Source organism: Pongo abelii, chromosome 18 (assembly GCF_028885655.2).
Source record: "Pongo abelii isolate AG06213 chromosome 18, NHGRI_mPonAbe1-v2.0_pri, whole genome shotgun sequence".
NCBI classification, from domain to species: domain Eukaryota; kingdom Metazoa; phylum Chordata; class Mammalia; order Primates; family Hominidae; genus Pongo; species Pongo abelii.
The window spans coordinates 10,756,754-10,828,842 of NC_072003.2; the positions used below are offsets into that span (position 1 = coordinate 10,756,754).

General features: G+C 41.4%; 1 long non-coding RNA gene and 1 other non-coding gene across 2 annotated transcripts; both read right to left on the reverse strand.

The window, feature by feature from the left end:
* Positions 1–12,947: 12,947 nt before the first annotated feature.
* Positions 12,948–22,448, reverse strand: LOC112129357 (uncharacterized). Its single transcript, XR_002911751.2, has 5 exons — positions 22,355–22,448; positions 16,672–16,774; positions 14,847–14,980; positions 13,106–13,164; positions 12,948–13,003 (listed from the first exon to the last, which is right to left on the reverse strand). It is a non-coding gene; the product is annotated as an uncharacterized LOC112129357 (long non-coding RNA).
* A 3,788-nt stretch (positions 22,449–26,236) lies between these two features.
* On the reverse strand, positions 26,237–26,343 carry LOC129050982 (U6 spliceosomal RNA). Its single transcript, XR_008514910.1, has one exon. It is a non-coding gene; the product is annotated as a U6 spliceosomal RNA (small nuclear RNA).
* Positions 26,344–72,089: the final 45,746 nt, after the last annotated feature.

Consider the following 72,089-nt stretch of genomic DNA (forward strand, 5'->3'; position numbering starts at 1 on the left):
TAATTTCCATGTATTTGTACAGTTTCCAAAGTTCCTCTTGTTGTTGATATCTAGTTTTATTTCATTGTGGATAGAAAATATACTTGATATGATTTTGATTTTTAAAAACTTGTTGAGACTTGTATTGTGGCCTAACATATGGTCTATCCTGAAGAATGTTTCATGGGAAAATATGTCCTACTGTTATTAGGTTGTACTCTATCTCCCCCTTTAGATCTATTTATATTTGCTTTATATGTCTGGGTACTCTGGCGTTATGTGCATATATATTTATAATTGTTTTATCTTCTTACTGAATTGATTGATCCCTTCCTTTATCATTATATAATGAGATTGTCTTTTTTCACAGTTTTTGGCTTAAAGTCTGTTTTATCAAAGTCTAGCTACCCCTGCTTGATTTTAATGTTCATTTGCATAGAATATCGTTCTGTATCCCTTTATTTTCAGTCTATGTGTGTCATTACAGGTGAAGTGAGTTTCTTGTAGGCAGCATATTGTTGGGTCTTTAAAAAAATCCGTTCAGCCAATCCATATCTTTTAATTGGGGAATTTACTTTATTTACATTTAAGGTTGTTATTGATGGGTGAAGATGTACTCCTGTCATTTTGTTGATTGTTTTCTGGTTGTTTTCCATATCCTTTGTTCCTTTCTTCCTGTTTTTGTTTGTGGTTTGGTGATTTTTTTTTTTTTTATAGGGATAAGGTTTTATTCCTTTCCCTTTTGCATTTGTGTATCTGATACTTTCATCTGTCTTCATTATGGTAGCTATGACTGGCCTTTTGCTTCCAAAGGTAGTACTCCTTTAAGCACTTCTTGTAAGGCTGGTCTACTGGTGATGAATTCTTCATTTAATTTAACCAAGGAAGTAAAAGATCTCTGAAATGAAAATTATAAAATTCTGATAAAAGAAACTGAAAAGGACACAAAAAATTAGAAAGACATCAAAAGTTCATGAATTGGAGGAATAAATATTGTTAAAATAAATACACTACGTAAGGCAATCTACAGATTCAATGCAATTCCTATTAAAATACCAATAACATTTTTCATAGAAATAGAAAAAAATCCTAAGATTTATATGGGATCACAAAAGACCCTGAATAGCCAAGCAATCTTGAGCAAAAATAACAAAGCTGGAAGCATTACACTACGTGACCTCAAAATACAAAGTACAAACGTATAACCAAAACAGCATGGTAATGGCATTAAAAACAGATACATAGACTAATGGAACAGAATATAGTATCTAGAAATAAACCATATATTTATAGCCAACTGATTTTCAACAAGGCACCAAGAATGTACATTGGAGAAAGGACAGTCTCCTTAGTAAATGATTCTGGGAAAATTAGATATCAATCTGCAGAAGAATGAAACTAAACCCCTATCTCTCACCATACACAAAAATCAACCCAAATGGATTAAAGACTTAAATATAAGACATGAAACTGTGAAACCACAAGAGGAAAATGCAGGGGCAATGTTTCTGAACATTGGACTGGCAAAGATTTCATGGTCAAAACCTCAAAAGCATGTAAAACAAAATAAAAAATAAACAAATGGATTTATATCAAACTAAAAAGCTTCTGCACAGCAAAGGAAACAACAGAGTAAAGGGACAATCTACACATGGAGAGAAAATATTTGCTAACTGTTCATTTGACAAGCGAGTAATATCCATAATATACCAAAAAACTCAATCAGTTGTATCCAGAATATACAAAAAACTCAGTCCAATGGTAAAAAAAAAAAATCTGATTAAAAATGAGCAAATAATCTGAATAAACACTTCTCAAAAGAAGACATAAAAATGGCCAAGAAGCATATGAAGATGCTCAAGATCACTAATCATCAGGGAAATGCAAATCAAAACCACACAGAGATATCATCTCACTCCAGTTAGAATGATGATTATAAAAAAGACAAAAACAAATAAGCAAACAAATGCTGGTAAGAATGTAGAGTAAAGGGAACTCTTATGCACTCTGGTGGGAATGTAAATTAGTACAGCCATTATGGTAAATAGCACAGTGGTTTTTCAAAGAACTGAAAACAGAATTGTCATATGATTCAGCAATGCCTTTACTGGGTATTTATCTAAAGGAAAGGAAATCACAATGTCAAAGAAATATCTGTACTCCCGTGTTTATAGCAGCAGTATTCACAATAGCCAAGATAAGAAATCAACCTAAGTGTCGATCAACAGATGAATGGATAAAGAAACTGTGCTATATATACACAATGGAATACTATTCAGCTATAAAAAGAATGAAATCCTGCATTTGTGGCAACATGGATGAGCCTAGAGGACGTTATAAGTGAAATAAGCCAGGCACAGGAAGATAAATATTGTATGCTCTGTCATTCATGCAGTGGAAGCTAAATAAGTTGATCACGTAGATGTTGAGAGTAGAATAGTAGTAACTAGAAGAGTGGGGGAAAGGAGGAATAGAGAAAGTTGGGTTAATAAATACAAAATTACAGCTAGATATGAGGGAATAAGTTGTAGTGTTCCATAGAACTGTAGGGTAACTATAGTTAACAATTAACTCTATATTTTCAAAGAGCTAGAAGAGAGGATTTTAAATGTCCGCAGCACAAAAAAATGATAATTATTTGAGGTGGTGGATATGCTCATTACTGGAATTTGATCATCATATATTGTATACAGGTATTGAAATATCACATTGTAACCCATAAATATGTACAATTACTACATGTTAATTAAAAATTTAAAAAGCATATGGAGAGTGTTTCTTATGTAAGATCTATGGAGAGTGTTTCTTATGTAAGATCAAACAGACCATCATCCCAAATGGATTACATGTGGTACTAGATAGCTTGATACAGAAGGTAATTCCTTTACAAGGGAGTTGAGGGAGTCAGTCACTGAGGGTGAAAGTGGAGGAGGGAGAGATTAGGGCAAAAAAAAAAAAAAAAAAAAAAAGAGAGGAGGAAGTGGGCAGTTAATAAAGGAAGAGAAGAAGGGAAGTGGAGAAAGAAAAGCTCAGTGAATTCCATAGGAGGGAGTAGTTTCTCCCAGACCTGGAGCGAGGTGGCATTTACTGTGTTAGTGCATCACTGAATAACATAAGTGCTGTACTCAGAGGGCACAGGTGCAGACACACCTACAACACTTGGATGCATCTTGATCTGTTACTGCTCCCTGTTTCTGTCATTTGCACTGGAGTCCGAGGGGCAGAAGTTTCTGGAATACTCATATTAAGAATAACGCAGCATTTCTTCAGTCCGGCTTACAATGACCTCATAAGAAATCAGTGAGGTCATCATATTGTCCCTTCTCCCACTGAAAGGAGTTAGCCGGCTTGCTTTAGGCAGACAGTAAGGAAAGGGTCCCCAGAGAACCTCTGACCCACCCAGAAGTGCTTACACCGGATTTTGTGCGGATAGGGAACTTGCAAAGGGAGTTTGCATAAACATACCTGCAGTGGAAAATTCCATTCCTTAACACATGTGCAGTAAGGAAAATAAATCAACATGGAGTGGCTCAGTTTGAGGGCCCACATATCCACTGGGAGGATGGGATGGAGCTGCCAGGAATTTGCACCTTAAGCCTTGGTATTCAACTGTGAAGAGGGCGACTGGCAACTGCTTTCAGGACCCCTCTCTTTGCTGAGAGCTTTCCTTTTGCTTAATAAATTCTACTCCACTCACTCTCTGGGGTTCATGTGCCTGATTCTTCCTGGTCATGAGACAAGAACTTGGACCTAGCTGAGCTAAAGAGCAAAAGTCCTGTATCACCACTAGTGTCTGTCACTCAAAGAGAGAAAAATTAACTTTGTTCAAGGGTGCATTAGAGGGTGTGGAGACTGGGGAGATGTTGGTCAAAGGACACAAAATTTCAGTTAGACAGGAAATAATTTCAAGAGATCTAGTGTACATCACAGTGACTGCAGTTAACAATATATCGTATACTTAAAAATTGCTGAGAGTCGATTTTAAGTGTTCTCATCACAAAAATAATGTGCATTATGTGAGGTAATGCATATGTTAAGTAGCTTAATTTAGTCATTTCACAATATATACACATATCAAAACATCATGTTGTATACCATAAATATATACACTTTTTACTTGTCAATTAAAAAAGAGAGAGAACACACAGCCACTCAGTTCTGGCTCAACTCCTGTGACAGACATCACTAATCAATCATGGCACTACCTGATCCAACCCTTGATTCAGGCAGTCATTACTAATCAGATACAGATGAAAGCTATTTGCTACTGGGCAAAGAATAAGACCATGTTGCCCCAGGTGGTATTTCAAGCCGTACTCAGCATTATGTAACTCTCTCTCCATCATGGCCATTAATTGCTGTTGTATTACTGGAAAGGGCTCCAGATCCAGACCCCAAAAGACTGTTCTTGGATCTCACGCAAGAAAGAATTTGAGGCTGTTCCATACAGTAAAGTGAAAGCAAGTTTATTACAAAAGTAAACAAATAAAAGAATGGCTACTCCATAGGCAGAGCAGCCCAGAGGGGTGCTGGTTGCCCATTTTTATGGTTATTTCTTGATGATATGCTAAGCAAGGTGTGGATTATTCATGCCTCCCCTTTTTAGACCACATAGGGTAACTTCCTGACGTTGCCATGGCATCTGTAAACTGTCATGGCAGTAGTAGGAGTGTAGCAGTGAGGATGACCAGATGTAACTCTCATCACCATCTTGGTTTTGGTGGGCTTTGGCTGGCTTCTTTACTGCAACCTGTTTTATCAGCAAGATCTTTATGACCTGTGTCTTGTCCGACCTCATGTCTCATCCTGTGACTTAGAATGCCTTAACCTCCTGGGAATGCAGCCCAGTAGGTCTCAGCCTTATTTTACCTAGCCCCTATTTAAGATGGAGTTGCTCTGGTCAAACACCTCTGACAGTTGGATCAATGACTTTATGACCCCTGATCATTTCCACCTCCCGTTCATCTCCTTCTTCTCTTATGGAACCTTGCATAACACCTGCTCTCTCAACTCTGCTGAACCCTCCTTGACCAGGAAGCCTTATTTCACATAGATCCCTTGCTGCTATAGAATTCCTTAGAGCAGGATTTCTCACCCTTGGCACTATTGATATTTTGGGCATATAGTTCTTTTTTGTGGGAGGCCGACCTGTGCATTGTAGGCTGTTTAGCAGCATCCCTGGTCTCTACTCACTCGAGGTACCATTATTCCCTCTCACAATTGTAACATCCAGAAATACCTCCAGGCACTGTCACATGTCCCTGGGGGATTAGGCAAATTTGTGTCTGCTTGAGAACAACTTTTTTAGAAGTTCTTCTTTGACCATGATACCCCAAGCTGTTTGTGTTGTAAACATGCTTCAAGGCCATTGCATTTCATAAGGCAGTAGCCAGGGCAATTGCTTGGAAGTGCTAATTAGATCAGGTCCATTCCCTGTTTAAAATCCATCAGGGGTTTCTCATGGCCCTCAGGATAAAGTCCCAAAGCTCTGCCATGTCCTACCAGGTCTTGTTTTCTCCTCAGTATTATCTTGGGCCACCTTCTCCCTGGATCATAAGAGACAGTGCCTGGGTCAGGAAATACTGGGAATTGTACTCAGGTCACAAGTACCTCCTGGGGAGTTACAACAGCTAGTACTACAGATGCCCTTGACCTGTGGTAGCAGATGCTGGTGGTATCTCAGTTCTCAGATGCTGATGGTTTTCTCTGACACTCTGGGGTGCTCTCTGGCCACCGGGATATCTTTGGCTTGTGCCTTGGGTAGATGAACATTCCAGAGAACTAATGCCCCAGGAGTAATGCTCAATGGATGAGGGATGGGGGTTGGTGGATGAGTAGTCCAGCTTCCCCACCCTTGGGTGGGACAGTTCTGGGTGTGTTCCAGATGAAGCCCTACTTGCCCAATGGCAACCCATGTGTGAATGCACCGTCTGTTGGCTTTCCCATTTCCCCATCTCATGTCTCACTTTCCCACTGGTGCTAACTGAGATCATCCTCCAACTAAAGGACTTGCACCCAGGTTCTGTCTCAGGCTTAAATTATGTTCTCATAGTTGAAGGGCAACCAATGGCTGGGATGAACATAATGTAAACAAGACAGACAAGACAGCCCATCCATGTGGCTTGTGAGTCATGGACCTTTGGGATTTCCAGGACGTCTGAGAATGGACCTGGATGGCATTCAGGCTCACAGTTGACTGACCTGCACTGCATAGGGCTCTGTGGGAGTCTCCATTACCAAGAACCCCAGGAGATAATTTCAGAATCTGAGGCAAGCAAGTGTAGTGGTTAGTGGAAAGAATGGACTTGAATGTCTGGGTGTAAGTCCTAACTCTCTTGTGTGATTCTGAGCAAGTTACTTCTCTCACCTCGATTTTCTCCTCTGGAGAATAACTATATGATTGATTTATGGTCCAGACAGAAAACTGGGAGCATGAAGGGTGTGCTGATAATAATCTATGCCGAACCATGGGCACGAACCAGGATGTGAGAATCCCTTACTCATCCGCTAAGTGGGGATAATAATAGTGCTTTTGGAGAACCCAAATGAAGACATGTTACTTTTTCAATCTTTGCGATAATCCTATGAGACAAGTACTATTATTATCCCCATTACAGGGATAAGGAAACTGACACCAAGGGAGGTGCAATGACCAGCTCAGGCTCTAGAGCGTGCTCACATCTAGACACAGTGCTCTTGACCACAATGCTACAATGTGGGGGCGGGAAGGGGGCTGCACTGGTGGCACTGCCAGGTAGACGCCAGCTTTCTGAGCTCTCTGCAACACTTGAGTGTCTGCTGTGTGCCAGCCCCTCACCTATGTCATCTCATTTATCCCCAGCACTACTCTCTGTGGTCCAGGCACTGTTATGATCCCCGCCTAGCAGACCTAACTATTCAGCGCTACCCTTGCCTGCTTCAGATTCTGAAAGCATCTCCCAGTGTTCTTGCTAAAGAGGCTCTGGAAGGGCTCCATATAATGCCAATCATTCACCTGCAAGCCCAGGAGCTGTCCTAGTTCCTTCTCAGAACTCCTGGGAATCCCCCAGATCCATTCCTCACAAGCCACATGGGTGGACTGAGTCGTGTCTACATGAAGCTCAGCCATCAGTGGCCCTTTAATTATAAATGTATAAATTGAGCCTCTTTTATTTTTCAAGGCCATAAGACTATTCATTTAAAGTAGCTCCTGCTCAGCCCATCTTCACAAATAAACATAAATAAATCACACCACTTTTCCTTGAATTATGCATTAAACACACATCTGTAAAACTTCCCCGTCAATGGTAGGACTTTGAACATATGGGGTTTTAATTGGACACTAAATCAATTTTCAAATCTCTGTTGATGGAATTAAAAAAATATTCCTAGCTTTATTTAAACTGTCTGTCTTTGTTACATAAGAAAAATAGGGCTGGGCATGGTGGCTCAAGCCTGTAATCCCAGCACTTTGGGAGGCTGAGGCAGGCGGATCACCTGAGGTCAGGGGTTCAAGACCAGCCTGACCAAAATGGCAAAACTCTGTTTCTACTAAAAATACAAAAATTAGATGGGCGTGGTGGTGGGCACCTGTAGTCCCAGCTACTCAGGAGGCTGAGGCAGGAGAATTGCTTGAGCCCAACCCGGGAGGTGGAGGTTGCAGTGAGCTGAGATCATGCCATTGCACTCCAGCCTGGGCAACAGAGGGAAACTATCTCAAAAATAATAATAATAATAATAATAATAATAATATAAAAATAAAAATAAACCCTTCCCCAGACCCCTGCAATTTTGATACCTGCTGCTTTTGCTCACTTTCCGTAATTCAAATCCCAGCCCAAGTACTTATGGAGAGATTAAAACAGTTCTCGAGCTGAGCAGCAGAATGTCCACATAGCATCAGAAAGTAAAAGGTGAAAAATGATCGGGTTACTGAGGAAATATGCACGTGTGGGCATTCACCACAGGCACCCTCTGTGTTAAGGCTCCTTGTATGTTTTAGCACCATAACCCTTTCCTGGGGATGCCCGAGAGGCAGGGAGCATTACAGGAAATCACGTAGCTGGTGAGAGGCTGAGCTATGTCTTGCAGCACCGTCAAACCAGGGGCCTTTTTGCTGCCTCCCCATGTGTTATCTTATCACTCCATTTCCTCTTCTGACTTCACAGCTGCTCGCAGGTGGCCTTGAGGACTTCTCTGCACTGATAGGTGGAGTCTTCCAGGTGAGTGATTGACACGCATTCACAGGAGAACCAGCCCTGGAACAGCCTCGATGTTTATTTCCTCATTATTTTGATTCTGAGCTTTTGCAAATTGAGGACTCAGCAGCATGAGGATTAGGCAATTTTCTTTCCTCCTGTAATGTACTTTCTCCAAATTGCTTCTTTTGAGACAATTATTTGAGGCCTTTGAATTGCTCCTGTAGGCAGGCTGAGGGAGTCAGACAGCACATCTTCATTTTCACAGGTCTTAGGGCTTTCTCCATACAAACACAGAAAGGGAAGGCAAGGAGAAAAGGAACACCACTCCTTGGACCACAGCAAAGTTCCCCCCATGCAAATCTTCTAAGAAACATGCATCAAGCCCCTCTGTACTCATTCATATGACACCCTCATCCTCTGAAATGAGCACTATCATTTCCTTTTCTCATTTAAGGAAACTGAGGCTCACAGAGGTGAAATAAAATTTCATGTAACAGAGTAGGGGCTCATACCTCTCCATCCTTCACTGATGTCTCCTTCCTTTAAACTCTCAGAGTATAAATTGCCTGTCTTTTCATTTGGCACTTGCTAAAAAATGTTACCTTCTCTTTTATTTAACTGCATAGGAGAGGCAGCAGAACATAGAGAAGAAAACAATAAGCTCTAGAATTGGGGAGATGTAGGTTTGAATTCTGGTTCCACCTCCTGTCAGCTGGGAGAATATATTAGTTATTTGGCCTCTGAGCTTGGTTTTTTTTGTTGGGACTCAGAAACCAATACCCCCAAGTACTGCGGTTTGATGTGCTGAACTAAAGAAGTAGCCTCAAGGTCTCTCTGACTTTCCCTCGTCCCAACTCTCCATCCTCTGTCTCTCCCAAAGCACAGGATAAAGTTGTTCTCTGAAGTTCTCTTATCTACCTAGAAACCAGACCTGCCAAAAACACAACTGTCTTCCCCAAGTTTTCACAGCCTTAACTCATATTGCAGAAGGAAAGATGGAAGTCTGTTAATACACCTGCACAGACTTTTCGTCACCAGCCATTGGCTGCACTGTGGGCCCAACAGACTTTGTCTGAGGCCATTGTGTGTTCTCCAACTTCATTCATTTCCCTCTAAACATCATTTACTGTCCCTCAAATTGCCACATTTCCCCCATCTCCTCTTCCCCTGTGAAGAAGAGTATATAAACATCTGTGCCCCACTGGGTTATTCGATAATCATCCTCCTGCAATTTCCCCATACTATGCATGTTAAAATACAATTCTGTGTGTCTTTTCTTCTCTTAATCTGCCTTTGGTCTGTTGATTTTCAGTGAGCCATCAGAGAGTAAAGGGGAAGTTTTCCTCTGCCCCCTACACTTTTCTGTAAAATGGGGAAAAAAAGAGTACTTATTTCAAGGAGTTCTTTTGGGGAGAATATATTTAAAGTAGTTAGAGCAGTTCCTGCACATTGTCAGTGCCTAATAGAGCTTAGCCTGCCTTGTTTGCGTTGGCTTGAATTCCTACTTTGATATTTTTCAACAGGACCCCGAGATGCACTACAGAATCTTTCTGAGACTCGATTTCCCCAACTCTAAAAAGTGCGCTTATATTACCTACATCATAGGGCTGTGGTGAGGATTAGCAAGACAATAACTGGGAAGTGTTTAGCGCAGAGCCTAGTGCTTAGTGATTATTTAATACTGCTGTTATTGCTGTTATTGCGAATACTCAGCACTGTGCTAGGGAGGTGTACTTAGGAAACCAGCACGTATTAAGGACCGACTTTTTATTCATATTTTATCTGATCCTCACAGCAACCCAAGAGGGAAATGCTATGATTATGCCCTGTGTGTTTACAGATGATGATCTGAGGCTCAAAGAAATGAGGTAACTAATGGAAATGCAACACTAGGAAATGATGGAGCCCAGTTTGTCCCCAGGTCTATCTGAATCTAAAGACCTTGGTCCCTGCACCTCAACACAAGGACAGGGGCTTTCACAACTAGGTGAGGAAGGAGAGGAGGGAAGCAGGGAGCCCAGAAGAGCTGCAGACGAGTCAAGCAGAGGCAGCTCCTGTAGCTACACCCTCGTGTCAGCAAGGAGGACCTCAACTGCTCTGGGACACTGCCTGATCTATGATATTTAAAATGCTTTCTTCATTTTGGGAGGCTGAGGCCAGAGGATCACCTGAGTCCAGGAGTTCAAGACCAGCTTGGGCAACATAGGGAGACCCCCCCCCATCTCTACAAAAGAAATTAAAAAATTAGCCAGGTATGGTGGCACATGCCTGTAGGCCCAGCTATTCAGGAGGCTGAAGAGGGAGGATTGCTTGAGGTAGGTAGGTTGATGCTGCAGTGAGCTATGATTTTGCCACTTCACTCCAGTCTGGGCAACAGAGTGAGACCCTGTCTCTAAAAAAATAATAAAATGGCCTGTAATCCCAGCAATTTGGGAGGCCAAGGTGGGCGGATCACAAGGTCAGGAGTTCAAGACCAACCTGGCCAATATGGGGAACTCTGTCTCTACTAAAAATACCAAAAAATTAGCTGGGCATGGTGGCACATACCTGTAATCCCAGCTACTCGGGAGGCTGAGGCAGGAGAATTGCTTGAACCTGGGAGGTGGAGGTTGCAGTGAGTGGAGATCGCACCATGGCACTCCAGAAAAAAAAAAAAAAGCTTTCTTTCTTTTAGAGTCTTATCAAGATTTTTTGCAATTTCTTGATCTTTGGTGGGGTCTACAGACTCTTAGGAGCATAGCATGTAGAGGAAGTACCTGGCTTCCAAGGCTCAGCTGGAATCAGGAAGAAGGTGGTCGTTGGTGGGCTGGCCCCTGTGGAGATGTCTTTCTTCAGTGAGCACCTGCCCAATCCCCTTCCTCATTCCCTTCACACACCTGGCTTTGTGGTCACCTTTCCCTGCATGTTGGTCCAGCTTGTCCTGTGTTTCCAACATTCGAATATGAAGAGCAGGGATAAGTGAAGGGTTGAGTTCATGGCTTTGTGGGCTTTCTTTACAGTCTCTCCATAAATGAATTCATTCAGAGAGTTCTGGCAACACCGTGAGCTGCCTTTGAAGTTCCCTTGCTCAAAAGGTCTAATCACTGTCTCACTACGTCTATGCACTTATGCACTTGGTTATGTAGGGGAAAAGGGCTTAATGACACACATGGGACCTCTTCTTCATACCAGGTCTTTGGTTAGCATATTTAATCCTCACAGCAACACTATGAAAGGAGGGCTTTATAATCCGCAGTTAACAGTAAGGCAATTGGATTTTGGAGAAGTAAAGTGACATGTCCTAGGTCACACAGCTGGTAAAGGAAAGATGCATGACTAGAACCTAGGTATATATGATTCCTGACCCTGTGCCCTAGCTACCGTGCCAGCCTGGGAAATTGTGGGGCTTTGAGATGAAAATAATTGACCAGACAGTCAGCCAAAAGAACATGCGGGTAGATGTCACAGCTGTCATGACCAGTGGCCTTTGGTGAATAGCATTATACAAATGTAGAAATGGTTTGCTCTGAGGCTGAGAAGAGTCAAGGTCTGGAGAAACAGTCTTGATCTACAGTGGTCAGTTGCCTGTGCTGGGTACTACTGAGGACAGCTGCCCAGGAATGGATGCACTGAGTGGTGCAAAATCCGAGGATACGGGACACTAGGGGAATCTACCTTTCAGAGCTTGCCCTTTCACAAAGGAGTGGCCACGTGCTCCCAGCCCGCTTACCAGGCTGTGTCATGTTGAAGCATAAGCAGCTCCGGGAATGCCCCATTGTGTCTGTCCCCACTGGGCCTTGGCACAAGCTGGTCTTCCTTGCTGGAGGACGCCTCTCTGCCTGGCTGATTCTCATTCACCCAAGATGAAGGCTGGAGATATTTAGTATCTCCTTTTGATTGGTAACTGGTTCTAGAACCTGTGATTGAGGGACAGGTAGGGGAAGGGGTAGAGATTCATTGCTTTCCTGAGAGTTCTATAAATCCTGAGTAACTTGGGATCTGATGTAAGAGGCAAACATTGTTGAGACTCAGAGTTGGGAGACGAAAGTATGGAAGTAGCTGGGGCAGCTGGGGGCTTAGGTGGCTCCACCTGAGGGAGTATATTATCATGTGTTTTAAGAATAAGACGAAGTTTTGAATTGTACCTTAAAGATACAAATCTCAATCTCTACTTCTCTTGCTATTGATTTGAATTTTAAAAAATAGGATGTTGGGTTTTGGTCAGAGGATTGAGGCTGCATAGGGAAAGATTTTGAGATAATACTTCTCTGTGGGCCAGAGGTCCTCCATGAAACTTTTGTAGAGGTTCCCATAGTGCTGTGGGTAAGTAGACTCCGAGGTCAGAAGACCTGGGCTGGAATCCCTGCTTCTCTACTCATCAGCCATAAGTCCTTGGACCAGATAGTTAGCTGTTCTGGACCTCAGTGACCTCTTCTCTAAAATGGGCATATTGATGCCTACCTTGTGGGATCATTACAGGAAAGAAGAGAAGGCATGTTAAATGCTTAGCTTAGCGCCTGGCATTCGGTAATGAGATCATTAAATGTCAGCTTTTGTTATTTTTTATACTTTTAAAAGCTCAGGTTTTGGAATCAACACAGATACGTGTTTCAAAAAGCATTGTCATTTGCCTGATAATGGAAGGGCAAATTAATTAAGCACTCTGAGCCTCAGTCTTTCTCCTTGCAAAATAATAACAGCAACAATGAGGAGGACAACAACCACATAATGCGTCAGGCTCTTGTAAATTTCAATGAAAGGTAAGGCCTGTGAAGTGATTAGAAAACTGGTAAACATTCAATACACAACTTGTGTTATTTTTTCTTATTCTCTTGGTCTTACTGGTGAAGGGCCATTGTCTGCTTCTGTGAAAGTACAGAGAGTCCAGTAAATCTTTAGAAAATATGCAAGCTTGACTGGTCTGTGTTCTCAATACTGTCTGAAGAACCTGGCTGAGTCCTACTCACCCAAGACAAAGGCTGGAGATATTTGGTATCTTCCTTTGATTGGTAACTGGTTCTAGAACCTGTGATTGAGTAATAGGTAGAGAAAGGGGGAGAGATTCACTGCTTTCCTGAGAGTCCTATAAATCCTGAGTAACTTGGGGTCGGATGTGGGATGCTGAGAGGAGGAGGCAAGCATCGTTGAGACTCAAAGTTGGGAGGTGGAATTATGGAAACAGCTGGGGCTTTTGGGGGTTTAGATAGCTCTGTCGGAGGGTACTGTGAGACCTGGGCCCTGAGGCGTTATGATGGCAGCAACCAAGACAACGTCTGTAAAATACAGAGCATGATCCATTTGCAGCAGGCACCTCAGCAGGGGTCCAGGGGAGCTGGGAGCAGGATCATGGTTCTGAGTGCACAAAAGGGAAGGCTGGTTAGAGGAAGTTCTGCCCATCTTCCTGCTATTTCCCAGACATTCCAGGACCAAGAGTCACTTTTATTTTCATTTATTTATTTATTTATTTATTTATTTACTTATTTATTTATTTATTTTGAAGCAGAATCTTGCTCTGTTGCACAGGCTGGAGTGCAGTGGCGCAATGTCGGCTCACTAAAACTCTGCCTCCCGAGTTCAAGCGATTCTGCTGCCTCAGCTACCAGAGTATAGTAGCTGGGATTACAGGTGTGCACCTCCACACCCAGCTAATTTTTGTATTTTTAGTAGAGAAGGGGTTTCATCATGTTGGCCAGGCTGGTCTCGAACTCCTGACCTCTGGTGATTTGCCCCCTTTGGCCTCCCAAAGTAGTGTGAGATTACAGGCATGAGTCACCATGCTCAGCCAAGAGTCACTTTTAAAGGAAAGAAAAATCCTATTGGAGTGATGGAGAGTCTCATTAGGAAGAACAGAGCTTCAGTATAAATATAGACTGAGTTCCTATTGAGTTCCCTGTCATCTGTTTATGGGTGAGGGCACATGATGGGGTGAGGTTTATTTTATCTTTGAGGGGCATGGACCCAACAGGCTTGCTCCAATGCAATTATTTTTGAAATACGTTTGAGAATTTGATATTTACAGCTCAACGTCTGAATTAAGCCAAGGGTATTGATAAGACTGTGTGTGTAAGTGTGTTGTGTAAACTCAGTTATTTTCAATTCCTGCTCCCTCGAGCCTCTCTTTTCTGGGCAGGAGCCCTTGGAGGCCACTTGGCAGATGGCAGCTGGCCCATAGCTGCAAAGATCTGTCAGTTATGAGGCACCTCAGGGCTGGCACGTTTCACCAGGGCCCTTCTACCATCTTTGGGTGATTGGGTCCAGGAAGCTCCAGAGAAAAATTTAAAAATAAAAAACAGACTCAGGCACACTCTAGGTTCTTTATCTGAAATGTTTTCAGAAGCTGCTTAGGTAGCTTCTAGCTCAAATGGCAATAACAGTGATAATAATTGTTAGAGGACAGTGATTTTTCCCCCTTTCATAACAGTGCCACCCCAAAATAGCAGGAAGTTCAATTACCTTGGAACTGAGTTTATTAGAGCCAAATGCATGCGTTAAGGTCTGTCCCACGTGAGTCTGGGAAGAATGGAAGGAAAGCCAAATTGAAACTTGCTAGGTTCAAGGGAGTAGAGCAGAACATTTCATAAACGAAACAAAATCTCACAGAATGGGATGCTCATAAGAGGAAACTGAAATCTCCAGAGGGCAGTGACTTTATAACAACAATGGTGATGATTTACTTGTTTGTTCACTCAATACACATTCATTGAATACCTGCTTTGTGCCAGGCTCCGTTCTTGGCACTGGGATTACAAGCATGTCCCGACCTTCAAGTTCTATCAGGAGAGACAGTCTTTGAACATGATTTCACTCATACAGGTAATTACAAGGCAAAATCCATCGGTGCTCTGAGATTGACTAAGGGAAGCGAGTCTAGGCAGGAGGTTGAAGGAAATGACAGTGAAGATGAAGTTTGAAAGACGAGTATGAGCCCTGTGGGTGGGTTGGGGAGATGGGGCTAAAGGAACATTCCAGGCAGAGGAAAGAGCATGTGGAAAGACCTTGCGATGGAAAGAATCTGGCTCACAGAGGAGACAGATATGCGTGGCTGAAGCAAGAGGGAAGACAAAGATCCTAGGGTGAAGCTGGAGGGGGAGAAGGAGACAATCAGCCTGCCCCTGAGGGGCATGTTTTAGATTTTGAAGTTGATTTTACAAGCAAAGAAAAGGTATGAAATGGGTAGGTGCGGTGGTTCATGCCTGTAATCCCAACACTTTGGAGTGCTGAAGTGGGAGGACTGCTTGAAGCCAGGAGTTGAATACCAAGCCTGGGCAACATAGTGAGACTCCCATCTCTACAAAAATATTAAAAAAAAAAAAAAAGCTTGGCATGGTGGTGCACACCTCTTTCCAGCTACTTGGGAGGCTGACTTGGAAGGATCACTTGAGCCCAGGAGGCCGAGGCTGCAGTGAGCCATGATTACCCCACTGCACTCCAGCCTGGGTGACAGAATAATACCCTGTCTCAAAAAAAAAAAAAAAAACCAGAAAAAAAGCATGAAAGATCTTTTAAAAATGGAGAATTAACTAAAGGGGGCAATAGTGGAAGTTAGGAAACAACAATAATGGTCCTGGTGACATGGGAGACAATCTCATGAGCTGAGGGGGTGATGCACAGAAGTAGACATGCTCAAGAAATATATTTCAAAATTTGTATAAATTTATGGGGTACCAGTATAGTTTTGTTATATGCCTAGATTATGTAGTGGTGAAGTCAGGGCTTTGAGAGTATCAAGAAACATTTATAAGGTAAAATCCATAGGAATTTGTGAGTGAGAGAGTGTTCAGGAACAAGAGAAAGGGAGTGTCGGACATAATTGCCAGGTTTATTGTGAGATGATGATGGAAGTCATGGTGTCATTTCCTAAGACAGAAGATACATGAAGGGAGGGGGCAGATTTGGAAGGGGAGGGCAAGAGTCCAGCTTTTGTCAGATTGAGTTTGAGGCTTCTGAGAGACACCCAAATGTAGATTCCAGGAGAGGAGTTTTTTCTAAAACATGGAGAAGTCATGTTCAAAATATCTTGACTGAAAATGCCAATGAGAACTGATCAAAATATAGCATTTTAGAGAGAATTGTTGACATCATCTGAAGGAAAGCACAGAGTGCTAGGGAAGGATACCAGGGTTAGGGGTGGAGGAAAGATGGACTGAGGGACACTGAGAGGGAGCACCCAGAGAAGTAAGAGAAAACCAAAAAATGAGTGTCATGGAAGCCAAGAGTAAAGTGTGCTAAAAATAGCAATAGCAGTGATTGTCATAGTAATAGTAGAAATAATACTAATAATGGCATTAGTAGTGGTATTAGAATAGCAGTAGTAGTAGAAGAGGAGCAAGAAGAAACAGTTGTAGTAGGAGTTACAGCAGCAATAGTAGTTGTAGACATAGCGGTAGTCGTAACAGCAACAGCAGTAGTGGTAGCAGTAACAGCATCAGCAGCAGCAGAAGTAACAGTGGAAGTAGCAGTAGCAATGGCAGTAATAATGTCAGTAGCTGCAGCAGCAGCAGGGGTAGGAGTAGTAAATGCTCGGAATTATTACCTGTTTGGTGTTCTTTGGAATATAGCAGTCTGTGTGTTTTTTTGAGCAGATTGAGTCACATGACCACTCCATGCAACAGGAAGTGTAAGTTGCATTGTTCCCACTTTACAGATGAGGAAATGAAGAAATAGAAATGTTAGGTAGTCTTACTGAGAGAGAAGCTAGTTAACAGGACTGGAGAAAGAATTCTGGTCTCTTGAGTCCTCCTTAAAAATCATGTACACCATTTATATTTACGGCATAGCATTTCAGAAGTTCCATGGTGTTTCCTACTGGAATGTGACTTCTGCAGGGCAGGGCTTTTGTCTATTCTGTCCACTGAGGGATCCTTAGTGCTTTGAGTGGTGCCTGGTGCATAGGAGGCCTCACAAATTATAGGGACTCACAATGAACTAACGTTGGAGAATGAATGAATGAATGAATGAATGAATGAAAGAACAAATCTTCCTCCCTAACTTGGGTATAACTTCAGGAATGTTTTATGGTTTTAATGGGTCTCACACCCCTGCCCAACCTTTCTCTTCCTATGCCTGCAAACTGTATGTTGCAAATCTGTTTGGAAATATTAAAAAAATTAATCTAATAAAATAAAAAGATCTTGGCATTCTTCATATGTTCATATCATTAAAAGTCCACATCACAAGCTCCTGCTTTCAGAATCAATATTCAAGAAGTAATTTAAATCTAGCTTCCTCCCCTTCCCCGATCATTCACATTCATTTGTATTAAAGGTCAATGTGGAAGTAACTTTTTTTCCTAGACCAGCCTGCCTGGAGAGAAAAGCTTTGAAATCATGCTGTGCCAAGGAGGGGCCAGCTATGGCTCCATGAATGATTCACTGTGCTCTTTAGGAATATAATATTCTGCCTCCCCTCCTGTATTTAAGAATGTTTAGGTATAGCAAAAAGGTAGGATCATGTAATAAAAAGAACAGACTTGAGAGTCAGATAGACGTGAGTTGAAATCTCCATGTTCAGACCTTGGACAAGTCATCTTCTCTGGGTCTCAATTTCCCTAATCTTTTTTTTTTTTTTTGAGATGGAGTCTTGCTCTGTCGCCCAGGCTGGAGTGCAGTGGTGCAATCTCGGCTCACTGCGAGCTCTGCCTCCCGGGTTCACGCCATTCTCCTGCCTCAGTCTCCCGAGTAGCTGGGATTACAGGTGCCCACCACCATGCCCGACTAATTTTTTGTATTTTTAGTAGAGACGGGGTTTCATCATGTTAGCCAGGATGGTCTCGATCTTCTGACCTCATGATCCACCCACCTTGGCCTCCCAAAGTGCTGGGATTACAGGAGTGAGCCACCGAGCCCGGCCAATTTCCCTAATCTTTAAGCAGAGATGGTAACTAGTACACACATCTCAGGCATGTGACTGGATTTACATAGGATAACTTAAAACCTCAAAGCTCAAATGCCAGGAGTATATTAGGTAATTCAGTCTATGTAACTTTCCTTTCTCCGTACCTTGCAGAACCATTTACATAATGGAGGTGAAGCACCTTAGCAAGCTGTGCAGTGTTGTATCCTGTGGGGAGGTGCCTCTCTGTTTTTCTTCTCCTGCTGCTTCTTTACAAAATTCTGGGTTCCAACCATGTGGAACTACTGAGACTCCCAAATGCATTATGTTCCCCACATTCCATCTGAGTGTCACATTCTCTCCATTGTTTAAGAGCCAGCTTAAGTGCATTCCTTGAATAATCTTCCTCTATATAGCGTTCCCCCCTCCATCATGTTGGTTTCACTTTCTTCCTTGAGCTCTCCACTAAAACCACACACCACCTTCATTATTCCTTATCACTTAATAACACATATATTTGCTTATATTCCTTCCTCTCCAACAAGAGTGAGTTCACCCAGGACAGGATCTTTGATTTATCTGGGATCTCCAGTGCTTAGCATATAATTGGAATACTAGAATTATGTCTTGAGTCAATAAATGTGATTATTACTATTATCATAATAAGAATTTTCTCTAAACTCAAGAAAAAAGACAGCAATATCTCAGTCAAATCAATACAAAAGAAGCCTGAGTGTTATCATAAAATCCTTTGGAGAGTGGACCAGTCCTTGACCATATCCTAAGAACAATGGCATTAAATGTAGCTATTACTTTGCCTTCTTCTGTTAAAATTACTTATTCTCTCCTAAACTATTTTGCCTATCCATGTTCTCTCTGTAGACACCCAGCATTCTTAAGTGAACCAATAGGGTTTATATGGACCCCTATGGTCAACAAAATAGTCACACAGAGATAATTTTTTTTTTTAAAGTTGTAGGTTGACTGTAAAACCTAGTAAGGTGGATAATTCCACATCATAACTTTATGCCCAATGCACTCAGAGAAATTAATCATTCCATCTTGGTCCAGCACAGTCTGGCTTTCATGTCCATCATTTCAGTAGAAGCACTCCCACCAAGCCACTAATGCCTTCCTTGTTGAAAAGAGCATGGGTACTGTCATTCTCCTTCTTTTTAAAAAAAAAAATTATTTCAGTAGTTTTTGGGGAACAGGTGGTTTTTGATTATATGGAAAAGTTCTTTAGTGGTGATTTCTGAGATTTTGGTTCACCTCTCAGCCAAGCACTGTACACGATATCCAGTGTGTAGTCTTTTATTCTCCACCTGACTCCCTGCCTTCCCCGAGTCCCCAAAGTCCATCGTATCATTCTTATGCCTTTGCATCCTCATAGTTTAGCTCTCACTTATGAGAACATATGATACTTGATTTTCCATTCCTGAATTGCTTCACTTAGAATAACAATCTCCAACTTCATCCAAGTTACTGCAAGTGCCATTATTTTGTTTATTTTTATGGTTGAGTAGTATTCCATAGTGTATATATACCACATTTTTTTTTAATCCATTCATTGGTTGATGTGCATTTAGGTTGGTTCCATATTTTTGCAATTGCAAATTGTGCTGCTATAAACATGCGTGTGCAAGGGTCTTTTTTCATATGACTTATTTTCTTTTGGGTAGATACCCAGTAGTGGGATTGCTGGATTAAATGGTAGTCCTTCCTCTTTGCAGAATTTTCCAGATTTGACCATTCTTTCCTTCCTGAAAAACTCCCCATCATCTTGACTTCTCTATAGCAGTAAATCAGAGTGGTTGAGGCCATTTGATATGGAGTCAGAAAGTGAGAGCAACACCTTGCACCCCTCCTACTGAGTGTACAATCCTGAGCAAATTACTCGAGCAGTGTAAGCCTCAGTTTCTCCAACTGTAAGGAGAAGACAGGAGTTATACCCACTTCAAAGAATATAAAAATAATCTTTGCAAGTCTCATTGCATAGTGACCAGCACAAAGAGCATTCCGTGAAAGTTAGCGCCATTATCAGCACATTCTGCTGGTGTTTGACTGACAGGCTTGTGTTTCTCAGCCTGTTTTCCTGGCTTCCACTCTTCTGCTCTTTACTTAAAAACTGTTTCTTGGCCAGGTGTGGTGACTCTTGCCTGTAATCTTAGCACTTTGAGAGGCGGAGGTGGGAGGATTGCTTGAGAACAGGAGTTCGAGACCAGCCTAGGCAACATAGAGAGGCCTCATCTCTACTAAAAATCACAAAAATTAGCCAGGTGTGGTGGCACGCACCTGTGGTGCCAGCTACTCAGGAGGCTAAGGTGGGAGGATTGCTTGAGCCTGGGAGGTCAAGGCTGCAGTAAGCCATAATTGTACCACTGTACTCCAGCCTGGGTGACATAGCAAGACCTTGTCTCAAAAAACACAAAAGACTGTGTTTCTCCAGGGCTCTTTCATAGGCCCTCTTTCGTTTTCGAGCTATGCATTCTGACTAGGAAGACTCCATAGCCTCAGGTATTATTTTTGAGCTGGAGATTTTCCTCCTTTTGTACCTCCAGCGTCAATTTTTCTTCTGAGTGCCACACTCAAATGATGCCATATCTCCTCTGGGATATCTCCCAGGGAACTCAGACTCACTCTGCCTCAGGTTGAGTGCGCAGCCTTCTCCTGAAACCCAAACTTCATTTGGCGTCTGCTATCTCATGATCCATTAGGTGCTCAAGCCAGAGTCTTCCTCACCCTCCCAGCCAGTTATTCATCGTGTCCTGCTGTTTTATACTATCCACTTCGTCTGTTTCCACTGCATCCCCATCCTTCTGGTTGAGATGTCTCCAGTAGCCTCCTAATTGGTCTCCCTGCTGCCATGTTTGCTTACCCCCACTTCATCACCCAGCGGGAGTGATGCTTTCACAGTGATGGTCAGACCATGCAACTCCCCTACCTAAACCACTGCAGTAACTTCCCCTTATTCTGAGAATAAAATCTCAATTCCTTCCTTTGGCACAGTGGATGTTGTGGTGTGCTGCCCTGACCTTCCTACAAGACTAAGGCATTTATTTCCCTAGTGGCTGGAAGTGTAGATGAAGCCGTCCCTGTGAACTTTATAAAATTAATCAGGGAAGAAAGGAAAGGGAGAAACATAGTAGATGAAGTTTGCAGCACACTCAGCTTTAATCATGAGGTCAGTTTGCCCTCTGACCTGCTTCCTCATAGTTTGGTGCTTATTGTCCTGGAATCATGTAGACCCTGTTAGAAGATTATAGTTCTCCTTAACTACTCTACAGGTAATAACTTGAACATTATAAAATGTTATGTTTTCCCTTTGAGATATTCTTTCAGGTCCTACATACCAGTGAAAGTACTGTTGTCAGCTGGTCTGGAGGACCCCATGAGAAGCTGATTCACCAAGAAATGCAGTTGCCATGTCCTGATGATTTCCTTCTATTTGCCCCAACCAATCAATGACCCCAAATTTCCAGCCCCTCAGCCTCCACAATCCCCTTAAAACCTCCAGCCCAGAATTCCTTGGGGAGATGGATTTGAGAGTCTCCTCCCATCTCCTTGCTTGGCATCCTGTGATCATTAAACTCTTCCTCTGCTGCAAACCCTGCTGTCTCAGTGCATTGGTCTGTTACTATGCAGCAGGCATATATACCTGTTGGTCCATTGACTGCTGATAACTCATAGCTGAGTGCCTCCCTAGAAAGAGTGTTGCCCCATCCAAGGTCATGTCTCTTCATTCTATGCAACAATGGGTCAGGGTTGAGGCACACAAGCCTGCCTCCCTTGCTTCAATTTGGAACATCTTTGAGGGGCCACCCCAGCTCCATTGCCCCCACATAAGATCACCTGCAGCTTCTATTTTCACTGCAGTTTTTCCTACTTCCTCCCTTTGTCCAGCTTGCTTCCTTCCCATCCTTATATCTGTTGTTCTCAAAACCACTCCCCAACAAAATCCCTGCATGTGAATCTCTGCTCAGAATCTTTTCCCCTGGGAGTCTGACCCACAACATGAGTCTTACAAGGTTCTCCATGACCTGGCTCCAGCTCAATGCCCAGCACAAAGTGGATGCTCAGTGAGTACCTTGGATTGATTGGCTGGTTGGCTGGTTGCTTGGTTGGTTGGGGTAAAATGCATAGAACATGAGAAGTCAGGTGAAGAGTATCTCTTCCACATGGTCAGCACTGGGCATTTGTTCAGGGGGTTTTAGGGGCATGATCAGAGGACATCCAGGGTAGCAAATGGGCAATGCAGACCCCAGGCAGCTGCTGGTATCAGTAATGAAGGATATCTGTAATCCAGGTAGCACAGGGGAGAGTAGAAAGGCCCTGCCAGTGACCTACTTTTATCGTTAATGCTTTTCTATTAGCAGAGCATTTACCTCTGAATCGATTTTCGTGTATTCTCTCTCTGCCAAACCAAGAACAAAAAGAAAAGGCAAAATTTCTGAATGTCTTTCCTCTTGCAACTGATGTAGCTGTGGCTGAATTTCACCTTTTTAAATGATTTCCTGTGGAAACAGCAAGGGAAGATTTCTGGCAGGATTTATTATGCAATTTGGTTCTAACCTGATCCTGTCTAGCAAAGAGAAATGGTAAAAACCAAACAGAACCCCAAGCTTTGCTCACAAGCTTGGGGCCTGCTATGCTCTACCTTGTCTCTAGGCCTTTGAGTGTGCTATAAAGTTCACCTATATTACCCACCCCTGCCTTATTGATGTGCATAGCTCCTGCTTGTACTTTGAAATTCATCTCAGACATGACCTTGTATAGGATGTCTTCCCCGACTCTCCTCTTCCTTCCCTACTGACCACACCAAGTTGTCCTGTAACTTCTTTCTCTTTTCACATTGGCAACTAGGAAGCTCAGTGCTCAATTTACAGGCAACAAGTAAGCTGTTAAACGTGTATGTTGTGAACACTAATTTTTTGACTTCCTCTTATTTTGCTTACATTTATTTTTCTTTTCCTTAATTTCCTTATTAGCATAAATTTGCAATCCTGTACTGACTTCACTGTTTTTCAAACAAGAAACAAAAAACATTAGAAAGTGAAGCTTTAAAAAATGACCACGATATATTACAATTGACCACCTACTTATCTATTTTCCCCATTGCTTTCTGAGTTTATAAGGAGAAAACAGTAATATCTTTTCATCCATCTAACTCAAATGCCTGGCACTTAGTAGGTTCTCAGAAATATTTACTGAGTGAGTGGAGCAGACCTAAGGGGAGATGAGGTGAGAATGGTGATTTTGGAACTTTTTACTTTGAACCTATTACAGTGTATAAGACAAAGAAGATAGAAGGACTCAAATATTTTGTGCATTTCTGTGCTTAAAAGATCATGGATGATTTCTTAACCAGAGACATTGAGAAAGAAGGAAGGAGCAAGACAACTAGAGGGAAATTGTCTCATTTGGGCATCGGCCCCTCAGAATTAACAGTGAATAGGCCATTTATTGAATTGGTGGGACCTTGTCTAAATTTCTTTTTTTTTTTTTATTTTTATTTTATTATTATTATTATTATACTTTAGGTTTTATGGTACATGTGCGCAATGTGCAGGTTAGTTACATATGTATACATGTGCCATGCTGGTGCGCTGCACCCACCAACTCGTCATCTAGCATTAGGTATATCTCCCAGTGCTATCCCTCCCCCCTCCCCCCACCCCACAACAGTGCCCAGAGTGTTATGTTCCCCTTCCTGTGTCCATGTGTTCTCATTGTTTAATTCCCACCTATGAGTGAGAATATGCGGTGTTTGGTTTTTTGTTCTTGCGATAGTTTACTGAGAATGATGATTTCCAATTTCATCCATGTCCCTACAGAGGACGTGAACTCATCATTTTTTATGGCTGCATAGTATTCCATGGTGTATATGTGCCACATTTTCTTAATCCAGTCTATCATTGTTGGACATTTGGGTTGGTTCCAAGTCTTTGCTATTGTGAATAATGCCGCAATAAACATACGTGTGCATGTGTCTTTATAGCAGCATGATTTATAGTCCTTTGGGTATATACCCAGTAATGGGATGGCTGGGTCGAATGGAATTTCTAGTTCTAGATCCCTGAGGAATCGCCACACTGACTTCCACAAGGGTTGAACTAGTTTACAGTCCCACCAACAGTGTAAAAGTGTTCCTATTTCTCCACATCCTCTCCAGCACCTGTTGTTTCCTGACTTTTGAATGATTGCCATTCTAACTGGTGTGAGATGGTATCTCATTGTGGTTTTGATTTGCATTTCTCTGATGGCCAGTGATGGTGAGCATTTTTTCATGTGTTTTTTGGCTGCATAAATGTCTTCTTTTGAGAAGTGTCTGTTCATGTCCTTCGCCCACTTTTTGATGGGGTTGTTTGTTTTTTTCTTGTAAATTTGTTGGAGTTCATTGTAGATTCTGGATATTAGCCCTTTGTCAGATGAGTAGGTTGCGAAAATGTTCTCCCATTTTGTAGGTTGCCTGTTCACTCTGATGGTAGTTTCTTTTGCTGTGCAGAAGCTCTTTAGTTTAATTAGATCCCATTTGTCAATTTTGGCTTTTGTTGCCATTGCTTTTGGTGTTTTAGACATGAAGTCCTTGCCCATGCCTATGTCCTGAATGGTAATGCCTAGGTTTTCTTCTAGGGTTTTTATGGTTTTAGGTCTAACATTTAAGTCTTTAATCCATCTTGAATTGATTTTTGTATAAGGTGTAAGGAAGGGATCCAGTTTCAGCTTTCTACATATGGCTAGCCAGTTTTCCCAGCACCATTTATTAAATAGGGAATCCTTTCCCCATTTCTTGTTTTTGTCAGGTTTGTCAAAGATCAGATACTTGTAGATATGTGGCATTATTTCTGACGGCTCTGTTCTGTTCCATTGATCTATATCTCTGTTTTGGTACCAGTACCATGCTGTTTTGGTTACTGTAGCCTTGTAGTATAGTTTGAAGTCAGGTAGTGTGATGCCTCCAGCTTTGTTCTTTTGGCTTAGGATTGACTTGGCGATGCGGGCTCTTTTTTGGTTCCATATGAACTTTAAAGTAGTTTTTTCCAATTCTGTGAAGAAAGTCATTGGTAGCTTGATGGGGATGGCATTGAATCTGTAAATTACCTTGGGAAGGATGGCCATTTTCATGATATTGATTCTTCCTACCCATGAGCATGGAATGTTCTTCCATTTGTTTGTATCCTCTTTTATTTCCCTGAGCAGTGGTTTGTAGTTCTCCTTGAAGAGGTCTTTCACATCCCTTGTAAGTTGGATTCCTAGGTATTTGATTCTCTTTGAAGCAGTTGTGAATGGGAGTTCACTCATGATTTGGCTCTCTGTTTGTCTGTTATTGATGTATAAGAATGCTAGTGATTTTTGCACATTGATTTTGTATCCTGAGACTTTGCTGAAGTTGCTTATCAGCTTAAGGAGATTTTGGGCTGAGACAATGGGGTTTTCTAGATATACTATCATGTCATCTGCAAACAGGGACAATTTGACTTCCTCTTTTCCTAATTGAATACCCTTGATTTCCTTCTCCTGCCTAATTGCCCTGGCCAGAACTTCCAACACTATGTTGAATAGAAGTGGTGAGAGAGGGCATCCCTGTCTTGTGCCAGTTTTCAAAGGGAATGCTTCCAGTTTTTGCCCATTCAGTATGATATTGGCTGTGGGTTTGTCATAAATAGCTCTTATTATTTTGAGATACGTCCCATCAATTCCTAATTTATTGAGAGTTTTTAGCATGAAGGGTTGTTGAATTTTGTCAAAGGCCTTTTCTGCATCTATTGAGATAATCATGTGGTTTTTGTCTTTGGTTCTGTTTATATGCTGGATTACATTTATTGATTTGCGTATATTGAACCAGCCTTGCATCCCAGGGATGAAGCCCACTTGATCATGGTGGATAAGCTTTTTGATGTGCTGCTGGATTCTGTTTGCCAGTATTTTATTGAGGATTTTTGCATCAATGTTCATCAAGGATATTGGTCTAAAATTCTCTTTTTTTGTTGTGTCTCTGCCAGGCTTTGGTATCAGGATGATGCTGGCCTCATAAAATGAGTTAGGGAGGATTCCCTCTTTTTCTATTGATTGGAATAGTTTCAGAAGGAATGGTACCAGCTCCTCCTTGTACCTCTGGTAGAATTCGGCTGTGAATCCATCTGGTCCTGGACTTTTTTTGGTTGGTAAGCTATTGATTATTGCCACAATTTCAGCTCCTGTTATTGGTCTATTCAGAGATTCAACTTCTTCCTGGTTTAGTCTTGGGAGGGTGTATGTGTTGAGGAAAAAATATGGAACGCTTCACGAATTTGCGTGTCATCCTTGCGCAGGGGCCATGCTAATCTTCTCTGTATCGTTCCAATTTTAGTATATGTGCTGCCGAAGCGAGCACTAAATTTCTAAAATACATAAAATACTGAACATGATCCAGTAACTTTTTTTTTTTTTTTTTTTTAGGATTAGAATACACACTTTGTGAGGCTGAGGCAGGAGAATCACTTGAGCCCAGGAGTTTGAGACCAGCTTGGGCAATATAGCAAGACCCTATCTCTACCAAAAAGAAATTAACTGGGCATAGTGGCATGTGCCTGTTGTCCCAGCTACTTGGGAGGCTGAGGTAGGAGGATCAGTTGAACATAGGAGGTTGAGGCTGCAGTGAGCTGTGATCACACCATTGCACTCTTGCCTGGGCAACAGGGCAAGACCTTGTCTCAAAAAAAAAAAAAAAAACAGGGTGAATTTTTATCTTTCTCATAAAATAATAATTATTTCTGTTTATTTAGCAGAACTGTATACTGCTGTGATATTTAGATTCCTGACATTATCACAGTTAATATGAAAAATATCCCTGGGAGGAGGGTTTCATAATCCTCATTTTATAGAGGAAACATTTGAAACTCAGAGAAGTGAGGTATTTTGCTTCAAGCAATTCATCTGAGGGTGAACCAGAATTTGAATCCTTGTCAGCTGATCCCAAAACCCACTCTCTGTATTTTTTTTCCTAAAGTTTTCTTTACAGAATGCTCTTATACTTCTGGTTGTTTTCTCTTAATTTTATTACAGGGAGGGTTCCAGAATCAGGTATATCCCCAAGGAGTAGCAGGGAAGGGATGGATTTAGAGTAGGGGTCCTCAATGGGGCACGTTTGTCTCCACAGGACATTTGTCAATATCTGGAGATACTTTTGATGGCCAGAACTGGTGTGTAGCGGGGGCAGGGGCAGTGTATGCACTACTGGTATTTAGTGAGTGGAAGTAAAAAAATGCTCCTGAACATCTTACAACACACAGGACAGCCCCCACAATAACGAGTTCTCTGGCCCCATGTCAACAGTGCTGAGGTTGAGTGCTGAGCTCTGACCTAGAGATATTTCTTACCTTTCCTGACCCAGGAGCAGCCTCTCCTCTGCTGTCCTGACCTGTGTTTGTAGAGAAAATAGGACAAAGCCTAGGGGAACTGCCTCTACTTTCTAGCTGTCTAGCTCATGTACTTTCTATTTCTGCTTCCTGAGAGAAGTCAGTGAAGATGGTGACAAAGATGAGTGAAAACATAGAGAAGTTTCTCTGAGGAAATCCAGGATTCACTGGGGGGTTTTTTCAAACTATCCCATTACTACTAACCCATTTCTTCCTGTTATCTCAAAAGGGAGGGAAAGATATAAAGCACATTTATTGGTATGGACTCAGTTGCATTTGAGGTGGAAAGAGATCATTTTTCATGTGTAGCTCTTGGGGAAAAGCCTGGCTTGGAATTCCTGCCAACTTGGAGATATATGGACAAAATTACTAAGAAATAAAATGGGACAGTCCTTAATTAATCATTGTGTAAGGGCTGGAAAGGTTAACTATGCCTGATATTCTTCAATTCTGTCCCTACATTTTGATGCACCAATGACTTCTTAAACAGGTGTTAATTCAATTTTATGTGCCAGGCATTATGCTTAGGGCTTTGTGAGTGTAATCCCAATTAATGTGAATGCCAAATGAAGTAGGTGCCATCATTAACTTCATTTTGCAGGTGAGGAGACTGAACCCTACCCAAGGTCACCCAGACACTAAGGTGCAGAGCCAAGACTTGATCCCAGTTCTGACTAACTCCAGTGACTAAGCTCTTAACTGGCTGTCTAAAGGCTGATTTTGGCCCTTAAATGTGTTTGTTGACCTCTACAGTGTTTTTAAAAAGTTGGCCCGGTGCAGTGGCTCATGCCTGTAATCCTATCACTTTGGGAGGCCAAGGTGGGAGGGTCACTTGAGCCTAGGAGTTCAAGGACATCCTGGGCAACATAGCAAGACCCTGTCTCTATAATAAATAAATAAATAAAATAAATAAATAAATAAACAAACAAATATTTATTAGCCGAGCATAGTGGTGCACATCTGTGGTCCCAGTTATTTGGGAGGCTGAGGTAGGAGGATTGCTCTAGCTGGGGAGGTTGAGGCTGCAGTGAGCTGTGATCTCGCCACTGCACTCCAGCCCAACAGACAGAGTGAGACCCAGTCTCAAAAAAAAAAATTATTTGCCAATAGTTGAAAAATTGAAGATTTTACAGAAATCTCATCTTCTAACTCATCCTGTAAAATAAGACTATCTGGGAAGACTGCACACCTCTAACTGGCAACAGTCAGCTGGCACTGAGAAGTAGCTGCTCTTTTCAGATAGTGCCGTCATTCATCCAGGTAACCTGCTTGGCCGGTGTAGGTACCCGAGGTTTTGGTCTTTGGTTAAAACCACCCTGGCATGTGAGTGGGTTGAGAGAAGACAGAACAGTACTTGCATGTGTTATGAGCATTATTTCTTTCAATCCTCTCCTCTTGGGCAACATGAGCAAATCAGTGTCCTTGAACTTGACCAACTCCTCCTTGAGCCAGAAGGATGGGAGACTTCATTGCCCATCACTGTGACTTGAAATGCATAGCAGTCGCAGGAACCAGAACCTCCTTAGAAGGCAGCATAAATGCCCAGGCATTCTCTTCAAAGCTATTACTAGTTTTTTAAAAAGCCCATAGATTCAGAATTCCTACAGGTATTGTTAAACTAGATGTCAGTTCCAGGTCAACCCCTCTGACTATTACAGTCATAATTCTGATAGCCAGAGGGAGCAAAATCAGGTAAAGAGTCACCCCCCACCCCTTGCATAATCTGATTTAACAAGGCTTATTTATGTCTCAGCATACCACAGGTTACAATAGAATCATCTTTCCCATACATAAATAATGCATAAATTTGTGTTTAGTCATTGTGCCTGCTTTTCAGTCCTTGGGGAAGCAGAAGGACAAAAGATTCAGCCTTGCACAGAGATTTAGAGGATACTACCTCTACCCTTCTTGCATTAAACATAGGATCTGGCTGACTCTTACAGAGAAGTCCCAAGAGAATGTTTTTACATAGTGTCACAGGTTCAATCTGCTTGCAAGTAAAAAGTCACAAACTCTCTGCTGAATGATGATGATGATGATGATGATGGTGATAAGTTAGCACTTTTATTTAGAGCACCCATTACGTACTATGTTGGTGCTTTATCATCTCTAGTCTTCGTAACAGCTCCTTCAGTTGGTCTTATTATTTACATTTTGCAGGTGAGGAAACTGAGACTCCCAGAGGATACATGTTCGAGGTCACAAGCTAGAAAAAGTCATAGCTGGTATTAAAATGTAGTTTTATTGGCTTCCAAAGCCTTTTACCCTGCCACATATGTAAATTCTTTAGCAATTTAAATTAAGCCATTTGGGTTACCCAAGAGTACAATTTGGAAGAGATTCATCTACCCCATTTCCTAATTATCCCGTGAAAATGTATGTGTCTAGGAGACTTCAAGCATTCATCATTGTAAAGGCTTGAGCAACTTCAAGAAGCACAGGTTTAAGAATTCATTTGGAATGAACATGGTGTATTAAGGAGCTAGGGAGTGATATTGGGCCACTTCCATCTTCCCAAGATCATCCCTGACAACTCACAAGCCCCTCTCCTCAATGTTCCTTTAATTAGGCAAAGCATAGGGAACATATTCTGCAAATTGCTAAGTGGTTAGTGGCTGCTTTGTACTAAGAAATGTTAACCTTTCATTCAGAGGAGCTCAATTAGCAAGAGTCAACCAGTGGTTAATAATAATAATTATACAATAGAATGATCACTGAATGAAAGGTTTTTATTTTTATTCACAGGAATCATTTGTTAAATATGAAGAGACATCCCCTTATGTTTAATTGGAGAGGGAATGGATGCCCTGAATATCTCCCTGAGGCTTTAATGACAAGATGATAGGGAAGAGGCATGGAGGAAGGTATCTTCTGAAATCTTTTGTTTGAGGCTTAGGATGGAAACAGATGCTAAGTGAATCCTCCTTTCTGTCTTTTTTTCTTCTCCTTGTGTATTTCTCCATCAGCACATGTCGTACACTCTCCCCAGGGATTGGGGCCTGATCACACACCAAGGCTCTTGGTTCCTAAACATTCAAAGAGCATCAGCGACCTGAGTAGCAAGATCTATAGAGAGGGGACAAAAGATCACAGGGATTCTGGCAGTCCCAAATGAGTCAGAAGCAGAGTTCAGAATGGGCAGAGAGGTGCAGACCTCATGCATGCGATGTGCTTTCTGACCTCGGACCTCGTGGAGGAAAAGAACTCTTGTTTCCTGACCACTTCCTCTATTCTGTGCACTGTGCTGGGACACTTACACTTTAGACACTTACTTGATTTGACTTACCACACGACCCCATGGGGCAAGGTGTTGTTCTCTACAATTTACAGATAAGAAAACTAAGATTTATTTGTCCCCAGTGCCATACTAATAAGAGAAGCTCAATTAAAATTTGGGTCTTTTTTTCTGTGAGTTGGTTCTCCTGATCTCTTCAAAGCATACCTTTGACTAGGGGGTATGCCCTGTTCTAAGAAAAAATTCTGATTTTCTACAGTGGCATGAAGACGGAGGAAAAGGATGCAGGAAAGAATTTAATGTGATAAAGGAACGAGAAGATCATGAGAAAAGATGAAAAAGAGAACAGTGACTGACCCATGTCATGAAGCATCAGTTTCTAAACTTTGCTATATGCAGGCTCAATGGTAAGCATTGTTCAATGCATTTCCTCACTTTGTCCTTGGGACACATGAGAAAATGGAAGCTCAAGAAACTTAAATGGCTTGCCCAGATCACACAGCTAACTAAGTGGCAGAGGTGGGAACTGGACACAGATATTCCATCTCCAAAGCCCAGAACCTTCTCATTGCATCATGTATTGTTCTCTGAGAGAAAGAAATCTGGTTTTTCCATTTGAGGTCTTTCCAACAGAGCTCCAGGAATAGTCACTTCAAGACTCAGGAACAATCCACATCTTTATTCATTCATGAAACACTTAATGTGACAGCCCCAGATGTTGGCAAGGATGTGCAGAACTCGTCTGCATTATTGGTAAGGTTGTAAAATGGCGCTACCACGTTGGAAACATTTCAGGCCATTTCTTATAAAACGAAACACACACCTGCCATATGATCCAATCATTCCATTCCTAGATATTTCTTCAAAAGAAATAAAAACATATGCTTAGGAAAAGAATTGTACAGGAATATTCATTCACAGCAGTTTTATCTATAATTCTCATAAATCAGAACCTATTCCCAGCACAATGTCTATCCATACAATAATGTATAAGTAAACTGTGGTACATCCGTACAATGGAATGCTACTCAGCAATGAAAAGAATAAACTGTTGATTCATGGAAAAGCATGAATGTATTTCAAAAACATTCAGCAAAATAAGCCTTACATAAAAGAGTGTATAGCGCATAATTCTATTTTTATGAAGTTCAAGAATGGACAAAACAAACCTAGAGTATAAAAATTCAGATTAGTGCCTTGGTTGGAAATTGCTTGAGCAACAGCATGAGAGAACATTCCGGAGGGTACTAATGTTTTGTATATTGACAGATGTTTGAGTCACACAGGTGAATGCATTTGTCAAAACCCAATGTATTAGTTTCCTATGGCTGACATAACAAAATCCTACAGACTAGGTGGCTTAAACAACATGAATTTGTTTTCATAAAATTCTGGGGGCTAAAAGTCAACAATCAAGCTATGGACAGGGTTGGTTCCTTCTTAGGGCTGTGAGGGCAGGATCTGTTCCAGTCCTCTCTCCTTGGCTTGTAGGGGGAGGTCTTTTCCCTGTGTTTCCTCGCTCTGTGCGTGTCTGTCCTAACCACCTCTTCTTTTAAGGGCACCAGTCATACTGGATTAACATCCTCCCTAATAAACTCATTTAACCTTAATGACCTTTTTAAAGACCCTATATCCAAATACAGTCACATTCTGCAGTACTGGGGTTAAGACTTCAGCATAGAAATTTTAGTGGGGATGCAACTCAATTCATAATGTCCAGTAAATGTGCTCTTAAGATTTATATATTAAGCTGTAAGTAAATTTGCATCAAAAGAAAACAGTGCAAAACAATATTGAACAGAAGTTAATGATATGCATGCTGAAATACCTAGGGGGAAGTGTATTGATGTTTGCAGTTTACTTTAAAATGCTTTGGAAAATGTAGTGGATTAATAGATGGATATATATATATTATATATAATTGTATTATATATAATATATATATATAACATAGCAAATATCATAACATTTAAATGGTAAAATGTAGGTGGTGAGTGTATGAGCTTTCCCTGAAAAATTCTTTCAACTTTGCTATGTTTCAAATCTTTTATAATAAAATGTTGGAAAAAATATTAATAGAGCATCTATGGTGTGCCAAACATGGAGCCAGGTGATAGGGCTTGAATGGTGAAGAAGACAGAAAAGGCCCCCACCTTCATGAAGCTTGCATTTTGTAATACTTTATTAGCGGCTGTGGTTTCCCATGATGCATCCAGTGGGCACATTCATTTATGAGTTAATCAGACCTAACCTGACCTCTGCCCCTACCACGCAATTCACATTTAGCTGCTCAATGAACATGGGCCCATTGGCTTTCTGCTTCCACTCAGGTGATAAATTCGACAGCAGCCCCTAGTTGTGCAAAGATAAATCACTCCAGGTCCAAGTGGTAAACCACAGAAATAACAGCAATTTATATATACCCCAGGAGTCCCTGGTAAGAACTCCTACACTATTTATGATGTGTAGTGACGAAAGTTAAAAGCAAGGACGGGAATGGCAGCTTTATTTTATTACCATCTGCACACCACAAAAGAAACCCGAACGGAAATGCTTATTGGAAATCCACTTAGGAAATCCTCACGACACAAAATTTATCATGAAAAAAAAAAAAAACCCCGCAATTCACACAGAGCTGCAGTAATATTTTTAATACTGGCTGAATGCTTCCGAATTGGAACAAAGAGAGATTTTTCAATCTTCTCAAATAACTTCTAGGCTTATGGTCAAAATCTCGATGAGCAAAATGTTACACGGACTCCAGTCACAATAATAACAAATAAATAATTCCTTTGCAGTGTTTATATTTAGAGAGTTTGGGACACCTGGATTGACACAGAAAATAATCTTTGCACATTACGCGAGTTTTTCTATGATGTCATAGCCTATGGGTTTGAATTTTGGTTTTCAAGAGGCAAACATAGGCAAGTTACTTTGACTCTTTAAATCTCAGTTTCTTTATCTCTAAAACAGAGATAAAGTAGTACTCATTCAGAAAGTCCTAAAAATTTGAAACAAACATGGAAAATATTTAATACCTCCTTAGTATCTAGTCTCAATTTTATTTTTATTTTTGTTATTTATTTATTTATTTGTTTATTGAGACGGAGTCTTACTCTGTCGCCCAGGCTGGAGTGCATTGGTGTGATCTCAGCTCACTGGAACCTCCAAATCCCGGTTTCAAGTGATTCTCCTGCCTCAGCCTCCATAGTAGCTGGGATTACAGGCACCCACTACCATGCCCAGCTAATTTTTTTTTTTTTTAATATTTAGTAGAGACAGGGTTTCACCATGTTGGCCAGGCTGGTATTGAACTCCTGTCCTCAGGCAATCTGCCTGCCTTGGCCTCCCAAAGTGCTGGGATTACAGGTGTGAGCCACCGCGCCTGGCCTAGTCTCAATTTTAGTATTTAGTCTGGTTCATAGTTAGTGTTCAGAAAATGATACTGATGATGAGGTTGATGATGATGGCAATGTTATTGGATGATATTGGAGGATGAAGAAGGGCAGAAGGGCATGCAGGGAGCAATTGTTGCGAAAAGCAAACCAGGAGGCAAATATTCTGTCTCTCAAAGAACTAAATGGCACGAAATCAACTAAGATACTTTGGACATGGGAACTGTTCAAAGACTTGAGTTGAGGTGGATGAAAACCATCGGAAGGAGATAATCTAATAGCCAGGGTGAAATGGTTTCTCCTTAATCAATTGCCAGTCTGGCTTATCCGTTGAGTGTCCCTATCAATTAGTAATGCCTGCCTTGAGTCAGACCACAGGCACAGCAACATACATGTTGTGACTCTATGGACTCTAGTGAAGGGATCCCAGGCCAAGTTTTAATATTTCATACCTATGATACTCCCAAAGTTTAATATTACTCAGATGAGGCAGTCTCATTAGTTTTGAGAATAAGAACCATATGTTTCTGTTTTATCTCTCATTCCTCTAGCACATTGACAATTATTTGGTGTTCAGTGGATTTTTTATATATATATACATGCAATATCCACACAACTGACAGAAGTGAATATATGTTAAATCAAATTTAAAATGTCTTTCTGCTACTGATTAATTAGTATTTAATATTGTACTCTGGAGTGCAGCATGTTAAAAAGATCACTGGAAAACTTTCGTCCCCATGCAACTCTCTTTTAAAAAAGTGCATGATGGAAAACAAATGACTTACACTTAAAAAATTACCATGAGCTTATCACTTGCTCTATAGACATAGATTTTTGTAAAATCCTGGTTAAAGTTGTTCCAGGTATGACTTAATGACTGGGTTTGTGATTCTCCTTCCAAAACTGTTTATTTGCTTCTCAATAACTTAGGTCAGTAACTTGAGCTAAGCCTGGCTCAAGATGGAAATTCTCCACTAGGAACTTATACGCAATAGTGCTACAATCTCCCCCAACTTTTTCCCCACAATTATTGTGGCAATTTATGTTGCAAGAAAAAAGGGAAATATTTAGGATGCGGTTTCGTCTAGGGGACTTACCTTTGCCCCATACTGTTCTAAGGTTTACAACATTACCAATGCTGAGGCAAGACCTTTCTAAAGAACTTTGGCCAGTGCCCAGGGAATCATGAGTTTTTCCAGTCTGAGCAGTAGGAACAGGTACTGTTTCTGACCCTGTGTGAGTCTCAGGCAGTGTTTCTTCTAATCCTTTTGGACGTTCTTTCCATGGGCTTGGGTAGTTTCCTCACATCCAGGTGCTGTTCAGTGTTCTGCTCAATACACCAGGGGAGCGTCTGCAGGTCTCTCTCCTTTACATCCTACAAATTCTGTTTACTTCAGATTTCCTGGTCTTACAGCTCCATCTCCTCAACTCCAAGAGTCCATGGAGTTGAGGAAGCTCTTCCTGGCTTCCCTCTCCTTGGGCTGCTCCTAGAAATTCTGTCAAGGCAGAAGGATTAATAGGATTTAACTTGTTTGTTTCTGACCTCATAGGGGTCACTGTCTCCATTGCCTGCGGTCCCCTGGCTTTAAAACCATTACTTTGGCTGGGTGCGGTGGCTCAAGCCTGTAATCCCAGCACTTTGGGAGGCCAAGGTGGGCAGATCATGAGGTCAAGAGTTCGAGACCACCCTGGACAACATAGTGAAACCCTGTCTGTACTAAAAATACAAAAAAATTAGCCACACGTGGTGGTGGGTGCATATAATCCCAGCTACTCAGGAGGCTGAAGCAGGAGAATCGCTTGAACCTGGGAGGTGGAGGTTGCAGTGAGCTAAGATCCTGCCATTGCACTTCAGCCTGGGTGACAGAGCAAAACTCCATCTCCAAAACAAAAACAAAACAAAACAAAACAACAACAAACCATTCCTTCTTGTATTTTTTTGTGTCTTCATAGTTATTTCAGGTGCAAGGGCAAATCTGATCTGTTACTCCAGCTTAGCCAGAAGCAGACTCCAGAAGTAGAGTATATGAATCTTTACTAACTGATAAATCCTGGCACATCAAGGGGTCAATAAATATTTGTTGATTTGGTTCAGTTTTCAGTCTTATTTAAACAACCTTCTTTGTGGGTCTTTTCAGAAATGATCACAGAAGCAGAATCTCTCAACTTAAAAGCCAGAACCGAGCATCAAGGTCAACTTGTCCTGCTCTCTGAGGATCACATAGACAGAGGCTGTGATGCCAGATAGAACCTACCTTCTGTGACGAAAGTTTTTTTTTTTTTTAAACACATAGAGGCATCTGGTTTAAAGCAATTTCTTCTGCATTCTTACCTTTACTGTCTTCGTGTCTCAGATGGGGGAAAAGGGATATAGAAGCATAGAGTCTAAGCTGGGAGGTAAAAACACTAGGTTAAAATCCTAGCTTTGCTACTGAATAGCTGTGTGACTTTAGGCAACTTACTTAACCTCTCTGAGTCTCTGTAAAATGGAGGGAAAAATTGCTTCTCAGGAAGAGTGGTTAAATACTTGAAAGAGGCAATGTAACTGTCTTATGCGTAGAGCATAGTAGGTGCTTAACAAACAGTAGCTGATTTCTGGCATTATAATTAGATGAGGGGAAGGTCCCTCCTAGCACAGACCCTGGAAGATTCTATGACTCGGGGAGTGGGCAGATTGCATCCATGGTCCCTGCCCTCATTTGTAGCTACCTGAAGGGCCTGTCTCAGCAATAAAAACAGCCAAGTGAGCACAGGCAGAGAAACATCATTTCCTCCTCCTCTTGAGGGCAGGAGTCCAGGCGCAGCCCCAGCAGCAGGTAATGCCCTAAAGCCAGGTAAGGATGCTCCCTCATCACTAACCTTCATAACCACATCAGCAAGCTGGGAAGGTTTAATAAGCTCAGCTGGATCAAATCACTCTGCTCCTGAGTTAGCTGTCCCAGGCCTGAGGGGGTGGTGTTGGTGGCCTGATTGGAACTTTCCTCTGACTTCAGGGAAGTGAGCCCTTTTAGCAATGTCTTTTGCTCAGGACCAGGCCAGATGGGTACAACCATGAAAGGCACGACAGCTACGACTTACTGAGTTTTTACTTTGTGCATTTCCACCTGCAGCTGCCGCACTCGTTACTTTAGTAAGCATTGTAGATCCAATTCGTCCATGGTTACTCTGGGATGAGCCAAGTTATGTTATTCTCTCACTTTAAAATCCTCTAAAAACCATCCTTTACACTTGGAATAAAACACAACGTTCTTACCATCTCCTAAATTTCCTACATGATCTGACCCTGCTTTAAGCTGATTTTCTCTCCCTTTTTCCTACTTTCTGTGTTTCAGCAACACTGTCCTTCTCTTTCTTGAACACATACATCCTTTCCTGCCCTAGGACCTCTGCACTTGCTGTTTCCCTAATGCTTCGTGACCCTTCCTGGGATATTCTTTTATGTGATTTTTGTATGTCTGTCCTGGTCTCATCCTTCAGGTCTTGTTCAAGTGTTAATTGCTTCAAAAGATCTCCCCTGAGCATTAAAGCCACTGGTTGATTTGACAGATACTGTCTTATTAGTGCCATTATTATTTTCATTTTTATAAATGACAAAATTGAGGCTTGGGAAAGTGAAATAACCTGCCTAAGGACCCACAGCTAGTAAGTGGTGGAGTTGCAATGGAATAGAAAGGCAAGTAACTGTGCTGTTGTTTTATATGAGGCTTGCTTACTTATCAGGGGAATCTTCTTTTGGGGAGTCATTTTAGGTTCAAATTGATTCATGTTGTGTCTCTTTCTCTGAGGCATACTCAGACCGTGTTTGATTGCTGGTGTAAGCAAACTTTCCTGATCAGAATGCTAGCCTTCCTCTTTTCCTGTGGGCCAGCACCTCTATCATTTATCTTATTACAAACCCAATTGGAAACAACTCATGCTGTGGAGAGACCAAAATTGCCAACACTAAGCTTGTCTACTTTCCAAAGCAGTTTGTGAAATAAAAGGGGTAACAATTTTTCCCCCTCAGGCCAATTCAGTATAGTGGTAAGAATAGGTCTCAACACCAGGCACAAACAATATTTCCCTGTCGGTGTGAGATCTACAGTTGTAGGACCCACATTCATCTACACCCTCACCCAAGCCCAAGCACTTGTAATCCACTTCTTTCCCCTTCCTGCTACTGTGATATGTCCCTGGTTGAGACCATCAATGCCAGATGTTGAAGGACAAAATAGCCATGAAATGTTTTTTCTCTTCTCACTGAATTCCCTGGGGGCTCCTGGACTTTTTCCATGGAAGGCCAGAGAAACAGCATTGGATTGGAATCAGATAAAACCAGGTTCAAAGCTCAGAGCTCCTACTCATCAGGTAAAGGACTTTGGGTAAAGTAATTACCCCTTTCTGAGCCTCAGCTTTCTCATCTGTAAATTACTGGCCTTACTGAGTAGTTAAGAAAATTAAAAGAGATAATACATCTCAGATTGCTTGGTATACCTCGTACTGAGTGGGAGGGAAGAATGATCGTCAAAGGTGCAAGGTTCTATTTTTACTAGTTAAGTTGGTTTACCATGGGGAAGGTACTTATTTTCTTAGCACGTTGGTTAAGCTCATCTGAAAAATCAGGATAGTAACAGAACATTTGTCATTAGGCTTTTGTATAAATTACATAAGTTAGTTCATGGAGAGTTCTCTTTAGCCATGGCTGGAATGTAGTAAGTGCTCAACCAATACTATTATTACAATTGATATCAACTTTCTTCAAAAATGTCAGCAAATGGAATTTTTGGTTATTGTGCACTCTCTCAATCTTTCTAGGATTTTAAGCTCTGTCCACATTGCTGGAATGGAAGGAGATATGAGTAATGGAGACTCATTCCTCTTCACCAACCCCTGGACCACTTCTCTTAGGAGCTCTTTTCTGTTAGGATGAGTATAGGCCCTAAAGTGGCCTACCCCACAGACCCTCTGGACACGCCCTGACATAATCAGATACCAGAAGAAGCACAGTGGGGGCTTTTGACCCACAATGCTACTGCTCAAAGCAACTTGGAATGAGAGGAAGTGGGTTCTTTGTGAAGAGAACCGTCCTTCCCCCAAATCAAAATGCCAGAAATCATACCACTTCCAGTCTTGACAAAGCAGCTGGCTTTGGGTTAGCCTCCCTGCTTTAAAAAAGTATAAAGCTAAACAAAATTTATGCTTCTAGTCATTGGGTAGTAAGCAGCCCAAGATAGTGATCCTGGAGTGTGGGAAACTCATGAAGTAAGACCCACATCAATGTGGTATTGGCTGGGACAATCTTCGGATCATGGTGCAGAGAGTTGGAGCCTGGGTAGGAAGTAGCAGTGCTACTGATCTGACGAGACAGAGATCAGAGATCAGGACTGCTGAAGTGGCTGGAAGCTATAAGGCAGGGCACTGGAAAGGAGGGAGCTGAACAGAGAAATCTCAGTAAGTCTCTGTAGGGATTCTAAAGGATTCCTTGGCTGAGGGATGCACATGTGCAGAGCAAAATTATGCAAGACTTACCAGTGAGTCACTGCCATGGGCTGAGAGAAGAGAATACTGCAGGTTAATGAGTACTAGGAGATGTGAGAGTCGTGGCCTACCCACAGTTGAGAAACCTTGTTAACATGTTGGTCATCCAGATGAGAAACCAGGAAAAATACTCCTATGATGTGGGAATATATCATAGAGTAAGGTCTTTTCTGGATCTTCTCTAACAAAGCTTAAAATCTAGCCTGCCAAAATCTGCAGAGACATCAACATTTGGAGTTTGAGGGGCTTAGGAAAAACCTTGGGGATTCTATAGATCTACTTTAACAAAGCATAATGCCAAGACTACACATGTTAAAGGCGATTACTCAGTAACTGATCTTCCTTAGAGAATAAAAATCAACAGTCTTTAGAGTGAAAGAACCCAGAGTCTCTATAATGTTCCTTTATTCATGTCCAGTATACACTAAAAAATCACTAGACATGCAAAGAGACAGGAAAATGTTAACCATTCATTGTCAAGAACAAAAGTGAGTTTATAGAAATCAGTACCAAGATGATGGATATTATGAAAAAGAATATAAAGCATCAACTTACTGGTTGATTTTTAAATTTATTTAGAATAAATCTTATTGTGTGTATTTAACATATACAATATAATGCTATGGGTAACATACAGATAAAATGGCTGTTATAGTGAAACAAATGAACATATCCATCATCTCACACATTATCTTTTTTTTTGTTTTTTGTTGCAAAAACAACTAAAATCTACTTATTTAGCAGACATTCCAAATATAGTACAATTTTATTACCTATAGTCTTCATGTTGTACATTAGACCTTCAGACTTCTTAGTTCTATATATGTACTATCTTATATCAGCTGACTTACATTTCCTTATTTTTTCACTGCTCCTTTTTCTTGTCCCTGGTAATCAATATTTTAATCTCTACCTCTATATATTTGACTTTAGAAAAAATAATTTTATAATATTTTTCTTTCTGTGCCTGGTTTATTTCACTTAGCATAATGTTCTTCAGGTTTATCCATGTTGTACAAATGGCAGGCTCTCCTTCTTTTTAAGGCTAACTAGTATTTCATTGTGAAATAAGTTTCTTTATCCATTTGTCCATTGATGGACATTTAAGTTGTTTCCATACTTGGCTATTATGAATATAAAGCATCAAATTAAATATATTCAAGAACTTAAAGGGAAATATGGCCGTTCTGAGTAAACAGATAAGGAATATCAACAAAAAATGGAAATTACATAAAAAACATGAAAATTATGAATTGAAAAGTATTGTAATTTAAATTAAAAATTCACTAAATGGATTTGAGAACAGATTGGAAACCCATTTGTGATGAAAAACTCTTAGGAAATTGAAACAGAAGGGAACATCTTCTATTTGATAAGCAGCATCTATAAAAGCCATACAGTTAACATACTGTTTAGTGAATGCTTTTGCCCCCACCCTCCATAATATTAGAAACAAGGCAAGAATATCTTACCACTATTAAATTTTTTGCTAGATGGGGGAACTAGTTAGTGCAACAAGGCATCAAAAGTAAGAACAAAGGTATGGAAATTTGAAAGGCCTAGTAAAATTTTTCTCCATTTTCAGATGACATGATTGTCTACATAGAAAATTCTACATAAAATTCTAGATGTAATAAATGAAATTAGCAAAGTCAAAAAATTCAAGGTCAATATAAAAATCACTTGTATTTAAATTTGTTGATCATAAGGAACTAAAAAATAAAATTTAAATATCATTTAGAAGAAGATCAAAAATAAAATATTTAGGAATAAATTTAATGAAAGATATGCAAAACTTTAATAGTAAAACAAATAAACATTGCTAAGAGCAATTGAAAAGGAAAAAGAGGGGAGATTGAGAGAGATACCATGTTCATGGATTGGCATATTCAATATGATTGTGGTAGGTAGACCTCTAATATGGCTTCCAATGATCAGCATCTCCTGGTATTCATGTCTTATGTAATCCTCTCCCTTTAGTATGTGCTGAGTCTAGTGACTTGCCTCTAATGAATAGAATATGGCAAAGATGATAGAATGATTCTTCTGAGATTAGGTTCTAGAAGACTGACCTCTATCTTCTTCTAACTCTCTCTTGCTTTCTTTGATAAGGCCAGCTGCCATGCTGTAAGCTTCCTTATGGAAGGATCCACATAGCAAGGATTTGAGGGTAGCCTCCAGCTAACAACCAATAAGGGTGAGACTGTCAGTTCAACAACCTGTGAGGAACTAAATCCTGCCAATAACCACTGAGTGAGCTTGGAAATGGATCCAGTCAAACCCTCAGATGACTGCAATCTTGGCCGCCTAATTGCATCCTTGAGTGAGACCCTGAGCTGGAAGACCTAGCTAAGTCATGTCCATGTTACTGACCCGCAGATAATGTTCTGAGATACTAAATGCTGTCATTTTGAGTTTGGAAATTTTTTTTTTTTATGTAGCAGTAGATAACTAATAACATTGTTGTTGTATTGTTCTCTCCAAACTTACCTATAGTCATAATCCCAATCAAAACCCAAGCAGGCTTTGTAGAGTACAAAAGATCTAGAATAGCCAAAACCATTTGAAAAAGAAGAGAGAAATTAGGGAAACTGCACTACTCAATTTCAAAGCTACCATATCAAGACTGTAAAAGTTTTGAAATAAAGCTACAGTATCAAGACAGTGTAGTATCGGTGTAAAGACAGAGTCTAGAAATAACCCACACATATGATCAACTCATTTTAGACAAAGACTTCAAGAATTCACTTGAAGAAATGGGGTGTTTTTTTAACAAATGGTGATAGAAAAAGAAGATATTTAGAGAGGAAAATGTGAGCCTCAGTCTCTGCTTTACACTATACACAAAATTTCATTTACAATGTATCACAGACCTAAATATAAATGTTTAAATCTATAAGAAGAAAACATAGGAGAAAAATCTTAAGATTAAGACTTATGACTTAAGACTTATGACATAAGAGTTACATCTTAGGACTTAAGACTTATGACATAAGACTTATGCCTTATGACTTAAGATGTTTAAAATTAAAAAGAATGACTAGGTCAAGTGTTGTTGAGGATATGAAACAACAGGAACTTTCTAATGGTACAACCACTTTGGAAAAGAGTATGTCAGTGAAAAAGTTAAATACACACTCATAAGACTCAGCAATTCTGCTCTTGGCTATTTATCCAAGGTGAAATAAAAATGTACATTCACAAACAGACTTGTACCTGAATGTTCACTGCAGCTTTATTTCTAACAGTCAAAAACTGGAAAAAACCCAAATGTCTATCAACAAGTGAGTGAAAAACAATTTTGGAATAGTACTGTACGGTTAAAATGAACATCCTGCTCTTACATGCAAGAACCATGACTGGATCTCGAAAACAGCCTGGGTTAAAGAAGCCTTACGTTGAAGAGTAGATACTGTATGATTTCACTTTAAGAAGTTCTCGAATCAGCAAAAATTATCTATGACAATAGAAATAACATCAATAGTTGCCTAGGGTGGAGAGTTGAGGATTTATTTCAAAGGGGCAGATGGTAACTTCTGGGGTGATGGAAGTTTTCAGTGTCTTTTTTCTTTTCTTTTCTTTCCTTTTTTATTTTTATTTTTTTGAGACGGAGTCTCGCCTGTCACCCAGGCTGGAGTGCAGAAGTGCAATCTTGGTTCACTGCAGCCTGCGCCTCCAGAGTTCAAGCGATTCTCCTGCCTCAGCTTCCTGAGTAGCTGGGATTACAGGTGCACACCACCGTGCCTGGCTAATTTTTGTATTTTTAGTAGATATAGGGTTTCACCATGTTGCCCAGGCTGGTGTCGAACGCCTGACCTCAAGTGATCCGCCCGCCTTTGCCTTCCAAAGTGCTGGGATTACAGGTGTGAGCCACAGCGCCTGACCCATTTTCAGTATCTCGATCAGGGTAGTGGTAACTGTTGGAGAAATACCGTGTAATTCAAAAGAAAATCCCCTCTCAACTCAGAAAGGTAGAAGGGAAGGCAGACAATTTCATTACTGAATAAGCATTAGTCCAGAATGTGATGTACATCACAGGCAATCTGCCGCACAATTGCAAAGATAGAAAGAAATCGCACCCTTTTATACAGTCAAGCAGATACAACCCATTACCTGCAGATTCTCAAGATAAACAATAAATAGTCCTCAAGTCAGAGAATTTGACAGCAACATTTGTCATACATAGTTCACCCTAGATTCACTTAGTAATTGGGATGGCCATCTGTGCTTGCTAATTGGCTTTATCCTAAGGAAAAATAGACTTCTCACATCTTTATGACAGGAGACAGTTTTGTAACTTGCAGTGAGGTGCCCACTCCAGCTTGGATTAGACTCCTATTCTCCCACAGGAATTGGGAGATAGAGGCGCCATCTTTCTTGATGATTACATTTCTAAGAGATGGTACCCAGGTCCCTGAGAAAGCCATTTCTGGCTCCTAAAGCTGGCAAGAGACTTAGTTCACTTTTAAAAAGATTTACATACATTTTAAAGAGACAGAGAAAGAGCCTACAATTAGAGGTTTTCTAAAGTAAATGCTCTAACAAAAGGGAGGGAGAAGTCTCTTTTGTTAATTTCAACAGGGAAAATTAGGACTCTTGTTTTTAATTTGTCTTTGCTGCTACATAATGTAAGTGCATATCTTTGTCCAAATTATTGAACTGAACACTGAAAATGTGTGCATCTTAGTGTATGACAATATACCTTTAAAAAGGTGATTTAAAATATGCCACGAGTCCTCTGGAACACTTCTGCAGACAAAAAAGATAACAAGTGTTGGTGAGAATATGGAGAAAAGGGAATCCTTGCAAACCATTGGTGGGAATGTAAATTAGCACAGCCATTCTGGAAAACAGTATAGAGAGGTGCCTTAAAAAGTTAAAAATAGAACTACCATGTGAGCCAACAATCCTACTACTGCATACATATCCAAAGGAAATAAAATCACCATGTCAAAGAGACATCTGCACACCCATGTTTATTAGAGCACTATTCACAATAGCCAAGACATGGAGGCAACCTACGTGTCCATCAATGGATGAATGAATAAAGAAAATGCAAGGCCGGGCGCGGTGGCTCACGCCTGTAATCCCAGCACTTTGGGAGGCTGAGGCGGGAGGATCACGAGGTCAGGAGATCGAGACCATCCTAGCTAACATGGTGAAACCCCATCTCTGCTAAAAATACAAAAAACTAGCTGGGCATGGTGGTGGGGGCCTGTAGTCCCAGCTGCTTGGGAGGCTGAGGCAGGAGAATGGCATGAATCCGGGAGGCGGAGCTTGCAGTGAGCCGAGATCGTGCCACTGCACTCCTGCCTGGGTGACAGAGCAAGACTCCATCTCAAAAATAAATAAATAAATAAATAAATGAATAAATAAGAAAATGCAGTATATATACACAGCAGAAAAACTGTTCAGCCACAGAAAGGAATAAAATTCTACCATTTGTGACAGCATGGACGAACCTGGAGGACATTATATGAAGTGAAATAAGCCAGGCATTGAAAGACAAATACTGCATGATCTCACTTATATGTGAAACCTTAAAAAGTTGATCTCACTGAAATATAGAGTATAGTGTTAGAGGGGTGGGGAGAATGGGAGACATTGGTCAAAGGATACATAATGACAGGAGGAATAAATTTCAAGACATCTATTGTGCAGCAAGGTGACTGTAGTTAATGATGTTATGCTGTATTCTTGAAAAATGTAGAGTGGATATTATGTGCTCTCCCCGCAAAAATAATAACCATGTGAAGACATGCATTTGCTAACTACTGGGTTGGTGCAAAAGTAATCGTGGTTTTTGCCATTACTTTCAATGGCAAAATGTATATATACTTTAAGACATCATGTGATACATAATAAAACATACAATGTTATCTGTCAATTAACAAAAAAACAGGCTGGGCGTGGTGGCTCATGCCTGTAATCCCAGCACTTTGGGAGGCCGAGGTGGGCGGATCCTCTGAGGTCAGGAGTTAGAGACCAGCCTGGCCAACATGATGAAACTGTGTCTCTACTAAAAATGCAAAAATTAGCCGGGTGTGGTGGCAGGCACCTGTAATCCCAGCTACTCAGGAGGCTGAGGCAGGAGAATCGCTTGAACCCAGGAGGTAGAGGTTGCAGTGAGCCGAGATTGCGCCATTGCACTCCAGCCTGGGCAACAAGAGTGAAACTCTGTCAAAAAAAAAAGAACAGAGGAGAGAAAAGCACGGAAGTGGCCTTTTGGCAATGGTCAAACTGTGATTTCAGGAAGTAACCTCGGGCTCTCATGCTGTGGTTTCTGTGGGAAACAGCTCTGCCAGTCTCCCATTAGGAAAAAAAAATTATCCCTACATAATGTGTGTCAAATGACCATTTCTCTCTACAGACGAGAAACCCAAAGCTCAGAGAGTTTTAGGGATTTATCTGGGATCTCGTGGCAGGGAAGTGGGCTGAGTCCACATGCAATTCCTGATCTGTCTGATACTAGAACTTCCTTCTTTTTACTATAGTCTACAGTTTCTTTTGAAGCTGTATTTTAAAATTACTATTTCTTTTAAGAGTCAAATTGGGCTGGGGGTGGTGGCTCATGCCTGTAATCCCAGCACTTTCAGAGGCCAAGGTGGGTGGATCACCTGAGGTTGGGAGTTTGAGACCAGCCTGATCAACATGGAGAAACCCCATCTCTACTAAAAATACAAAATTAGCCAGGTATGGTGGTGGTACATGCCTGTAATCCCAGCTACTCGGGGGGCTGAGGCAGGAGAATTACTTGAACTTGGGGGGCGGAGGTTGCGGTGAGCCAAGATCGCGCCATTGCACTCCAGCCTGGGCAACAAGAGTGAAACTCCGTTTCAAAAAAAAAAGAGAGTCAAACTGATGAAGGTCTTGATCCTCTGGGAAGCAAATATCTGGAAAACATCTCTACGGTGATCTCTGAAAGGTGGGCTGGAACAGTATCAGAATTCCCACTTAAACTCCAGCTGATGGCTTTGGAAAAGTCACTTCATCCATCCAGTCTCAAAATTCCTTATCCGTAAAATGAGACTGCCAGTATCTATTTCAAGATTTGGAAATAGTAAATGGAAACGCAGGTCAATCATTAGGCACAGAGCAGGCTTTGCATAGGTAACAGTTATTGCTGGTTATCATTAACTCTATACTCATTAGCAGAATCTCTTAACCAATGTGCTGGGCTCGGGGAACCCCAGGGCCATGAGTCAGTGGGGAGAACAACCAAGGACACCTGGGTCTCACTGGCTGGTTCTGAATTGTAAGATGTCTCATTTCTTATTTTCCCTTGGTTACCAGATGGCGACCCCTAAGATGAGGCAGCTATACAAATCGATTGTGATGCTCTTGTGTTACTTTTGTAAGACTCTGATCATTTCTGGCCCTGTAGACACCGCCACAATCTGTCTAACTGAACTCTTCAGCAAAAGGGTGATTTGTTCCCATCTTTACCATCTGATCCAGAGGCATCCATGAGTTAACCTGGCGTTGTCTCAGGAGAAGCAGGGATGATTTATAAAGACAGCGACGACATAACCGTCTCCATGACACAACATGTCTCACACCTCTTTTCATTTGTCAAACAAATTAATCTGGATATGTCATTTAAACACAACAGCTACAGTCACTCAAAGAGCTGAGGCTGGGCAAGATGGAAGATGTGTCCATTCTCCAAGCTGGGAGAGGAAAGCTTTGCCAAGCCTCATTCCATCCTAGCTTTTTTTCAGCCCTCGATTGCTTTATGATAAAAGGTGCTCATTTTCTTGTAACCCCTTAAAATTTGGAAGGATAGGGTGGTGATGTCTATTCTTAAAAAAACCATGGGTGATAGTAAAAATAAGAAAAATCCTCTGTGTTTCCTTTTAGTTACCCATCGATTCATGCTAAGTCTGTCTCAGATGGGTCAAAGAGAATCCTTGTACTATGGTATGGTTGAAAACTGAATGTGGCTTGTCAATATTTTACTTGGTCTATGTAGTGGGGGTTTTAATTTTGTCCTTGTTTCTTATTTCTTACTTAGAAAATAGAGAAAAGTAACAATGCCTAAATGCCTATCAACCAAAAATAATCAACTGCATATATATATATATATATATATATATTTTTTTTTTGAGACAGGGTCTGGCTCCATCACCTAGGATGGAGTGCAGTGGTACAATCTCAGCACAATGCAACCTCCGCCTCCTGGGCTCAAGCAATTTTCCCACCTCAGCCTCTCTAGGTGCTGGAACTACAGGTGGATGCCACTCTACCCAGCTACTTTTGTTTGTTTGTTTTGGTAGAGGCACGGTTTTACCATGCTGTCCAGGCTGATCTCAAACTCCTGGGCTGAAGTGATTCATTAGTCTCAATCTCCCAAAGTGCTGAGATTACAGACATGAGCCACTATGCCTGGCCTCAACGCCTACTATTTTCATGATACTGATTTTTTTTAATGAAGTGTAAATGTTTATTTGCCAATATTTTAGAAGGTAAGGGTTTTGCATAAAAATATGGATTTCTGGATTGAAAAATCGGTAAAGCCTGAAAAAAACTGGGTTTGCATGTGGTAACATTTACCTGGAACTGACTTAACTGTTCCCCATTAAATAGAGTAGAAACCTTCCAGTTTGCCACAGTCCCCACCATTCCCCTTTTGCTTCTTTCTCTCTCTCTCTCTTTCTTTTCTCTTTCTTTCTTTCTTTCTTTTTTTTGAGTCCCGCTCTCTTGCCCAGGCTGGAGTGCAATGGCATGATCTCGGCTCACCGCAACCTCTGCCTCCCGGGTTTAAGTGATTCTTCCATGTCAGCCTCCTGAGTAGCTGGGATTACAGGCAGCCGCCATCATGCCCAGCTATTTTTTTTTTTGTATTTTTGTAGAGATAGGGTTTCACCATGTTGGCCAGGCTGGTCTCGAACTCCTGACTTCAGTTGATCCGCCAGCCTTGGCCTCCCAAAGTGCTGGGATTACAGGTGTGAGGCACTGCGCCTGGCCTCCCTTTTGCTTCTTACAGACAGCTTGGTTATCTATTTGACCCTTGTAGATGGGTGGGTTTTTGATTTTTTTTTTTTCTGTGGTTTTCTTTCCAGTTTTCCTCCTCCCTGATGGTTCCTTTGGTTTCTTAATTTCCCCGATCTTTCTAGTACCCCACTTCTTCCTCTCAACCTTTGGCCAGAATGTCAGTTTTTAAGTCCCTCCCCTGGCTGGGCTTTGAGGTAAGTGGAAGCCAGATCCTTCAGGTGTTGTGCTAGGAAGGAAAGGATGCAGGAGCGTACTTTTTCAGTTAAGCCTGGAGAAACAACTTTTAGACAAAGCTTTGTTTTTGGCCGTCTTTTAGCATAATTTCAGTTTGTCATAACTTTAAATAAGTATGGCTTTTCTTCATCTTTCCCAACATGACTCTCTTATGTCAGAACAGCAGGGGGCACAAAATTATTTCCTGGGAATAGAATGAGGTGGAGACAATCCCCATCAGGCCACTTTGGAAAACATGAAAAATATTACAAAGCAGAAAAAATAATTTTTAAACCGAGAGTTAGCCACTCTAGTATATTTCCTCCAATATTTTAAAATTTATATTATCTCCATAGTTGAGACTGAAATAATACAATTTTGCATTTTCATTATTTTGCTTGTCATTATGGAATAAGTATTTTCCTATGACATTAAAAATGCTCATAAACATAATTTTAATGATTGCATAAGTCTATCATAGTAATGTACCCTCATTTGTTTAACCAGTGCCATACTAGGAGACAGTTGGACTGTTTCCTGTTCCCTGTGTTGTAAATAACATTGTATATGAAACATTGTGTTTCAGAATATTTCCATATATTTTCCCTTCCTTCCTTCCTTCCTTCCTTCCTTCCTTTCTTCCTTTCTTCCTTTCTTTTCTTTCCTTCTTTCCTTCTTCCCTTCTTCCCTTCTTCCCTTCTTCCCTTCTTCCCTTCTTTCTTCCTTTCTTCCCTTCTTCCCTTCTTTCCTTCTTTCCTTCTTTCCTTCTTTCTTTCTTTCTCTTTTCTTTCTTTTCTTTCCTTCTCTTGCAGAGTCTTGCTCTGTCACCCAGGCTGGAGTGCAGTGGCGCCATCACGGCTCACTGTGAGCTCCGCCTCCCGGGTTCACGCCAGTCTCTTGCCGACTACAGGCGCCCGCCGCCACGCCCGGCTAATTTTGTTTTCTCATTTTTAGTTGAGATGGGGTTTCACCGTGTTAACCAGGATGGTCTCGATCTCCTGACCTTGTGATCCACCCGCCTCGGCCTCCCAAAGTGCTGGGATTACAGGCGTGAGCCATCGCGCCCAGCCCCATATGATATTTTCTAAAAGGAGGATTTCTGCCTTGAAGAGTTGGACATTTTTAATGTTCTTGATGTGTTTGCCAAGTTGAAACTCACATTTTGGTATTTGTGGGTAGTATCTTCATTGTACAGATATTGTGAAATGTTGGTACAATGTCCCCAAAGGACTGGGTGACCCAAAGTGATGGGGAGGGAGGGCGAGCACTGGGATGATGGATGAGAGATGTTTTGAGCCTCCTTGAGTGGAAAGTTGATATGGTTTGGCTGTGTCTCCACCCAAATCTCATCCTGAATTGTAGTTCCCATAATCCCCATGTGTCCTGGGACTGACCAGTGGGAAGTAATTTAACCATGGGGGTGGTTACCTTCATGCTGTTGTTGTGACAGTGAGTGAGTTTTCATGAGATCTGATGGTTTTATAAAGGGCTTTCCCCACTTTCTGCTCGGCACTTCTCCTTGCTGCCGCCATGTGAAGAAGGATGTGTTTGCTTCCCCTTCCACCATGATTGTAAGTTTCCAGAGGCCTCCTCTGCCATGCTGAGCAGTGAGTCAATTAAACTTCTTTCCTTTATAATTTACCCAGTCTCAGGTATGTGTTTATTAGCAGTGTGAGAACAGACTAATACAAAAGTACACCCAGATTCTGAGGTTTCCCACAGAAGTGTGTTTTAATCCCAGCTAAATGATTTTTCTGAAATTGACTTCCGGGTTCCACCACCACAGAGGTTTTGCCAAACCAGGCATGTCAGCTCACTTTTACAGTCATTCCGTTTTTCTACCTGAATCATTGTTTTTAAAAATTTGTCTTTCTCTCTCTCTCTCTTTTTTTTAAATACAGAGGGAGTCTCACTATATTGCCCAGGCTGGTCTTGAACTCCAGGGCTTAAGTGATCCTCCTGCCTTGGCCTCCCAAAATGATGGGATTACAGGTGTGGGCCACTGTGCCCAGCCTTTAATTATATTTTTATCGATAAATAATAATTGCATATATTGATGGAGTACAGTGTGATGCTTTGATACGTGTATATGTTGTGGATGAGGGAATCTGGCTAATTGACATATCTATTACCTCACATACTTACCATTTCTTTGTGGTGAAAACATTTGAAATTAACTCTTTTAGCAATTTTGGAATATACAATACATTACTATTAACTAGAGGCACCTTGCTGTGCAATAGATCACCAGAATTTATTCCTCCTGTCTAACTGAAACGTTTTACCCTTTACCCATGATTTTCTTTTCTCACTCCAACGCTCCTGCTGGTACATTCTTATGCATAATGTATGGAGATGACAAATAAGCAAATATTTAGATTACATAATCTTTTTGTTTTTTTGAGATGGCGTCTCACTGTCACCCAGGCTGGAGTGCAGTCGTGCAATCTCAATGCACTGCAGCCTCCTCTTCCTGGGTTCAAGTGATTCTCCTGCCTCAGCCTCCAGAGTAGCTGGGACTGCAGGCATGTAACCACAATGCCTGGCTAATTTTTGTATTTTTGTATTTTTAGTAGAGACAGGGTTTTACCATGTTGGCCAGGCTGGTCTCGAACTGCTGACCTCAAGTGATCTGCCCCCCTTGACCTTTCAAAGTGCTGGGATTACAGGTGTGAAGCACCATGCCTGACCTAGATTATATAATGATGACAGCTGATGATGTTATGGAAGAAAAATCAAAGTGTAGAGATGACGAAGACTGAGGGTAGTGTTTCATTAGAGTGCTTATGGGAGGCTTCTCAGAGGAGGCGGCATTTGAACGGAGACTTGAGTGAAGTGAGGAAGCAAACCATGTGGACATTTGCTGCAGCGTGTTCTGGGCTGAGGCATAGCAGCACAGAGGTGCTGAGGCAGGAGTGGGGTTGACGGGTTCCAGAAATGTCCAGGAGGCAAGGTGGCTGGAGTGGAGTGAGTAATTCAAGGCAATGTCAGAAAAGTGGGCAGGAGCCAGATCAGTTAGGGCCCTGTTAGGATTCAGTTAGGGTCGGACGTGGTGAGGACTTAATCCACATGTGAGGAGGGACAGGCAGGGGGCTCTGAGCAGTGGGGGGGTGTGATTGGAATTTTCTTTTATTAGCAGCGTGTTAGCTGCTGAATGGAGGCCAGATGCGGAGAAAGGGGTCAGGGAGCATAGGAGAAACGTAGAGCCCAAAAGGAGGTTGTCACAGTGGTCCAGATACAAGATGACAATGGCTTATATTACACTATTATGGTGGCAATGGTAAGAAATGATTAGGTTGAGTTATGTGGTTGTTGTTTTGTGTGAATATGTTTGTGTGCATGAGTGTGTGTGTGTGCGTGTGTGTGAGAGAGAGTTTTATGGTATGATTTGCTGCTGCTGCTTCTGTTGCTAGCGAGGGTGTGTGTGTGTGTGAAAGAGAGAGAGAAATGTGGCTCAACTCAGAATTATGTCATAGGAAAAAGTAGGAACGTAGCAACGGTTCAGCCAGGGGTAAGTCAGTCTAGGTAGATTTGATGTTAATGGATCCAGACAAATGAAAAAAGTCATCAAACAGCATATTCCCCAAAATGCAATATAAATTCAGCAAATGGATAAGCTGATGCTACTTCTGTTTCTACTCAACACGAGGATAATTACAGCTAAACACCTTGGAGAAAGTTATCCAGTCTATAAGTTTTGCTAATTCCATTTCTAAAATAGCTCTAAAGTCTTTGCCTGCTCATGGCGGGGATAATTAAAACTAATGAAGTGAATTTAGGGGTGCGCATCAGAGACTGAGCAGAGAGAATCTGATGGTGATTACAGACAGGCTGCTGCTTCTTTGAAGGTAATCGTTGAGCGACCCTTTTCCATTTGTATTCATGAAGATAAGGAACCATTTTCGGGAGGCTGGTAAACCTTTCAGAGGAACCATCCACATGTCACATTTTACAATTTAGAATTCTTCATTACAATTTGGGAGTTCTAGGGTTTTACCTACTGTTCACAAATGACTAAGCATGAGACATTATATGTCTTCTATTCTTATTCTGATTAATAAATTTAAGAGATGAAAAGGTAGAGATAGGAGGGACAGAAGGGAGGGAGGAAGAAAGAAAGACACTCATTTATGTATTTATGGTATATAAATATTTATTGAGTACCTATTATGTACGAGACCCTGTTGTGTGCCAGATTGTGTTCAAGATACAGAAGATACATAAACAAAATAGACAAGGCCTCTCTTCCCACGACACTTGCAGTCTAGTTGGGAGAAGCAAAAACAGAAAAAATATTAGTTGGTGATAATTCTTGCTATGCAAGAATAAAAACAGAAGATGAGTCAGAGGGAGACTGAGTGGTCAAGTTGTCTCAAAGATTGTGATTTTTAAGTTAAGATCCAATGATGGGAAGGAAACAGACACCTAAAAATCAAAAAGAGAACATTTGAGGCTAAGTACTTGATGGTGCAAAGGAACAGAAGGAGACCACATGGCTGATACAGAGTGCATAAGTTCTGTTTTCAAAAGCTCACTTTGATATTGCATGGAGTGCTCTGTGGAGGGGCAAGAGTGAGACGGGAAGACCCCTAAGGAGGCTCCAGCAGCCGTCCCGTTGACACAGGGTGATGCCTTGGGCCAGGAGAGTGGTGGAGGAGGTGGAGAGCTGTGAATAGAGTCAGTTGCTGGTTTGAAGGTGGGATTGCTGAGTTTTGCCAATGAGAAAAAGAGGAATCAGGATAGCTTGAGAGTTTTTGGTTGACTGGTTGAGAGATGACGGTGCCGTGTACCAGGATGGAGAAGAGCTGGGGGAGAAGCAGCATGGGAGGGGTGGTTAGATTTCCTGAGTCTGGGTTTGGGTATCTTAACACTGAGATGCCATTTAGATATTCAAGTGGAGAAATTGAATACATTTAATTAGAAGTTGAATTAGACATTCAAGTGGAGAAGTTGAAACAGAGATTCATGATGACACAGAGGAATAGAGACTAAGGGAGCAGAGAGGCAGAAGAGTAACAGAGTAGAGATGCTAAGGTCTCTTCTTTCAGCCCTGGGAACTCTTCTTGTCTTCACGTCATAGGACCCAGGATAGAGGCTCAAGCTGTCCCCTCAAATTCTCTGTCCTTATGAGCCTCAAAAACATTAGTTTCTTCCTACTGAACTCTAGTTCAAACCCTGGCTGTGGCATCATACAGACCTGGGTTCAAATTGCAGGATTGCCACTTACTATACGTAAAATCTTGGGCGATTCGTACAATGTATCTGAGCCTTATTTTCTTGATCTTTAAAATGAGAATAATACGACTGGCCTCATGGATTATAGAGAGAGTAATAGCAAGCCTTTGTGGAGCATTTATCGTATTATACATCTTATTTCATTTTATCCTGAACACAGTCCTAAGAGGTAAGGAATACAATTGCTCCCATTCTACAGATGAAAAAATTGAGGCTCAGAGAGGTTACATGACTGGTTCAAAACACCACATCTACAAGCCAAGAGAGAGAAAGTGACTTCTCCAAGTTTATATCATTTGTCAGTGCCCACAATGGTATTCAAACTGGAGCAGTTTGGCTTCAGAGCCTGGACTCCATTCCTTCCTTTTTTTACCATAGAACTTGACACATAGTAAGTGCCCCAGAAAACGAGAGATACTTGCTTTTCATTGCTTTTGTTCTTGTTACCACATCATATTTTAATACCTATTTACCAGTTAGCTTCCACACTAAGCTCTCGAATTCCTCAAGGGCAGGGACTGTGACTTAGCCACAGCTGTGTCACCCTTGCCTGGCACAAAATGTGGTACTCAGCAGGTGTGCAGTAGATGTTGCTTAAATAGAAAGCACAACTGCAGGATAGGCAGCCAGAATTCCTTTATCTGCAATTCTTCCAATGAATTCCTTTATTGTAATCCTTCCAATAAATTATACTTCCTCTGTGTTTGAAAGAAGACACTTTCTTTTCCCAAATGGAAGAAACTTTACCAGTCCACAGGAGATGAGGTAGATGACGGAAGAAATACTTCAGCAAGTTCTTTCACCCTTGAGCTTCACCCTCAGCAAACAGAGTGTCTCATCAAAACAGGAATTAAAGCAATAAGTTGTATCTGGCATGAGCCAAGTGCCCACACAAAGGCTAAACATAGCATAAGGGAAAGAAAAGACTCCATGAGGCAGATCAGGAAACTTCTTCTAATTCATTCTGTTTCCAGCATGTGAGACAGTCAGTGTGTCGTGGGCAAGACAATCAAATTGAAATATGGCCCAGCTAAACACAAGCACTGTTCACATGGGAAGGTCAAGAAATCCAACGACAAACTTTTTGGGGAGGTAGGCGGAATGAGGTCATTAAGGCGAGTTCTAATTATCTAGGCTGTGTCAATTTCAGAGTGGGGGGCTGGCCTAAAAAAACACAAAGTCTCCAGGCTCCAGTGAGATGGTTATTTAATAATAAGAGAAATAAATCAGGAGGGGTTTATGATAGCTTTGTAGTCAGTCTGTGCCTCTGAGACTGCAAATCATTTCATATGAAAATGATGAAGTGTGTCAATCTGCACCCTCGATCTTGGAATGTGAATGTTCACGAGGATTGTGCTGGTTGTGGGGGTCTCAGGGAAGAAGTACGGTGATGCTATGGTGGTCCCCCTTTCCTACATTTCCTGAGATCCCTCGAGCACTGCAGCAAGGAGGTTACTCTTGGTACTTAGGGATGTGGGAGCACAGAGCTGCTGGGGATATGGTCTATAACTTGGAAGGCTTGGCTGGGTGTGGTGGCTCATTCCTGTAATCTCAGCACTTTGGAAGGCCGAGGCGGGCAGATCACTTGAGGTCAGGAGTTGGAGACGAGCCTGGTCAACATGGTGAAACCCCATCTCTACTAAAAATACAAAAATTAGCTGGATGTGGTGGGAGGGCACCTGTCATCCCAGCTACTTGGGAGACTGAGGCATGAGAATAGCTTGAACCGGGAGGCAGAGGTTGCAGTGAGCCAAGATCATGCCACTGCACTCCAGCCTGGGTGACAGAGTGAGACTCTGTCTGGAAAACAAACAAACAAACTTGGAAGACTCACCACATTCTGAAAGCAGTGTCTGTTGGTATAAATCTCCTAACTCCTGAGTGAGCATCTCACCTCTCCTCCTTCATCTACTGACCCCCTGCAGGGATTGGCTGTGGGAGGGAGAGAGATAGTGGGAACACTCTCAGATGATCTCGCAGTGGACCCCAAGTCCATTGGACCTGGATTCTAAATTTCCCCCTTTCCTGCCCCATTCCTCTCTCTACTTCACCCCATCAACACCACTGACTTAAAAACCATTTTATGCTATTGTAGCACTGTAGAATTTCCATGGAGTTTAAAATCTGGTTCAAGCTCCCACCCAGCACAGGAATCTTCCTGCTGTAACCCCCTTGAAGGGGGCATTGTTCTTCTTCTTGACTACTTCTGAAACAGGATTCCCAACCAGAGATGATTTTGCCCCTCAGGAGACACGTGGTGATATCTGGAGACATTTTTGGTTGTCACGACCTGGGGAGAGCTGCTACTGGCATCTGGTAGGTTGAGACCAGGGATGCTGGTAAACACCCCACAATGCACAGGGTGACCCGTCATGACAAGGAATTATCTAGCCCCAAGTGTCAATAGTACCAAAGTTGAGAAGTGCTGCTTTAGAGGTAGGAAGCTCATCACCTATTCCCAGGACAGCGAGCCATCCTTTATTTTCAGATAATTCTAGTCAGTATAAGAAAGGCAGATGTTTAAGAGGCAGGTGGTGTTGGTACAAACTTATGTGGAGAAAGTTGAGATTACAAAATTCTTGGTATTGCCAATGGGACTGAAGAAATTCCTACTAGTGACACCAAAAAGGTTGAAACAAAGTTGCCCGAAGTTATTTCCAATGCAAGTATCCAGATTTCACTGAATGTCTCAGACCACAGTGGGTCCCAAGAGTTGGAAGTCAATATGTAAAATCAGAAATGCAGTGGGCATTATAATTTTAAAAAGGTAGACATAGAGAAATGCAGCCCCTCCCTGAAAATGCACAGTGAAAGAAATTGAAAATGAAATGACAATATATCATGGAAAACCAGGATTTTCGAAGTGAGGACTAATAAATAAGAGATAGCAAATGGAAATGAGTTGTATAGTAGGTATAATTACTGATTTATTATTTGCTGACAGTCCCTGATATTCTTTCATTCTATCTCTCGATGCTGTCTTTATTGTTGTGTTTAGGTGAGTGTAAAAATGTATAGTAGCTGGATGAGATTCCCTTCTCTATTATTGGCAGACTGGCAGTCTTTAGTAAGACAGAATAAAGAGACTGAGGTTTCATTAGTAGAACAGTGACAACTACATTATACTCAGAGAAAAAGTCAGTATTAACAAGAACAGGATGTGTTCTGAAAAATACTATTGTGCAAATTACATTTTTTTTTTAAAGTAAGGGTTGGTTGGCTATAGATCAATGGCCTCTAAACTCTTTTGGTTGTGCACTGAATTAGAATTCTTCAAACATTTCCACACAATATATATGTTTACTTATTTATAAGTTGTAAACACATACTATTGTGTTCGTATATTGTGTATCTTATAAAACACATATTAAAATAGACATTAAAAAGGTAATGATAAGAGATATTTTCTTTTTGCACCCCAGTAAATTGTTCTGCCCAACCTCAGCCACTAGTATGAATGCTCACCTCTCAGGAAAAGCAGTTAACATGTGTTGCGCCTACTATGTACAGGCACTGTCCTCACACTTTATGCATGTTAGCTCATTTAACCCTCATAACAGCCCCAGTAGGGAGCTGTTGCAATTCCCACTTCACAGATAAACGAATGGAGGCATAGAGAGGTTAAGTAACTTTCCCAGTAACAGATCCAGCTGATCGGTGGGAGATCAGGAATTCAAAACTAGTGAGACTGGCTCTAGAATGCCTGTCTTAACCACTGCACTCTGCCATCTCTCACCTGAGGAAAGTGAAGAGCTTGATGCTTTTTCCTACAAAAGAGGAAGGAATCAGAGATGATGTTCAGGAGCCAAGGGCTGTAAGGAGTTTCTTCATTGATAGAGCAAGACCCTGGCAGAGAAATAGAAAATACCAAGGGTAAGAGGGTAAGGAGAGGAGAAAGAGGCAAGAGGCTGGAGAAAAGAAAGACTCCCAGGGACGACTCCCAGAGGTGGACCCTGATTAGGTTGAAATGCATTTTGAAGGGAATTATTTGCACCACCTGCTGCACTTCATGAGCGGTCAAGATTCTGTGTTAGGTTTTCTTACTGGTAATAATTGGACCCATCTTTTGGATGCCAGGCAAGTTGGAGGCGTTACTATGATAAAGCCCTTCATGAGTTTGCTCCTAACCTTGATTCCCTGACCTTTTTCCCATTTTTCTCCCAAAGTTTAGTGTCCTCTCCCACATGCTTACTACAATGGAGAGCTCTAGAAGCTAAACTTTCAATATAGAGGTGGGAACACTCTTATTTTTTATATGAACTCATACTTTCTGTACAAGCCTTTGCAGATCCTTTCAGCATCTGAGCAATCATATAGCTAGAATTATAGCAGATGAAATCTTAGGGACCCCATGGTCCAACCTGTTCCTCCTAGATTAGGACTAGAGAGGGCAAGAGCCTTGGCTGAGGTCCTGTGCTGCATGCATTAGTACTAGATCGCTGGTATGCTGGCTAGATGTTTGCATATTGGCAGGTCAGATTTGAAAAATATTTTTTAGCTTGAGGATTTACAAGGGTGAACTCAGCTCAGTGCCAGTTGGAAGGCAAATTTTTGTTTTCTCTTAAACTATTGAGAACTACGATTATACTAAAGGCCCTGCTATGGGCTGGGTTTCGTCCCCGCAAATTTCATATGTTGAAGCCCTAACCCACAGCACCACAGAATGTAACTTTTTGGAGATAGGGTCTTTAAAGAGATGATTAAGTTAATATCATGGCTGTTAGGGTGGGCTCTAATCCAATGTGACTGGCGTCCTTATAAGAAGAGGAAATCTGGACATAGAGATACACCAGGGGTGTGTGTGCATGGAGGAAAGATCATTTGAGGATACAGCAAGAAGATGGCCATCCACAAGCCAAGGAGAGAGACCTCCTAATGAAACCAATGCTGCTGACACCTTCATCTTGGACTTCTAGCCTCCAAAACTGTTGGAAAATAATTTTCAGTTGTTTAAACCACCCACTCTGAGGTATTTTGTTATGGCAGCCCTAGCAAACTAATAGGGTCCTCTTCACTCCTTATAGTAATGATACTAGTAGCTAATATTTATCTTCAAATGCATTTATCACTTAATCTCCATAAATTGTGTGACATCAATGAAAGAATTAGCTTCCTTTTACACATAAAAAAACTGAGAGTAATAGAAGTTAGGATAGAGCTGGGCCTGTTGATATTCCAAAGCCATGCTCTTACTGCTGGGGTTGTTAGAGTAATAATGGGGTCACAGTAGTCAGGAATTCTCAGACAGGGGGATGATGCCACTGTGTCACTTCCTGTTTCACAGGAAGTAGGACAGAGCAATGGAGGGAAGCCAGATTTAATGTCAGAAGTCTGGACCATCAATCTCATCCCTTCCCACTGCCTCCTTTTAAATTTTAGTCAATTCAATAAATATTTTCAACTTCTCCTCTGTACCAGGCACCAAGCCACAGACTAGAGTTCTGGCAATGAACACTGCAGACATGGCCGCCCTTAGGGTTTGACCCATGGAGCTTAGGGTCTGGGAGCATTGTCAGTTTCTGAATCCTCCAAGTGCTAAACTATCTTCTCTCTTCAAATTAGAGAAAAGAAATCAGACAGCAGGCCTGCTTCTTTGAGTGTTTTTTTCTTTTTTGTTTCCGTTTTCTGACAACCATACTTCACGTCTGACAGAGGAAATGATTCTTTTTGACAGTGGTAAATTTATGAGTTTTGACTGTTTGTGAAGTTCCCTAATTAATTCTTTATAGACTTCTATTGGCAACTGAATTTGTGTTTTGAGTTAAAAATGGGAGTTCAGATGAATTACAGTTGAACATTCTGCTCCCTTTGAAGAGCTCATACTCCACATTCTACGCTGTTAATCTCTCTGCTTACTGAGAGGCACCGTTTGTCTTGCAGTGACGCACGGCGGGTGGTTACCATGGCATAGGAAAACATTGCCAGCACTGGCCCTGTCGTCACGGAACCCCTGGGCCATCTCCCGAGCAACTTGGTAAGGGCTCCCAAGCCGCCCATACCTCCTTGGCACCGCAAGTGTAGCTTTTTATTTTGTGTGTGGGCAGCTTGACATCTGCACCTGACCAAGAGATTGATGTGGCTAAACAAATTTAGGAAATGAGCAACAGTGGATCTCTGTTCAGAGAGGGAGGAGGAGAGTGAAGGAGGGAGGGAAGAAAGGAGAGAGAGAGAGAGCCGGAAAACAGAGCAAGATAAAGGAAGAGAATCCACCTGAAATAGACACAAGGATAAACGGATCAAGGAGAGAGGAGAAACAGATAATCACAACAGCAAATATTTGTTAAATGCATGCTCTTTGCCAGGTATTATGGTAGGGGCTCTGGCTGCATTATTTTATTTCTTCTTCCTGATGACCCTGTGCAGTAGAAACATTGTTATTTTCCTTACTTTGAAAATGTAAAAACAAGCTCAGAGAGACTAAATAAATTACCCAAGTTCACACAGTTCTTCAAGTATGGAGCCAGTCTGCAAATTCAGGCAGATGAATTTAGAGGATACACTTTAAATTACTATGGTTGAGAGACAGAGTGGGTAAGAGAATTAGAAAGAAAGAGGTTGAGAGAAATGACACACACATACACACAGAGAGAAAGGCAGAGAGAGAGAGAGATAAAGAGAGAGAGTGATTTACAGAAAGAGACAGTGTGAGACATGGGAGAGTGAGAAAAATACAAAGAATTTAAAGAAGTGTGTAGAAGGAGTCTGAGATAGTTGACATGCACACAGAGAAAAACAGAGAGGCAGAGACAGACAGACGGAGAGAGAAGACTTTTGCAAAAACAACAGAAAAAACAACCCTTCCTTTATGTAAGACTAAAATATCCGAGAAAATAACAGCATGGATTCTGTGATTTTCATGTGCAAGGCATTTTTGTTTTACTTAGTTTACATTATCATTCACACTGTGGAAACGCTGAAATGGAAGAAATAATTTGCAGTGGGATACAGCCAGTCTTTGGAGACACAGGTCTCTGAATTCAGAGCTCTGACTCCAGAGCATGTGTGTTTTTCCCGGAGTGTGGTGACGGCAGCATGAAAATTTTCAGGGGTGTGTGATAGGTGAAGGAGGGAAGCAGAAATGGAAGGGCTGAGGTCATCTGAATTTCTTTTACCCTCACAGAGGCCAGCCTGAGTTGTACATTTTTCTTGGTCCTTCCTAGTGACATTTTTCAAGGTCCTTCCCTTGGTGATGAGCTCAGGGGAGCATTGACTGCCTGGGAGCCAAGGCTGTTAGCTATATTACACATGGCGTCCCATTAAGTCCTTACAACAGGCTATGTTTGAGGGGTATAATCCTTATTATGTAGATGAAGGAAAAGGGCACAGAGAGATTAACTATTTCAAGTTCACACAGCCTGCAGGTGGTAGAACTAGAACTAGAATCCTAGCAACCTATATCAAGAGCCTTTGACCCTAGGCCCATGTTGAAGGCAAAATGCTCAGAGTACACAGACCCTGGAGGAGCAGCAGTGTTTCCAGGTATCCTTTACGGCCATCCTTATTTGCAAGGAGACTCTGGAGGGCATGTGTGTCTATCATATGTGTAGGTCAAACCTCCATGAGTTTTAGTAAGGAAAACAAATCTAAATTAGCTTGGACACAAATGCTAGGGGACTTCTAATTCCTTACTACGTGCAACCAAGCAAGGATGATGCTGTCGTCAGTTTTATCCACCATCATCTTTGGTGCCAAATGCAACAGATTTGGCGTTGCCAGACAGTTTCAGGTTCAGTCCTGCTGCACTGAATCTATAATGCTAGGGCTCAGAGAAGGGCAAGAATCCATCCTCTGTGTATACTTGACATTGATTTGAGCTGTGATCAGTCAAAAGACCCTTATCACACAGATCAACATGGAATTTGGAAACACAACAACAAGAATATTGGTAACAATAACAACAACAACAACAACGAGTGGGTCCCAAGAGCATAGCACTAAGCTTAATTAACAGATAAGAACCTGCTAGGGAGGAGAAGTGAAGTAGAAGTAAAATGCTTGGGCTGTGGAGTAGCACAGACCCATTTTTTAGCTTCGTGAACTCTGACAGTTGTAAGCTATGTAACCTTAAGTAAATGATCAAACTTCTCTGAAATCAATTGCACTTCAAATCTTGTACTTTTACTATTACATGAAACACAGAAGCTAATTGAAACACAGTTCTTACTCTTGAGTAAAACAGGTAATTATCTACTTAACTATAGATCATTGATGAGATAATTATAGATAACTATAGATACAGATAATTGATGAGAACTACATCAGAGCTATCCCCAAAGGTTAGAAAAATTGATCAGGGTTAGAGACGTCAGGAAGAGGTTCTAGATGGGGCAAGACTTGAGCTGTAATCATCATCACTGTCATCATCGTCACTGTTGACAATATTGTTATAGGACCAACAGATGCATAGGCTCACTGCATTTTAACAGACCAATACAGTGACACAGCAGCGTTTACAGCAGAGAAGGGCACTGAGTGAGGAAATTGGAGGAGACTCTGAAATCCGTCTCCCCAAGGAGTTCTGGGCTAGGGTTTTTAAGGGGATCGTGGAGGGCAAGGGGCTGGAAATTTGGGTCATTGGTTGGTTGGGGTAAGGAGGATGATATCATCAGGACTTGGAAACTGCATTTCTTGATGAGTCAGTTTCTCATGGGGGCCTCCAGACCAGATGATGTCAGTAGTTTCAGTGATATGTAGGACCTAAAAGAATATCTCAATTGAAAAACTGAATATTTTATAATGTTCAGGTTATTATCTCTAGAGCAGTTAAGGGGAACTATAATCTTATAAGAGGGTGTGCATGATTCTAAAACAATAGACACCAAACAGCTATAAGCGAGCAAGCTGACCTAATGATGAATGCTGCGTGTGCTGCAAACTTGGTTTATTTTTGTTTTTCCCCCTTTCTTCTTTACTTATAGACTTTTATGCAGTATATAGGGACAATTTCAACATTAACTATCATCTTTTGAATATTAATGATGAGCCAGGATGCCACTATAGGATCCACACATTCTACATTTATTTCTCAGAGTCACCCTGAATTATTTATCTCAGGTTACACAAGAGGAGCCTAAAGCTAGCTTCAAGATGTATCTGGCACATGGCTGGTACTTGCTTAAGGTCATAGAGCTAGGAAAGAGCTGAGATTCAGGCTCATATCCACCTGACTGCAAGTTCAGGTAGACCTCAGAAAAGATGCTTATTTATGGCTTTACTCTCTAGCTGAATTTCTAAAATGTTGTTTTTAAGTCTTTTCCCTTTAAAATTGAATTACATTTTATTATGGGCTTTTCTTATAATTTCAGGGATAATAAATCGTCATCACTGATCTCTTCCATTGCCCCCAGCTTTTCTAACCTCAGTTTATGTTATTTACGGTCACAACATTCTCTCAGTCACTCTGCCAAATAGCTAATGGTGTATAAACACATGCTTAAGTGCACCCAGGAATGTTATTGCTAGACTTCCCTTTGGTAGATTGAAAATTTCTATTGTTCTGGGAGTACAGGTCCCTGAATTTTCAGAAGAGCATGTCTATCTACTGAAGCTGCATTTAATTGACAACAACACGTTGTTGCTGCTCTGCTGAATAATATTTTCCTGATTCCAATGGAGACGTCCCTCTGCATTAGTTATTAAGAATCTTTTGCTTTTCAGTAACAAAGCTCATTGTGACTCAGCTTGGGCAAGAAGCAATTTATTGGAAGGATACTGTTGGAAGGGTATTGTGTTTTAGAGAATCCAAGGAAATACTGAACAACCAGTTCTAAAATTTGGGGCAGGCTCAGCCAGGGTAAGGGGAAATGGGCTATTCCAGGGGCCTACGGGAAAGGAGTTTATGGCTCATTCATCTTTAATTCTACAACAAAATTCCTAAAGGTGAGTTAGGTGGGTTTCTTCTCTGTATCCACCAGCATTTTGTACTTAGTCATATGTTGAAGCCTGACTTACACCAGTTCGCAAAACCAGTTATTAAATTTTCAGAAATTTTGTGAATTAGTTGTTGTACCATTGGTAACTTCAAACTAACCACAGTGGGAATATTTACACCACAGGCAATGGAAAATGTTACAAATGAATGCTTTATTTTTTTCTTTCTCGGAGAGGTGGTTTACTAGCACACCTCCACTATAGAATATACATGCTTTAACCATCCAAAGTCATGTTTAAGAATATGAACTTCAAATTAGACTGTGGGTTTGATGTCTAGCTCCACTACTTCCTTGCTCCGTGATTTTGCAAGTTCCCTAGACTGTCTGAGCCTCAACTTCCTCACCTGTGAGATAAAGATAATCGTTCTAAAAACAAAGAGGGTTTGTTGTGAGGATTCATTGTCATTCATTGACTTAATCCAGGGTGTTTGGCCAATAGAAAGTACTCTATACAGGTTAGCTATTTTCTTTTTTTCTTTGTTTTCATGCTAAGTCTTTATTTATTTATTTATTTATTTATTTTAATATTTTTTTTTCAGTAGGTTTTTGGGAAACAGGTAGTGTTTGGTTACATGTATAAGTTCTTTAGTGGTGATCACTGAGATTGTGGTGCACCCATCACCCGAACAGTGTATACTGCACCCAGTGTGTAGTCTTTGATCTCTCTTTCCCCTCAGGTTAGCTATTTTTCATACTGATTAGCAATTGTTCATCTATTTGTTTACTATTTTCTAGAGCCTCAGTATCTGCACAGTTCTTGGCACTAGTAAGCACTAATGTTTTGATTAAGGAAGGAAGGAAAAAAGAGAAAAGAAGGAGAGTGGGACCATGGAAATACACCCGTTTTCGCTCACTGGTATGTCCCTAGCATCCAGAACTTTGTCTGACACATGGCTGGTACTCAGTGAATATTTTTTTTTTTGCATGAATTAATAGGTACATAAACCCTAAATTCTCTCTTGGACCACTTTGTTATATTCTTCTCTCCAGTGTCAAACTAACATCTTCCTCTCATGTAAATTTCACTCCATAGTCATGTTTCTACTCTTTAAATAACAGTGATCAGGTCATCTCTGGCTTTTACATGATGATTTTAAAAATATTTTATGTAAGATACTGTATCTCTCCCTGTTTTTATTTCTCTGGGATGAGATTTCCAACGGGTCAATGCAGAGAGTGTGTGGTGGTTAATTTTTTATGTCAATTCACTGTGCTAAGGGATGCCTAGATAGCTGGTAAAACACTATTTCTGAGTGTGTCCCAGAAGGTGTTTCTGCAAGAGGTTAGCATCTGAATCAGTAAACTGAGTAAAGAACACTCGCCCTGAATGATGTGATGGGTACCATTCAGTCCTCTGAGGGTACTGATAGAGCAAAAAGGCAGAGGAAGGGTGAATTCTCTCTCTTCTTGAGCTGGGACTTCCATCTTCTCCTACTCTTGGACATCAGAGCTCCTGCTTCTTGGGCCTTCAGACTCAGACTCACACCAACAGCCCCCTCCTGGTTCTCGGGCCTTCAGACTTGGACTGAATTTTCTAGCTTGCAGATGGACGATCGTGGGACTTCTTGGCTTCCATAATTGTGTGAGACAATTCCCATAATAAATCTCCTTTTATATCTCTCTGTATTGTATTGGTTTTGTTTCTCTGGAGAGTCCTGGCTAATACAGGGGGAAAGGAAGAGTCTTTTAGGGTCAGAGTTAGTGATGGTGTCCTCATGGCCCCATAGACCTGGGCTTCCAATCTTTTATTTTATTTAGTCTTTATTTTTTAAAAAAGTATTATTTCAAGTTCAGGGGTACATGTGCAGATTTGTTACATAGGTAAACTTGTGTCATGGTTTTTTTTTTTTTTTTTGTACAGATTATTTCATCACCCAGGTGTTAAGCCTAGTACCCCTTAGTTCTTCTTCCAGATCCTCTCCCTCCTCCTCTTCTTCCCTCTTTGGCAGGCTCTGGTGTGGGTTGTTCCCCTTTATGTGTCCATGCATTTTCATCATTCACTTCCCGCTTAGAAGTGAGAACATGTGGTATTTGGTTTTCTGTTCCTGCATTAGTTTGCTAAGGATAATGGCCTCTAGCTCCACGGGCTTCCAATTCCTACATTTCTGGATACATAGTTCTTATATTTTCCCATGTGCATTATTTTCCCCAAAGCCCTCTCATGGGGCCAGGGTGAACCAGCCTATAGAGGTTACTGATCCTAGCCACTCTCAGTGCCTGGAACCAGACCTACAACCACTCCATCCTCTGTATCCCAGCAAGAAGAGCTAAGGAGTAGTTCTTGACAAAGCTTTATAGGGGAGATTTCACATACATTAATTGATTAGAAACCAGAAAAGATGACAGTAAGATAGTAAATGTGAGGCTCATGGGTTGTAAGGTTGCCAGCCCTCAGACTTTGATAAGCCAATACCTTTCCTTTCTATAGAGTTGTCCTCCAAGGGTTCCCTAGAAACTTTGAAAAGGCCAAGACAAAGCAGTTTCACGATACCCTTGAGAGCTTTAATATCCTCATTGAGTCTCTGCAGAGAGCCTCGTGATAACTTAGATAGTGTCTTAAAGAACATTTCGAGTCAGGCTTACATGGGTTTAGAAGCCAATTCCCTATACAAGCACAACATCAGGAGGATTTGGGGTCATTCTCAGCAGAGTCATATTTTCTTTATATCATCCATGGTGGACAGAACCATTCCCAATGGTTTCTATTCTTCTGGGGCCAGGAGAAGCATCTGGTTTTGAAGATCCCATTTTAAAAAAAGTCTTTTACAAACCAGGAAGCAACCTAGGTCCTTATCAGGGCCATAAAATACTACAGACAGAAAGAATAGTGAAGATTATTAGAGACATTCTAAAGTCATTAGAATGGAACAAAAGGAAAGTCTGTCTCCAGACCTCTGTGTCTTCAAATGAATCCCTTTTTTATTTAAAAGATTCTAATCCCTAATTAGAAAATTAGATGATTTTCTAATCCCTAGTGGAGTGTACTCACCACGTGCCTCCAGCTGGGCTAGAAACATCTACTGCTATTGTTTTGTGTGTCTAGTTACAGGAACCCTATGAAGTTAATATTACTGTTTCCATCTTACAGATCAGGAAATTGAGGTACACAGAGTTTAAGTAACTTTTCAAGGACATAGAGCACGCACATAGCAGAATTTGAACCCAGGCTTGTGTCTGACTCTAAAATCCATGTTCTTACCCCTCTTCCTAGTTGTTTTTATGTAATCTATATATCATCCATGTGCTGGAGAATTCTTCTTTAATGAAGACCTAGTAGCAGAATCTATAAAAAAAAAATTAAGTATCCTTTGCATTCAGAATAGTAAACTCCAGTGAATCCTCTTGGTGCTTGTGGCTGATTTTTTTTTTTTTTTTGAAGTGAAAGGGATTGCTGGGGAAAATTGAGAAACAAAGATCTGTGGCATTGTACAAAACTAAGCTGGTCTGATGACCTTATGGGAAATGGTGGTGTTTTGGCGTTAAGCCCTAGGCTTTCTAGAAGTGTTTTCCAGGGAAGCCATCTTCGCTTTCCAGAATGCAACCTGGGTCACAAAAGCTGCTCAGATGTGTTTCTGCCCAGCATTAGAGATGGCAAAACGGTTGAGCATATTTGCTTGAGTGTTGACAGAGCTTTTGGGGGTGCACCAGGATGGAAGAAAAGCTGCCTGACAGGGATAAGATGGAATCATTCATCTTTGCCTTCTGGGTGGGGAACTGAGTTGCAGAGAAAGAGTGGGGAAAGCCTCTGCTTGCTTAGGAGCAGAACAAGCACACAGTTAATGCTCATTACGTTAACTAAGCTTAGAACTTCTATACTAACTACATAAGAGCTGCACATCTTCCACATAGCCCAGTGAGATGGATCCCCGATGCTGTCTGTGCTGGCCTGGAGCTACAGTGGCTAATTGAAGCACATCTTGCAATGTGTCTCTGGAGGGGAAATCGTCTGCAAGTCCTACATCGGTCTAGACTTTCCATCCTGCTGCTAATATTTATTCCTGAGTTGTTTGCTAGAAACAATCAGCCTAAGGAGGGAGGATTTTTTTTTTTTTTTCAAAAAAGAACTTATGGGCAATTAGTGAAGCTATAAAGTTAATGTCAGCCTGAACTAATTTTCTGGACATTGTACCTAGCGTTTACTGTGTTAGGTTATGTAAGCCCAGCTGTAGAATTCAAACCCAAACGTGGGTTTGTGTGTGCATGTCCATCAAACTTTAGGGATGGAAAGTGAAACAGTCTCTGCCTTAGCTAGTTCATCTGTTGCTTTTGCTATCTTAAGATTTCCTGGGATTTACTTATTTATTGATACACTGCCTTGTTCCAAAATGGACTGGAAGCCACTCTGATGCACTGGAAACTGCTTGCACCAGCCTTCAAAAACCAATTGTTACATCATTAGGAATTTTTTGAGTCAGTTTTAAAATCATCCCTAGTTTCAAATCAGCTATAGTGAGAGTATTTACACTGTTGGAATTGGCAAACGCTACACATTAGGGCTTTTACCTTTTCCTCAGAGAGGTGGTTCACCAGTGCAGCCCAACTGGAGAATCCTGCATTAACTATCCAGAGTCATCCTTAAGAATATGAGCTGTGAAATCAGACTCTTGTGGATTTGATATCTAGTTTTGGGGATAGCCAAAAAATGGGCTTTGGGGTTTACATCTGGTGCTGTCATTTAGTAGCCACATGACCTTAGGCCAAGCATTGCTAAGGCTCAGTTTCTTCAACTGCTAAGTGGACATAGAGACTTCATAGGGCTATCCTGAGGTTGGAATAAAGTAAGTGTCCAGAGCTGCCTCTTGGTGTCAGGTTCAGCTCCTAGGTCTCGAAGAATTCCCAAAGAGCATCCAGATCTTGAAAGATGGCTGCTGTGTCAAGAAGGATTTACAGATCATACCCAAGGGTGTCAGGAACAGAGTTACCATTGATTAGCAACGTCTGCCATAAATATGGGTGTATTAGTCTGTTCTCATGCTGCTAATAAATATATACCCCAAAACTGGGTAATTTATAAAGGAAAGAGGTTTAATGGACTCACAATTTCACATGGCTGGGGAGACCTCACAATCGTGGGGGAAGGCAAAGGAGAAGCAAAGGTGCCTGTCTTCCATGGTGGCAAGCAAAGAGCTTGTGCAGGGGAACTCCCCTTTATAAAGCCATCAGATCTCGTGAGACTTAGTCACTATCATGAGAACAGTATAGGGGAAGCCACCCCCATGATTCAATTATCTCCACCTGGTCCTGCCCTTGACACACAGGGATTATTACAATTCAAGGTGAGATTTGGATGGGGACATAGCCAAGCCATATCAATGGGTGTGGAATATGTGAGAAGGAATGGTCTGGGACATGGACAGAGACATGGCAATAATAACCAACATTTAGCAAGCTCTTTTGATGTGCCAGACACTGTTCTAAATGATTTACAACATATAATATTAACTTGGTTAATTTTCCTAAGAACCCAATTAGCTAGTGGTTCTAAGTCAAGGGTGATTCCCACCTCCCTCCACCCCAGATATTTGGCAACTTCTGGAGACTTTTTTGGTTGACATGACTGGGGGTGGGTGGATAAGTGCTATTGACACCCAGTGAATAGGCACCAGGGATACTGCTAAACAAATTACAATGCACAGGACAGCCCCCCGAAAACAAATAATTACCTGGCTCCAAGTGTCAATAATGCCAAGATTGAGAAACTCTGTAATAAAGTATCAAATACTATTATCTCCATTATGTTGATGGGGCAACTGAGGCATAGAGAAGCTGAAGTGCTTTCTCTAGGTTATTCAAGCAGCAAATTACTGGTGCTGGATTCAGACTCATAGTGCATTCTCTTATCTACTACACAGCTTCTTGTATTAAGAAAGATGTCAGGGAGGAGGTAGAGGAAGAACAGGAATTCAGAGCAATGTCTGGGAAATAAAGGGCAGTTGAAGCTACAGTGAGTTATTTCATCTTATTTCATTTTGCTTTGCTTGTACTGAAAGTGAGCTTTCCCTCCTTCTTTCCCTCCCTTAGTCTGGATGCTGTGACCCCTGCTGTGAGAGTTCAATCCCCTCTCAAATTTCATCTGGCATCAGGGGTCCTCCTTCCAGCTGCTCCCCGCTCTTTGCCCTCCCTCACTGCTGGCAGGTTGGGCCTGCCAGTGTGATTTGCTCTGACATGCTGCTGTTGCCTACTTTGTCTGGGAAAGGGAAGCTGAAAGTTGCTACAGCTTCATGGATTCAAAATATCATTCTTGCTCTTCCTAATGAGGAAGGCAGGGCTGATGCCAGCTCTGGTGCCACTTGTAAAACTACAGCACTCAAGAGTAGCTCCTACTGGCCTCCAATGCTCCTCAGTGGTACTGTGGCTGGCTGTCAAGTGCCGAGTGGGTGGGGCACCTGGCACCTTCAGAAACAGGGAATGGGAGCCAGCCATTTCTCAGGGATGCTGTGAAACTCTGAGCCCTTGCTCTGGCCTGGGCTGCTGGGTGAACAGGGATTTATGAACAGTTTGCTGTCTTCATTGTGAATAGATGAGGATGAGGAAGAATGATGTAAAAATTAAGCTGTGGAATCAGACTGCTTTGAAAGCTGTGTGATAGTTACCAAGGTGCCACGCCTCTCTGAGCCTCACGTCTCACATGTAAAATGGAGAGGGTTGTGAGGATTACAACTTATTAGATACAGACATGAACCTAGACATTGCCAAGATCTGAGAGGGCAAATAGTTTCCTTTCTTATGAATGAAACCAACTTCATTCTTTTCATAATAGCTGCTATGCTGGGGAGGATTCAGAGATCAGGTCCAGGTTCATCAGGAGAGTGCCTAACTGATTAGTGATATCTGTCACGGATGTAGGCATGGGGAGGGGAGGCTGATGCTTGATTGATTAGCGATGTCTGCCATGGACGTAGGTATGGGGAGGAGAGGCCTATGCTTGGTTGATTAATGATGTCTGCTATGGATGTAGGCATGAGGAGGGGAGGTATGTGCATGACTGATTAGTGATGTCTGTCATGGATTTAGGCATAAAGGGTGGCCTGTTGTCTGATTAGTGATGTCTGTCACCGATGTAAGAATCGGGAGGGGAGGCATGTACCTGATTGATTAGTGATGTCTGTCATGGTTATAGGCATGGGAACGGGAGGCAGGGGACAACCTGGTGTTTCCTCCCTAGGCTTGGCTGCATAGTAAATAGTCAGTGGAAACTGTGTTTTTATTGCTGGTTATTTAAGTCACTGTAAAGTCAAAATAAGAAATATTTCTTTGTTTGAGGGAGGCTAGAAATAAGTGAAGAAAGAAAAGTGGCTGATTTCTTTTAAATTGGTGGTTCCTAGTGCTCAAATGACTGTGCTGTCGAGGGGCTTTAACATGTTTTGACAGCAGGTGATTGGAAGCCAAATGATTGGCTACAATTATCTCCATTGCTGATGCTTATTCTTGCTGTGCATGTTGGAATAAGTGCAGATGCTGCAAATTGATGGAGGCCTGGTGTCTTCCAGAGTGGAGATAAAGGCTGGCTGAAGAATCAGTGAGGCCAGGAAGAGGGCTCAGCTGAGCAATTGATCAAAGTGAGCTTCTTCTGTCAACAATTGATTTATGGGGAAGAGAGTTAAGATTAAGAGGAAAAAGTGAAAAATGCCTATAGTTAGTGAATCTGAATTGGTTTTGTCTGCATTCCAGGCATCCCTCTTCAGGAAGGAGCTTCCTGTGTTTTCTCTGGGGATTCGCCTGTTTTCCACTCCAGGTATGGGCCCCTGACCCAGGCAGGACTGGCTACAGAGATAGGTTAAAGGTGGTCACATGATTAAAGTCAATCAGAATTAGGTCCAGGAATTTTTCTGAAACGACTTGAAAAATAGTTATTTTCTTTTCATCAGCTTTGCTAAACTAGAGCTCTATCAGCGTAGAGTTGCTGAAGGCCATTTCTGTTAGTATGAGGGAGAACCCACCTGAAAATGAAGCCAAAATAGAGCCAAGTGCAGTTGGGAGATGGCAGGAAGCAGATTCCTGAGAACATAATTTGAGCATCTAGATCCAGCCATGGCTGCAGCTAATAACACCGGGGCTTTTGTGCATTTTTTGCTGTGAGCAATTTGTGATGAATTTTTTGGTCACTGAAAAAGGAGAGTCCTAATAAGTAGGACCACCATATTCGTGGTCAAAACAGTATTTTCTCAAAGTCAAATAAACTTTCTTACATTTCTTAC